The 72,089-nt window shown below is 38.2% G+C and overlaps 2 protein-coding genes across 3 annotated transcripts in view; both read right to left on the reverse strand.

Annotated features, from left to right (window-relative positions):
• Nucleotides 1-2,900: 2,900 nt before the first annotated feature.
• On the reverse strand, nt 2,901-56,310 carry LOC309386661 (histone-arginine methyltransferase CARM1-like; the record flags this gene model as incomplete). 2 transcript variants are annotated; one of them, XM_081942307.1, is made up of 13 exons in its annotated part: nt 55,858-56,310; nt 37,243-37,368; nt 34,007-34,113; nt 33,604-33,708; nt 30,102-30,212; nt 22,325-22,502; nt 20,457-20,547; nt 10,992-11,073; nt 8,037-8,122; nt 7,125-7,214; nt 5,878-6,015; nt 3,662-3,751; nt 2,901-3,166 (listed from the first exon to the last, which is right to left on the reverse strand). In XM_081942307.1, the coding sequence occupies exons 1-13, from the start codon at nt 56,021-56,023 to the stop codon at nt 3,157-3,159; spliced, it is 1,380 nt and encodes a 459-aa protein (XP_081798433.1). In that variant the 5' UTR covers nt 56,024-56,310. The 2 variants fall into 2 exon arrangements, with proteins under 2 accessions (XP_081798433.1, XP_081798434.1); XM_081942308.1 differs by lacking the exon at nt 2,901-3,166 and having other exon boundaries at nt 3,658-3,751.
• Nucleotides 56,311-69,966: 13,656 nt separating this feature from the next.
• Nucleotides 69,967-72,089, reverse strand: part of RFX3 (regulatory factor X3) — a 192,687-nt gene continuing 190,564 nt past the window's right edge. The window contains exon 17 of the mRNA XM_081942899.1: nt 69,967-71,856. Within this exon, the coding sequence (XP_081799025.1) occupies nt 71,585-71,856 (272 nt within the window). The 3' untranslated portion in view covers nt 69,967-71,584. The remainder of the gene's footprint in view (nt 71,857-72,089) is intronic.

The following is a 72,089-nucleotide window of genomic DNA, read 5'->3' on the forward strand; positions in this document are numbered from 1 at the left end:
TAGCACTTATTTAGGTGTTCAGATTGACAAAACACAGAAGGGGTTTAGTCTTTCACAAGAGGAGAAAATTGACCACATCCTGCATCATTGCAAAATGAAGGATTCTAACACAACAAAGACACCCATGCAAACAGATTTTCACAACTTGACACATGAATCAAGTCCTGAGTTCAAAGATCAAACACTTTATCGTTCAGTCATTGGGTCACTGTTGTACATTAGTAGTTGGACCAGACCCGACATTGCACTTAGTGTTAATCTCTTATCACGACACGTAGGTAAGGCAAAACAATTTCATTGGACATGCGTTAAGAAGTTATTGATGTACCTGAAACACACTAAACACATGAAGTTATTGCTAGAACCAATACATACTGATTATGCAGTTATGTTGTTATGCAGATTCTGATTGGGCAAGTGATAAGAAATCACGCAAAAGTACTTCAGGTTACATGATGTTCCTAAATGGATGTCCTGTTTACTGGCAAGTGAGAAAACAGAATTTTGTTTCTTGTTCATCTACTGAAGCTGAATATGCTTGTGTTTCAGATGCATGTAATTCTCTAACATGGTTTGATGCTTTGATCACAGATATCTGGACATGTCCGATTCGACTGATCACCGTAATGGAAGATAATGAATCGGTGGTTTATATTTCTGAGTCACATTTCACAGGTTCTAGGTCCAGACACATTGACATTCGTTATCAAAACACAAAACGCTAGTTCAGAACGCAGCCGCGCGGGTTATCATGGGGAGTACACAATACTCCCACGTAACACCCCTCCTGCGCGAGCTGCACTGGCTACCTGTGGCCTTTCGGGTGCGTTTCAAGGTATTGATTACCATCTTTAAAGCGCTCCATGGCATAGGACCTAGTTATCTGCAGGATCGCATCCTACCACACACGTCCCTACGACCAATCCGCTCACACAGGGAGGGACTCCTCCTGGTGCCATCCGCTAGGCAATGCCAGCGGGCGACACCTAGGAGTAGGTCCTTCTCTGTGATGGGCCCAACCCTCTGGAATGACCTCCCCCCCGACATCCGAACTACCACCGACCTCCGCTCCTTCCGTCAAAAATTAAAGACTCACCTGTTTCAATCAGCTGGCCTGGCACTCTCTTAGTTTTGTCTCCCGGGGATATATTTTAATTGGGTTTGGGTATTTTAATTGGGGATGTTTTTTTAGGGTTTCTATAGTATATTTATTTCTTGTACAGTCTTATCTCCTCCATCCAAATGTTTAGTATTTAATTGTTTTATATTATTGTATTTTATCTGCATTTTATTTGACTGTACACCGCCCCGAGTCCCTTTTTGGGAGAGGGGGCGGTTTAGAAATCCAAGAAATAATAATAATAATAACAAAGCAATTAGTTAAACAAGGTTTTGTTAAATTGCAATATGTATCTACATATGATCAAATTGCTGACATGCTCAACAAACCGCTTCCAGCAGCTCAACACGAGTATCTGCAGAAGAAGATGTGCCTTATTTGATGATGCCCGCTCAACTAGCAAAAGAAGGGGTGTCACTGCGTTTATTTGGTTTGCCAGCTGTATTTGCATTCTGAGTTATACGGTAGAATGAACTGTTTCTTATCAGCAATGATTTACTGCGCATGTCATTACATCATATACTTTCTTCCTTCCTTTGTCTGTATGCAGGCAGGCAAAGGAGCTCTGCCAAGATGTGATTAATTTAGTTAGTAAGTTTGTATTTTTACTTTATTTGCATTAAAAAATTTTTTATTAGATTATGCCTCGGGTTTATTTCGCTTACTTCAAAGGTATGCTTTCAAGGAATGCCAAGATCCACACCTCGTTAATTCAGGGCGGAATTCACACCCTGGCACTCTTTTTGAAGCTCTAAACAATCCCTTGCAAAGTCCTAAACAATGATTCCATGTGAAATAGAACATGGTTAAATACTTCAGACTGCATCTATTTGGACATAAAACTTGACCAATTAAATGACCAACTAGAAACTCAAAATAAAAGTAAGAGGACTGGGGAAGGATGGTGGTGATGGTGGTTATAATACATTTTTGAAAATCACTCTGTTAAAACCTCTTTATATTTTACATATATTTTGTATATATTTCCATACTACATACAAATGGATGCAGAGGTTATATGCTCTTCAATCTAAAATTCATTTTAAGATTTTAAAAAGGCTGGATTGTTGAGTAACTCACAGGAGTTGTTTCTCTCCCCCTCCCCCCACCATTAACATTGGTATAGGTTGGTGACATCCATCAAGTAAGTACTCTAATGCCCTTTGCCACAAGGTAGTTAATTATTTATTATTGGCTAGCTGAAAATAAACTCTAGATATTTAAATGTTTTAATATTTAAATTACATTACCCATACTAAAACAGATTGAAGTATAATAGCTTTTTGTTCATATTATTCATACACACACAAACACACACAAACACACACACACACACACACACACACACACACACACGGTAGGTTATATGTTAAAAAATATTTCAGGGAAAGGAATAAAAGAGAAAGGAATGTCGGCATTACAAAGAGAAACCAAATACAATCTCCTGTAGCAATCCAATTTCACTTAAGTTTGAACACAGAGAATAATTGTCCCAAAGATGCTTTTTCCAAAAGGCAACTGGACTGCCTTGGTTTTTGCTTTGAAAACGTTTTGCTTCTCTCATTCAAGAAGTAAAATGTTTTCAAAGAAAAAAACAAGGAAGTCCAGTTGCCTTTTGGAAAAAGCACTTTTGGGGCACCCATGACCTGGATGGTTGAGAATTTCCATTGACAAACAGAAAAATTCCAAAGAGCAACGTGGGACTAACATTTCAAATTTATACAGTACATATTTACTTGCTCCTGCTGATTCTGCTATAACAAATTTCAAAGTAAAAATGCTACGTCAACCAAGTATCATTTATTCATTACAGCGGATTACAGTTCCAAACAGATGTGTTTAAACGCTGGAGATATACATCTGAAAAAATAGTTTTCACAAATATTATACAATTTGTAGAAAATATTTTTTTTTTAATACGTACATACAGATTTCACAGAAGCAGCAATGCCAATATGCTCGTATTTAACTGTTCAGAGACTCCTTGGTTTGTTTATAATCCTGGCTGTTCTTCCAGCAGCTTAGTTTCATCAAATCTAAGCGTACCTATGAAAATGTTTCAAAAAGTAAAAGTTGGATGATGCGTACAAGATGTTTCAGCAGATAGAATTTGCACAACGACAGCTCTATCTGGATGCATGCAATGACATAATGAAAGCCACATGCCTTCGTTTATTTTCACTGAAATCGCCACATGGCCATAAATCTAACTTGTATCATATCGTGGTGGCCACATCATCACATTCACAATTACGATTACAATGAAGACATTATGAGAAAACTGAAGATTAAGGGGTACCCAACATTGCATCAAACCGAGTGGGGGAAACAAAGTATGAAAATTGGAAAGATGGGGTGGGGTGGGCCCCCCGCTCTAGTCATTTATAGATGGCAAAGGTTAAACTTTGGGTTCAATGCTAATAAGCAACGTTTCTTCTTCCTAACAAGAGACAGCATTAGATGTTTACTTATACATTCTAAAATAGAAATCAGGTTATAATTCATAGCAATTACTATGAATCAAAGCTCGAGGCTTCTTACCTAAAGAATGGGTTCTTTAAATCAAGCACATTGCCTGATTTAAAGCCCGTCTCATCCACTATGGCAACAATCTGGATGTCATAACTCTGCCTGCATCATAAATAGGAAATACAGTTTTAATGTAAGCAATTGGTTATGTAATCTCTATTGAATAATAAGTGGGTTGATACTCTGGCTTTGATCATTTGACTCTGGAATGAAATTACTGTTTTGTACACATTCTCCAGAACTTTTTTTTTTTTCATAAAAATGTATTAGCAGTGCTGAATTTGGGAGTGAGGGCTTTCCAATGCAGATACAAAAGAAACATTTGGCTTTTCCAACAAGCCGGCCTGGCCTGAACAAAATAAAATAAATGATTGATGTAATTGTTAATTTTAATCTAATTTTTTTAATGTTATTGTTCATATTAATTGGGTTTGTTTTTGGAGACGCTATCTAATTTATTTTTTAACTTTTGTAATATGTGGTGTTTTTTTAATGCTGTACGCCGCCCTGAGTCCTTTGGGAGAAGGGCAGCATATAAATCCAACAAACAAACAAACAAACATTTGGGTTCTGTCATGGATTTATGTCACTGCAAAATCAAAGATTTTGATAGTTTGATCATATCGCTCCTGACGGGTTTTTAATTTTGTAATTTTATTTAGGGGATTTTAAATTGTGATCTTAATTGTTTCTATTTATCTTTCTACCTCCTCCACGTATACGTCCTTATGTTTGTGTATGTACTGTCTATATCTGTATTCTATGTGTTTTTATTGTACGCCGCCCCGAGTCCTTCGGGAGAGGGTGCGGCTAACAAATAAATTATTATTTTTTTATTATTATTATTATTATTATTATTATTATTATTATTATTATTATTATTATTATTATTATTATTATTATTATTATTATTATTATTATTATTATTATTAAAGAGATTGAACGTGGGAATTAATGTAGCTGTGAGCGGTGAGCGGTCCTTGATGCTCTCAGTCTGAATTTGTTTGTTTTCTTGTAGACATTTCATTACCCAAGCTAGGTAACCTAGCTAATGTCATCCGCAAACTCCACTCCTTACTAGCACTGATGACATTACCTAGTTTGGTAATGAAATGTCTGCAAGAAAACAAGCGAGCTCAGAGTGCACCAAGGATGCCTTATTTCAACCCTGAGCTACAAATGTACTCTTTCATTGGTAATGCATTTGTCTTTGTAGTACATATGTTTGAGACTTCAGAAGCAAAGTTTTGAAGAATGAGCTCAGGCATCATTAGTGCATAACATTATCAGTAATGTTGTAAATAATGTTAAGATAAAAATTGAGCTATTACAAATAAGTCCCTTTGGTAGAAGTAGCCCTTGAGTTACAACTATTTATTTAACTACAGTTATGGCAGCTTCAGAAAAGTGTCTTATGATCCATCCTCCAAGTTGTGACAGGAAAACAGAATACTACAGCTAATTCAGAAAGTGTACACACCCCTGTTAAAAAGCCAAGTGTTTGAGATGTTTAAAAAAAAAATCAGACCAAGATAAATCACTTCAGAATTTTTCCACCTTTCATATAACATATAAACTATACCAGTGATGGCAAACCTTTTCAACACCGAGGGCCCAAACCGGAATGTGCGCGCGCACATGCGCCAGAGCCCCAGAAACCCAAAGACCAGCTGGCCGGTGCACCTGCCCACAGAGAGGGCTCTGCCAGAGATGGCACGCATGCCATAGGTTCGCCATCATGGAACTTTACAATTCAATTGAAAAACATGCTAATCTTTTAGGAGGGAAAAAATAAAAAAAAATTACAATAACATTGGTTCTTTGGAAGTGGTTACCTCTTCCATGGCAGCCATTTTGTGAATGGGGAAGCCCTTCAGGCAACCATTGGGCAAGAACACTCATAGATGTCTTCAGATGTGCCCACCAGAAGTGGAGATTCTGGACATCCACAACAACTAACCACTGGTGTACTGTATTAATATGCATGCACTGGTTCTTATTTATATCTATAATTTTTTTGCAGGTCCTGCTAGCATTTTTTTCCCTAGCTAAACACATCTGCTGCTACATCAGATTGCCCAAAATACATCTCTATGGACTCCACCAGTGTTAAAAGTAACAGGAAACAACTAACGTTATTCCACTGAAAATAATTATTCCACTAGACATTACGTAAGACAGCTGGACAGAATTAACCTTTCATACAACCATGAAAGAAATCTACTTACCGTTTATTTGCTACAAATAAGACTTCCCCTGAAAGTGTCTCCCCTTCTTTGGCAAAGAGAGGAGTTTGAAAAAGGCAGCGCACTTGATACCAATGGGTCAGAGGCTCTGTTGGAGCAGTGGAGAGCCAAACGGTTACCCTTAAAATGAGAAATCAATGGGAGGACATGGAAATTAAGATTGTTGTAAAGCAATTTTCTGAATGTTCAAAAAAAGAAAACGATAATAGCACAGTTCCTACATTGTTATTTTGAGAACAGATGGAACTTCCCCTTAATAGAAAGAGTTATCGTTCTTAAAACAAATGCTTTCTTAATCAGAAGATTTATGGTCTAAATAAGGTAACGATTCCCCTCGCACATATGTGCTAGTCGTTCCCAACTCTAGGGGGCGGTGCTCATCTCTGTTTCAAAGCCAAAGAGCCAGCGCTGTCCGAAGACGTCTCTGTGGTCATGTGGCCGGCATGACTGAATGCTGAAGGTGCACGGAAAGCTGTTACCGTCCCACCAAAGTTGGTTCCTGTTTTTCTACTTGCATTTTTTACATGCTTTTGAACTGCTAGGTTGGCAGAAGCTGTGACAAGTTATGGGAGCTCACTGTGCTAGGGATTTGAATCACCAAAGTGCCGTCTTTTCTGATCAACAAGCACAGCATCTCAGCCACAGAGCCACTTTGTCCCTTTACTGGTCTAAATATATGCTTTAAAAATATACTCTAAAACAGCAGCCCCCAACTTTTTGAGCACCGGGGACCAATTCCATGGAGAAAGGTTTTTTCACGGACTGGAGGGAGCATGGTTTTGCATGCTGCCCATATCCCACTGACATGACGTGGCCCGATTGTGGCATGCCACCAACCGATGCTGTTCCATGGACCGGGCTTGGGGACCCCTGCTCTAAAATGACAAAATAGACTTAGAGTCTGGTAACACATTCAAGGCTAACCAGTTTCATTGTGGTATAGGTTTCTGATGGTGGGACCTTTTGTTTTCAAAATCATATGTGGCTATAATGTTGGTCAATCCTGAAGATGCAGCGAGATTCCTAGTCTATTTTATTGCCATGGATTTTGGATTCTTTCCTTTCCTCCCATCGTCTTGTAAAATGTTAATTTTTGGATGATACCCTAAATCCACTCAGGACATGATTTGTTTTTGATTGACCACATTTTCTAAAACAGCCTAAATTAGTATTTATTTTTGATGTGGCCAACTTAATCAAAGTTAGGAAAAAAAGGAGAAAATACATACAGTGAGCCAACAAATGCCACATCAAACCAAAATGCCAAGCCGTGAATTAATCCAGATTGCATCATTTGAAATACAAAAGGGATTTCCACTCTGCAGAAGGAAATAAGAAAAGATTAACAACATAATTAGAAAACCGCAATTAAAAATATGAAAGTGTCATGAAGATCAGCATTCTTAAAACATTTGATTAGAAATCAAATTAAATAGATTTTCATCCAAGGAATTGTATCAAAAGTAATAGTTTTTCTGGATTAAATATTTACTAAGCATATTTACTAAATTTAGCACCGTGCAGTCTTAAAAAAAAATGACTGGAGTCCAAAGGCAAAGAAAATTAATTTCTTTAATTGGGTCACTTTATACTAAAACCATCCACTCTAAATAACTATAATACTATTGTTATTTTAGTAGAGCACTTTTTTTTCTTCCATTCAATTGTGTCCAATTCTTGGAGACTGCTTGGACTAGTCCCTGCAGTTTTCTTGGCAAGGTTTTTCAGCAGTGGTTTGCTATTGCCTCCTTCCTAGGGCTTAGAGAAAATGATTGGCCTAAGGCAGGGGTGTCCAAACTTGGCAACTTTAAGACTTGTGGACTTCAACTCCCCGCTCTGCTGGCTGGGGAATTCTGGGAGTTGAAGTCCACAAGTCTTAAAGTTGCCAAGTTTGGACACCCCTGGCCTAAGGTCACCCAGCTGGCTTTGTGTCTATGGCAGGATTGGAACTTAGGATCTCCTGATTTCTAGCCTGCTGCCTTAACCAGACTGGCTTTCTAGAACACATTATTCTAGGATAAGAAAGAACTACATATTTTGAGTGTATCCCCACAGTGACTAGCTTGCTAATAGAGCGAAAACTATACCAGCAAATAGCGGTTTAAAATGGAACAGGGTGAAATGGGACAATATACTCCCACCTATGCAAATCTTCCTCTTCGGCTTCTAGAAAACTGACAGTGTATTTCACAGTCCGGGCCATCAAAATTCTAATGTCAAATGTGTCCTGCGAATAAAAATGGAAAAGAAGAACAGATATTATGATCTAGAGTAGGGTTGAAAACTAGGTCTGACAACTTCCATATGAAATCCCAATGTTAAATATAAAAATAAATTTGTTGAAATCTTGTGAAATCAATATTTTCACATGGTTTTTCATTTTAAGATAGAATCTCAAGGTTTTATGAGATATTTGCATTTTCATGTGAGATTTTTACATTCGCTAATGGGACTAGGCAACATCTTATTGGGTGTGCACGTGTGTAAGAAAAAAACTGGTGGTAAGCTTAAGAATTCCTTCCTTGAACCCAACATCAACACCAACCCAAGCCAAAATAAATGTTAAGTCTCCTTCAAGTCAAACTAAGTTCCTGTTTTCTTCTTTGGCAAGTCCATTCTGTTTTCTTAGTAGCATGGAAGTGATTTATTACTGCCAATGTCTAAGATTATTTTTTTACAACCCAGTCTAGCCTACACTACAGCACTGATATTTCCTACAAATCGCTCATCCAGGTAATAACCCATACAGGTAATTATCAAGTATAAAAAACTTTGGGACCAGTCAAAGTAATCTTGAGGTGTAAAAGAGGCAAAAACTATTTATTATTATATAATAGAAATTGGCACATTGTAGAGAAACAAATAGCAGCTCCAGAGATCCAGGCAGTCCTACATAATTCCACTTGATTCCCCCCCCCCCTGTTTTTGGAAAAAATACAGTGAATATAAAGAATATACGTTTTCATAAATTAACCTGTTATGCCTTTCACTTAAAAATCATTTTCCATAAACATGTTCTACATAAACTCTTCCTGTCCAAATAAAATCCTCTGAATTCATTTCAACAATAAATTATAGATTTTTCATTATTTTAGATCAGATTATCATAAATTACAGTTTTTAAAACATTAGCAATATTTGTCACTGATGAATATTTTCAAGCAATCAAATAACACATATACTCCTACTACTATCTGGGCCTGTGACAAAAAAAAATTAACAAAGAGGGAAAGGAGATTTAGCAATATGGTTAAAGATTTTGGAGTTATTTTGTTTATAATGTAACTTCCAGGTTCTTTTTCTCTTTTTTATTAAAAAAATGCATGTTACATATTGATCCTTTAGTGCTGCTTTATATATATTCATCTGTTTAGCATATGTAAGTGAATCAATTTAAAATGAGTACTTCTGATGCCATTTCTGTGCATTTTTAAAAAGAATTGGCTGTGCTGTACTTCAAGACATATTTATACATCCAGAAATGGATGCTAAGTATCAGCCTTTTCCTTTATTTTCTGTGAGTACATTATCACCATAAATTATTTCACCAAGGAAGAGAGAGAAAAAAAAATTTTTTTTCTCTTGTTGCAACTGGAAAATCTGTTTGGAATACACTGATTTCGACTAGAAAAATAGCAATGACGTGAACTAAGCAACTATTCCTGGGATACCGTTTCTTTTCTTATTTTGGATATTTTGGGTTGGAAATACAGATGGTCCCTGGGTTACGACGGTAATTTGGTCTGGAATTTCCATTGTTAAGCAATACGGTTGCAGAACAGGACATCATGGGACTGCATCACTTAGGAATTAATCCTGGAACTCCCTGTCATCCTTAAGCAAATATTGTGAGTCATTAAGCAAGGATCTCCCTTCAAATTCCTGCAAGCTTCCAATTGGCAAAGTCAAAGACAAGGCTGGAAGGAAGTCTTAAGTCCTGGTTGGCTTGCAAGGCAGCCAGTGGGCAGGTAAGAAGGTCGGAGAAGGTGCATATGGGTTGGGGTGGGGGATGGCCATGTTGGGGGTTCTAGGTATGCCCGTGCATTATGATGTATGAGACCCCTAAGCTCTTGTACTCCATAGCCACGTTCCTCAGGAAAAGATTGCAGGAATATGAGCAACTTACCAAAGCGATTTGCAAACTTTCCTGCCAGTTTCCACATTGACTTTGCTTGTGGGAAGCTGGTAGGAAGGATCGCAAATGGTGATCACATGACAAAAGGGATCTTGCAACTGTCGTGAGTGCAAATCACCCATGACCATCTGGGCCCTGGGATGGGCGGAACTTTGACTTAGAGGACCAATCATAAGTACAGGTGGTCCTCGACTTACGACCACAACTGAGCCCAAAGTTTTTGTTGCCGAGTGAGACGTTTGTTAACTGAGTTTTGCCCCCATCTTACGATTTTCCCCGTCATGGTTGCTAAATGAATCGCTGCAGTTCTTAAGTTAGTAACTCGGTTGTTAAGTGAATCTGGCTTCCCCGTTGACTTTGCTTGTCAGAAGGTTGAAAAAGGAAATCACATGACCCTGGGACACTGCAACCGTCATAAATATGAACCAATGATCAAGGGCCTGAATGTAAATCATGTGGCCATGAGGATGCTGCAATGGTCATAACTGTGAAAAGTGGTCGTATGTCATTTTTTAAAGTGCCGCTGTAACTTTGAATGGTCTCTAAGTGAACTGTTGTAAGTCGGGGACTACCTGTACCACCTGTTCAGCATCCTTGTGACTTCAAACAGTTGTTGACCAAGTATTTGTTAACTGAGGACTACATATACAAAAAAGGGAAAAAACTATGAAGAGTTAAGGACAGAACGTAGAGGTTTATTTTAATTGTAATGAAGGTCTCGGACAGGACATTATAGGCTAACTTTAATAAGCTGTAAAAGAGCAAAGTGTGGCTTCAGAAGAAACTTTGCTAAGATGAGGACAATCAGTTGGTGAGAACTTTGAAAAAACTGAGCCTTTTTTGAAGGACGTGTTCTGGGAAATCTCAAAAGCACCCAGAGGGGGGGAAAATGGCTGACTTCGGAATATAATGCAAAAGAAAGACAAAGCATTAAAAAAAAGAAAAATAGCAATTAACTTACTACAATGGGCTGTCTGAAGTACTCATCTACAGCTGCATTACGGAGACTGGATAGATTTACCCCATAAAAACATTGCTGATACCTGGAAGGAAGAATGTATTTGTTTTGCTTTTTAAATTAAATTCAGAGAAAGAAGTCTTACGGATCTCGTATAACGACATCAGATCCATGCATATTATTAAAAAACGAGCATTCTCTCTCTCTCTCTCTCTCTCTCTCTCTCTCTCTCTCTCTCTCTCAGTCTTGCTCTCTCAAAACATGTAGACTGCCCAAAGCACTTTTTAATTGTAGTGTATATTCTGACTCAGTGTGTTTGTTTATTGCTAACTGCTTAATGGAGTAATTAACTCTGTAGGAAAAAAAGTCCAGAGCATTAAGCAATTTGGTTAAATTTTGAAAGAATTAATGGTCACCATTCAGCTACAACATTAATTGTGGTACTTATGTGCTACAACTCTCCCTAAACCTTGGACCTATAGGCAGAAGCTGGCTTTTACAACCACATCATGCATGGAATCTGGATTTCACAGGTGTTGGGTTTTTTTCCCAGAGGAAAATAATATTTTTAAAGGCAAAACAGACGAAGATCTCTAAGTAAGAAATGACTTAGCAAGGAAACTCTGGCCCTTGGAATGGATTTTAAGCGCCAATTGAGGAAGAACTACGGTACAACTAGGCAAGAGAAAAGTCCAGGCTTGAACCAAATCAAAACGTTCCTATATTAGGACCATATATATGAATGAAGATGAGAAGGAATGGCCAAAAAAAATTATAGCAGACTCAGTCAATCAAAGACAGCAAGCACCTGGACATAATGGAAATGTTCAATTTTTGAACCAAGGTTGTGCTCCACAGGGATCTCAATAGCATTGACACCAAATACTTGGGCTTGCACAAAGAATTGCTTCACAGAATTCTTAATCCTGGTCTAAGAGCCAAAGAAGTAATTATAGATTTGTGGCTGATGCCATCCTGATCTTTGCTATCCATTAGAAGGGTGATGATAACATTTTTGCAAATGGGTTATTTTCCCAACTAGAACTCTATACTGGGTAATTAAACAGCAGCAGATTGATCTGTAATTAGATATCTATAATACAATATTCTACTATCTCAGGACTTTTAATTTAGTTAACAAAAGCATGAATATGTCTCTTAATTCAACTTATAGACAAGGTATATGATGAGCAAGAGCAAGGAAAAGTTTTTATTTGTGGCCATGCTATTGACTTTGGACACTCTTTTCAGAACAGAAATGGAGATTAAATGGCTATCCAGAGCCATGGTTTTGAGGAGTACCTTAAATAAAGATAAAACTACAAAAGCTAGCACAGATATCCTTTTTGACAACTGGTACAATTAATAAGTAAGAAATATATGAATCTGAACAGCTGTGCCGTTATTTAGCCAGAATTCAAAGGAACCTGGATCCAGGTGGTGTAAGTGGAGGATATGGCAATGTGATAATGGCATATTAATTCGAACAGCCTTTTCCAAGTAGCTTGTCTGCAGGAGATAATGAAAATAATGGGCCAACACATCTGCAGGACAACCAAGCTAGGCAAGGGTGAATTAAAAAACCTGCCTGAGCATATTTATGTTGTCAATTTGAGAACCTACCTCTTCTTTTTCAAATTTTTGCTTCACCGAGTTCGGTTTCTTTACTGATACGTCATATCAATTGGGATTTTATTGATCTTGAATGATACTTCATATCAACATATGTATGTCATTCTCACATGCAGAATTTTATTACCACATAAAGCACTGCTATAAGTACTGATGTTCATGCAGAAGTGGTTTCCAGAGTTGAGTGCAGCAAAATCCAATATTCAGAAGTTCCAAAACCTCATCAAGTCAATATCACATACTCAACAATTTTAGAAAGCAACAACAAGCAGAAAACCATTTTCATTGGAAAATGACATGCTATTACGAGAGAAAGAAGTACGCATTCATTCAAACAAACAAGACCCCAAGGAATGTCTGCTAAAAGCACACTTCTCAACACAACAAGAATTACTGCTATACAAATAATTTTGAACCACAAACTTAGCATTGCACAGTTTAATGGAAAGTAATGGAAAGTAATTTAAGGGGAGTTAGTTCTATAAGAAACCACGTTTAAGATAAAAATAAAGATCAACTTTGCATTGCAGGGTCAGAGTAACCATAAAGTCAGATACCATAGTAAGCAGAGCACATAAGATGTGCAAGTTTTCTCCAACACAAAAATTACATCTAGGCAAGAAAACAAAACAGCTTATAGAACTAGTTAATGTTTTCTACCTTAAAAAATAAAAAGGCCACAACATATTTACTGTTACAAGAGAATTATATAGTTCTATATTTACAGTTCTCTTTCTACTTATAGAACTAAAAATAAAGTGATTAAAACATTCCAAAATAATATTTTCAGCCAATTTTGAAGGACAATAATATTAAAGTTAAGCTTTTATATTTATATATTTCTTCCAGTGACCTTAGAGGGATCCTATTAGAGAAAATTACAATCTTCAAATTGAATTTGTGGTCATAGATGTGTTTGTACCACTTTCTTGCAAAAGTATGGGAAGAGTTTGACATTACTTTTTTCCAGAATGTATTCTGAAATTCTCAATCCATCCTAAAATTCTGGCTTTCCCACATGATCTCACATGTAAGTGTTAATCAGAGACAACCCTTGTTTAGCTTTCTAGATTAGCCAAAATATTTGTAAAAGAAATGTTTCACTGTCTGTACAATGCAACTTGTACAGAGTAAAGAACTGCTACCATTGCAAAAATACAGTGGAAGATATATTGCTCTCCATTAATCTTCAGCTATTCCAAAAGATATTCTAAATCAGGGGTGTCAAAGTCATGGCATCACGGTGGTGTCACATGATGTATCAGGACTTGACCCCCTTCAATAAGCCAGGTGTGGGCGTGGCCAGCATGTGACGCATCCAGCCCATGGGCCGTGAGTTTGACAGCCCTGTTCAAAATGATCAGCCTTCCATCCTTCCCAAACATTTTAAAATGTACCGAAGATTAATTCAGGCTGTTTACAGATCTAATAAGGAATAATGACACTATGAGTATGATCATCTCCCTCTATTTCCAAGTACTATATAGAAATCCAAGAATTGACAACCAATTTCAGATTTCTGGCTAATAACTGAGTATAGATGGTTACTGGAAATACAAGGCAATGTTGCAATACACTGAAATTTTTGAAGCTGTGTTTGCTGAAATAGCATTTCTCCCTGCAAGGTTAAAAAGTGGGTGGGGGCTGTGGCATATAGACATACTGTAGTCGCAGTCCGCAGTCGTGGCGTCATACAATTGGTTAAGGGTGAGGTTGTGACTATGCCTGTTCTACATCTGAACTGCACCATTAAGATGATAAGAGAGAAGTGCCTATATACTTTCCTCAAGTACATATCTCCATTCCATAATCCTGTTCTTAATTTTCCATTTTGTCACTAAGCCTATGCATCTCAAACTGTAAAATATTCTCTAAAAGGATTTCTGCTTAGCAAGCTCATTACTGTATTCTTACAATTCCAGATAATTGCCGTTTTTATTTTTCTCCATAGAGTGTAGCCATGGGATTGCTACCTATTTATTATTTTGCAATTTTTAGTTTAGTTTTTTACATTTATATTTAACTATTTAATTATATTTGTAAGAGCCTACATCTGAAGACTACATCTTGTACATTGTAAGTACAATGTAATGAATGGGCACGTGTGTCTGTGTGCGCATACGCACATAAATTAAACTGCATACACTTATCTGTGTACATCTGTGATAAATTTAAATTTATGTTTGCAAATGGAAGTGCATAATTATTATAAGTACATTTGTGGAAGCAGTAGGAGAGAGACAACTTAAAAGGAAGTGCAAAGAGAAAATGCTATAAATAATTTTCTCTACACATCATGAATTATCATGGGGTCCTTAATTACATCTTTTTAATGAGCTGTTAAATGACTCCTAAAGTAAACAAGTGCCTAACAAAATCCATCTTAAAATGCACTGCAGGCATCTGTCTATGTACTAATAAAAAGAACACAGAATAATTAAGGAGAATTTAGAAAGTCTTGTTGAGATTCCCAGTTTGGAATAAATTATCTTGCAGGTGTTTCAGTACTTCTCTTTCTATAAATATTGTGCGTAATTGTATATGATTGGCTTTGTATGCAGCCATTCATTTCCATTACAACAGTAAGAAAAAGCAGAGCAGAGCAAACATATCTTGTGTTCATTTTGTTCTATTGTAAAATGACTATGTCATCCTCAGGCAGCATCCATGCTGCAAGACTAGTCACATAGCAATAATACACAATCACATAGAAACTAGTGATAATTCACAGTAGTGGTAGTGGAGAGGGGAATATTTGCTTTTCAATGAAGGAAAGCAAGAAACAGAAAGAAAGGTCTATATTGCAGAGTAGGCTCACACAAATGCATTGATACAGCAGCCTATCTTGACCTTGTAAATGGCAAGAAGAACATCATGGGGGAATGTACAAAATGCCATACTCCTTTCCCTTAGCTGGAATACATGATAACATTTCATGATCAGGGGTGGGCTGCTGGAGCTTTACATGGGTTTGGAAAACCTCTAGCTAAGATTCTGTGCAGAACTCTCAAATCCCACTCCTGGCTGGCCCTGCCCACCCCACCCCTCCCAGCAGTCTCCACGCGGCCTGTTTTGGATGCAGGTCAGTGCAGGGTGCACACTGAGGCTTGGGGAGGGTGAAAAACGAGCTCACTAGAAGTTCGGGAGGGCTGGAAACAGGCCGTTTCCAGTCTCTATAGGTCCTCCGGAGCCTGGGGAGGTTGTTTTCACCCTCCAGGGGGCTCGAGAAAAGCCTCCGGAGATTGGGGAGGGCAAAAATGCCCCCCTGTGGTGCAGGAGGCTGACTAAGCCGCACCCACCATGGCCACGCCCACCCAGCAACCGGGCAGAGAACCCCTTGCTAAAATTTTTGAAACCTACCCCTGTTCAGAATGATCAGCTATGTGGACTCAGTTGGCTGACTGTTCTTCAAGTACATGGTCCTAAGCATACTACGTTCAGATGGCCCACGTGGTAACTGCATATACTGCCTAAGTAGTTCTTACATTCTAGAACTGTTTTTATGAAGTACAGAGGGTCATCTCAACCATGAACAATTTTTGGGGGGTAAATCCTCTTTGAACAATATCTCATAAAAGGGCATGAGAGGGCAGAAGGTCTCAAGATTAGTTACTGGCATTTTGGGCAAAGCCATTCTAGGTCAACAGCACTGATCAATGACTTGAGTTAGTCACCCAGGTGGCTTTCATGACTAATTAAGGCTTAGTGCTCACAGCCTCCTGGTTTCTAGATCAGCATCTTCTCCATTATTTTAAACGGGTACACTTATAACACTTACAGGGTTCTGGATTTTATAACTTATGACACATTCTTTCCAGATGTCATGCTCTGCGTTCTCTTGTGGCGATCTATAATACATGGCGTTCTTGGTGCTCTCTGAGCTTGCTTGCTTGCTTGCTTGCAGATGTAAACTGTAAACTGTATCACAATATTCTGAAACATGCAAAACTGTATGAAATGAATGAGTTATTCTCAATAGAGTTCTGAACAAAATAAATCTTTCTAGATTATAGGAGCTACAATACCCATTGACAAATGTTTTCCTCAAATGCAGAAGCATGTAAGTTATTGTCTCCAGAAAAAAGAATGTTATTTACAAAAGCAACTTATATAATGATTAAAATGGGAAAGGACAGAAAGAAATGGGAGAGAAAATAGACATAAGCAATCAAGCAGACAAGTGGGTGAACAGCCTAATAAATAGCTACTTAATCAGATGGACAGAAATCTGAGGAGAAACACTTTAAATCACAAGTACTCCATCTTAATTAACTCATTATAATTGAGGGTGGAAAATTCCTCTGACACTTTCCAATATTCTCTCTTTAGTCCAAGCTAGATATCCTATGAAATATAAAAGGGTCTGGTAACAACTAGCAACCAACAAATGTTATTAAAAAGGAATAAGCTTTTGTTAATTACACCTCAATTCATCACATGCAGTGCCTTTCAAACTTGGCAACTTTAAGATGTGTGGACTTCAACTCTGGCCATACTGGTAGGTGAATTCGGTGACTTCAACTCTACACCTTTCAAATTTGCCAAGACTGAAAAACAATGCGTTAAACCAGAGTTCCCTGATGCTTTGCAGACCAGGGAGGGGGAGGGGATGGCTCGTGCAAGCGGCTGGCAAGTGAGTGTGCATAGCTCCATATGCGTGAGCAGCATGCATGGATGCCTAACACTCACACAAATGGAGTGTGCACATGCCGCTCACGCAAGTGCGGATGTCATGCGCATGCGCACTTGCTAGCCCTTTCCACTGTCCAGTTGCAAGCCCCTCACGGCCCACAGGCTGGGGATCTCTGGGTTAAACTGATACAGGATTTAAATTAGAATAAAGGGAGGGGGCAGATGCCAAGGTAGGGGGAAATGGTGATTATGCTATTCCAATAATATGTGAAAAGATCACCAATTATCTAATACACTTTCTTTCTCCTAATAATCCTAATGCATTAAACGCTTTGTGTCTTTAAAAAAATCCGTGTAACTTTTTGCTATTTATTTATTTAAACACTTTATATAGTTTCTTATCTCACAATATCTTTAACCTAGCTTAAAGCAGAGAAAAACTCAGAGTTATAGTCCAGGTCTCAGTTCTGCCAAACAGTGGCTGACACCCTCCCCCCAAAAAATGGTTTAAGAAATCACTGGAATCAGTGGTGAAATCTAATTTTTTTGGTCACCAGTTCTGTGGGCGTGGGGGGAGGGGTTCATGTGACTGGGCAGGTGTGGCCAATTTTTCCCCCCACTTTTTAAAGCATTTTTTTCCTGCCTATTTGCCTGAACCGGCAGGGGAAAATGCTTTAAAAAGTGAGGGGAAAAGGTTCCGACGATTGCGCAGATCAGCTGTGAGCCGCGTGATTGTCAGAAACTACACACACACACACACAAACACACACACATACACACACACACACTTTTTAAAGCATTTTTTTCCTGCTGGTTCAAATCACAGCTGAGCCATGCGATCCTCAGAAGTTTTTTTTATTACCGGTTCACAGAACCTGGGACAATCGTCCCTACCGGTTTGGCCGAACTGGAAGGATTTCACCCCTGACTGGAATCAATAAAGAAGAATAAAGGAGAATATTTGTAGCTCAGGATTGAAATGGAGGAACCCTTCATTTCATTGATGTTCTCTGAACATTTTGTTTTCTTGCAATAAATGGCACATTTGTTTCAGGTTCAAAAGAGAACAATTTCCCTAGTCTCTGCACGTTGTTACATTCAAGCAGTGCCCTCCTTCGTTCACACTTTCATTTTTATGCCATATGCTCTTATTGGGGATCTCCCAAACTTGGAATGATAGCTACCAGTTGAAGCCGCGTCATCCTCAAGGCCCTGCATCCTCAATGTCATCCAAACATCTTCATTCCTTTATTGTGGTGTCTCCAAATGGAATCAGTCTAAATCAGGGGTGTCCAAACTTGGGAACTTTAAGACTTGTGGACTTTAACTCCCAGAATTCCCCAGCCAGCATGGCTGGCTGGGGAATTCAGGGAGTTGAAGTCCACAAGTCTTAAAGTTCCCAAGTTTGGACACCCCTGGTCTAAATTATTTTAGCCGAAACATAGAACCAGATGATGCATAGAACTGCAGCTAAAGTACAGGTAGTCCTCGACTTACGAACACAGTTGAGCCCAGAATTTATGTTGCTAATGAGAAATTTGTCAAGTGGATTTTGCCTCATTTTTGCAACTTTTCTTGCCACATTTGTTAAGTGATCACTGCAGTTGTTAATCCCACGGTTGTTAACTGAATCTGGCTCCCCCGTTGACTTCTCTTGCCAGAAGTTCACTGATCATGTGACCCTGGGACACTGCAACTGTCATAAATATGAACCAGTTGTCAAGCATCCAAATGTAAATCGTACATTATGGGGATGCTGCAATGGTCGTAAGTGTGAAAAATGGTTGTAAGTCACTTTTTTCAGTGCCGCTGTAACTTTGAACGGTCACTAAAAGAACTGTTGTAAGTCAAGGACTACCTTTATTTCTCATTTTGTCACAAGGTGATGAGAACTTGTTCCAGGGGATGAAACCTTAAGGCACACTGAATTCAACTTAAATGTGATACGACCATGATGGCAAACTTGTGGCATGCATGCCAGAGGTGGCCCGCAGAGCTCTCTGTGTGGCCACGCACACCGTCACCAGCTGCTCTTCTGGTGCATGCGTGCCAACCAGCTGATCTTTGCACGTGCCGGAGCCCGGAAACACAAAGACCAGCTGGCCATTGTGCATGCAGGTGCCGGCCACCTAGTCTTTGGATTTCCCGTGCTCCGGGGCATGTGAAGACCAGCTGGCCGGCAGGTGCACTGGTCTTCGAGTTTCTGGGGCTCCTGCACGCACAAACGCATTCCAGTTTGGGCACTCGGTGTCAAAGAGGTTCGCCATTACTGTGATATGATATCAGAAGTGAAGTAATTATAGGACATGGGTGGCTCTCTCTCCTATTGTCTAGTTCCATTCTTAGATTTTGCTATGTTCATCACCCTTTGATATCATCGCAATGATATCATATATCATTTCCTACTTTAAGGAAAATTCTTCATCATCAAGCAGCAAAGTAGTATTTTGGGAAAAGGCAATGAAGGGACAACATTCATTCAGTTTCTAACATGAACTTAAGCCCTGTAACGAGAAGATTCAGTCTTCAAATCCAACTTCATTATTAGAGTTCATTTCCAAAGCATGGGCTTAGAGTATAAATTATCTTACTTGTTCCTGATGTATGGCTGCCACAAAATTACTTTTTCAGTAGCGTTATTACCATGGCCTGTTCTCATTTTTCCTGATACTTTTTATTCGTTTGATTTTTGTACTGTGACTCAATCAACAGTATATTATGGTTGACTTAACACTGCCACTAAATGTTTCTCTTATTATCCTCTAGTTCTTTGCTTTGACCACCAAATTATGTTATTATTACCAGTTTGTTTGCAAGCAATATTCTCATAACATACAATCACTGCTTTCCTAAGAATTTATTGCCTGTAACTAAGAAGGCATCAAATGGAGAATAGCAATGTGACCGAGGCATCAAATTACTAAGTCATTGCATGGTATTGTAATTTTGGTACAAATAATATGACTAACTTCTCCCGGCCTCTAAAACAAATGTGTAAGGATATATAAATAAACATAAACAATAGCCCTAAGAATCAACTCTAAGTGCTACAATTGCAGACCAAAATAAGTATTTTGCAGTTACTTTAGACATCTATAATTCACCACTGCTTTACGGTTCCAAGCAGCTGTTTCATTTGAAAATTCCTATTCAATTGCCAAGCAAAACACCTTTTTTGTGTGAAAAAAGTGAAACAATTATTACCAAAAATTGGCTCTGGAGTAGTGTTCCATGTAGAGTTGTTCATCGGAAAAAGGAGCCAAATGAATGTCACTAAATGTTGGAAACATCATTCCTGGTGAACAAAAGATAATATACTGTAGCAAAGTTCAAATCTTCTATGTAGTCCTTAAAAATTTAGTGGAAATATCCAAGAGGAAATATCCATGGATCCAAATGTATCCATCCCATACATTTTTTGGTAAATTAACAATAGACATTAAATTTACTTCTTGGTCATATTTTAGTAAATCTATTGACAACAAGAGAACACTTAAGATGATAATGCTAATTTACTGCCACAAACTGATAAATAATCCATATTTTTAACATATGAACAATTAGATACTTAAATAAAATCCTTAAATTAAAAGCAAGCAAGCATGTATTCCAATTCATCCACCTCTATTGGAAAAATGGGATTATATTTCTTAAATTGAAGATTCAAAATATAACTTATAATAAATAATAAGTAATAATAAATATTACTAATCTACCGGCAACTTTTTCAGGAATTTATTGTAGTTAATGTTAGAGATTGTCAGTATTAAAAATAGAATATTAAGGACTATCAAATGCCCACAAAGCATTTTACAAACCTTATGCCAATTCAATGCAATGTACCACAGAATTATGACCACATTACAGATTTATACTGCCTATTACTCATCCTTCACTTAAATAAAAGCTTGACTCAACATTTGGGAATGACCAGATGAAGGCATTTTAATTGGTAAATTGTTTAATAGCTTAACAATATAGAGAACTAGCACATAGAAGAGAGATAGGACATTTAAAAGAAAACATACATCTTTTAAATTAATGACTATTACCTAGGAAGATAATTGATTCATTTTTGTAGCTTGATGAGCAAAGTACTGTTAATGCTACTTGCAAAAAGGTATTGATTATACACTAAAATTCTAAAGCTCTTTAGTCTAAAGAAAATCATTGAACTCAGTTTAATTCAGAGTAAGTTGTTTCATTTTAGTAATATTACAATATAGAGGCAACTCTTAAGATTAAATAATATAGAGAGAAATGTATCCTTATTGTCCTTTTTTATTTTACAAATGAAGAAAAAATATCATTAGCACATTGCTATTGAAATAGGATTTAAATTTTAGGAATTTAAATAAGCACAGAAAGGACACATTTAAACGGAACAATTGGGCCAAACCAAAAATTCACTTTAAAACGTAGATTAAAAGTTGTGGGTTAGAAAAAAGCTTGACGAGTGATAAATGTTAAAAGATAACACATACATATCAACAGTACTTATGAGAATGTATATTTGTGAATGTATATGAGAAAAAAATAAAACTTTAAAAAAAGTCTTGACAAAAAGCAGAAAACCATCTTAAATAGCTTGATTTTCTACACTGTACTCAACCCCTCTGTTCATCATGCATAATTACACTAAATAAATAAATAATAAAATAAAATAAATCCACATATTCTCTAAAGTGATGCTTCGTTGATAAAGCTTGAATGCATTACACAAGTTTTTAAAATCCTCTACTTCCTATTGATCCATATTTTGGTGCTACCAAGGCAGAAAGAGATCGGTAGATCTCCTTTGTTGACTTGTGTTAAGATTTTAACCTAGTCTGGGAACCAAGGAATCTTGGGATCTGGACCTAAAACTGAGGACAAGGTTGCTGGGTAAGACATAATCATTTCATCCATTGGTTGCATCAAGATAACTTGAGGGAAAAAAGCAATATATGTAATACCATGTGCCGAAAGGAAGCAAGCCATCTTTCTTACTAGTGGCTATATTTCATAAACATAGGCTTCTGTTCTGCCTCTGAAATTCAGGGGCCTCAGAACCTGAAAATGTATAGACTCACCATTGGACTTCAGCCATTTTTTGGAGTGAAGGTAACTTTCCAGCATCCTTTCATTGAATAGCATGTAACCCATCGGCTCAGAAACTATAACATCTACACTTTCAGGTAGGGTGATTTCCTCAATTTTTCCTGAGAGAACACTGATCTTATCAGCCACATTGTTACTCTGGACTAAAATCTGTAAAGTAATGAAGTAGTAGAAATAAATATATGTATTAGCTGTGTTGATTCAGAGATAAGTTAATGAAATATCAATTTGATGGATTAGTGGAACTCTACCCAGCTGTCTTCACTTATCTTTTTTATGGAATTTGTTTATCCAAAAAGTGACATAACTAATACATCATGTTTTTTGCATTCCGTACTGTATGCTCAGTGTGTTAAGTAAGTCGGAATCAAAGTTAAATTTATTAAGAAATTTATTATCAAATTTATGTAGCTACCCATATCATTGACATGACTCTGGGCAGTGTACAATAAAATGAACAATTAAAATGCATCTTTAATAACCATTAAAACAATTAATATAAAATATAACTAACACAGGCGGCGGCACCAGAATCTCTTGTACAATATAACAATTCCCTAGAAATAAGTTTTCACTGAATGAAAGATATAATCACTGTGGTTTTATTTTTACTTATGTTAATTAACCTTCATGTTCCATTTTTTTTAGTAAATCTGCAGAAGGCAAGTATGATTCAATTATAAATCATGAATTTCTTCCCTTTACCTAATCACAGTAGTTGGAAGAAAGCAAAGCTACTGTATTAATCCAGAGTTCTTGCTTTCTGTTGCTACAGTGTAAATTTATGGAAATATTTGATCTCTTTCCTAATTAGTTCTCAGAAGCTGCATTATGTATTGAAACCATTATACTGCCAAATTTTTACATTGAAAGCATTTCTTGCAACAGGTTAATGAAAGATTTGTCCACGAATATGGCAGAGTTAGGATTAAAAATGAAAAGGCAGTTTATTGAATAGATCCTAATAAAATTATCTGCATATTTTGTTAATTGTAATTCTAAAGGGTCGAAGTAAATAGTAGTAGTTTATCCAAACCTTTACAACCATAGCTCTTAGCTTCTCAGAAATGCTGTACATTAATCCAACAATTAAGTAATACGAAGTTGATGTGATAATTTGCTTATGAATGTGCATGAAATGAATCATCCCTGCAAGAAGAGTACTATATAATTTCTAAAGATGATTTAATTATATTCTGTGCAATATTGTCATACAGATATTAGCAACAGTAAATACCAAGGACTTGTGATGTTCTCCAATTCCTCTTTTCTGTTTCAGTTTTCCAGATCTTTTCAAAATACAGCCATTATCAGTATATTCCAAAATGTTTTCTATAATTTTCTATAATTATCAGTATATTCCAAAATGTTTTCTATAATTTGAGGCAAAGTCTAAAGTACTATTTTGGATTAAGGTGGGTTACAGAGCATGATTATTAAAATGCCATTAAAAGGAATGAAAGCAGACCAAAAATTGAGTAGAACAGATGAATCTGTTATCTCACTAATACAGTGAATTCAAGTTATCTCCTTGCAGTGATATTAAATTACTGTACCCATATTTGCTTTAATTTATGGAACAGAAAGGGAAAAGATTGTGTTTGGCAAGCTGTGAACTTCATGTAGCACTTGCAGGCATCCGATGCTTCCGTTGTTTGGCTTGCTGTATATCCTTAGTAAGTTGTACTATCCTGATGATTTCTCACCGTCCATTAAGCAACAGTCTGGCTGGTTTTTAAGATCATGCTGCGGAAAGACATCAGGACAATTCCCAAACAGGACTGAAGTCCTGATGCTTTTTCAAGTAACAGTGGTGGGCATTATGAGGATATTTAAATAGAGAAAGCCCTTCTATTTCTAAGATGGCAATGTGTGAATAAGTCCTAAAATATTACATTATGGGTAATCTTTCAGCATTACTTTTTACTTCTCAGACCAAGATTACAGCTACACCATTTAGAACTGAATTTCTTGTCTTAAATTCTAACCACATTTCTGGTTTTGCAAGTGAAGACAAGAGCATTCGGATGAATGATTTAAAAGAATGCATGTCCATAAAATTCATTAAAGAAAAGATTAAAAGATTTCTTTGAATTGAGACATACACAGACACCTGTTCAAATCCAAATTTAAAGAAACTAAGCTTAAGATAGTCTAATAGGCTGAAAACTTTATTGAAAAACTAACTTCATGGTTGAAGTGAGCAAAATAGTAGAAAGCAAGACATTGGATTAGTTGCAGGATCTTATAAAGCATGACATATTTTTTTTCTTATAATGGATCAAGTTATTAAATAAGTAAAAGTCTCTGCTTTTACCTAAGAAAATAAAAGTAGCCCATTATCAAAAATGTACAAGTCTTACAATTTTTAATACTCCACTATTCTCCAAAGTCAGAATTATTATACTGACACATGTTCATAGATCCATAGGTCTTAATCTTATTGTGAATTCATGATGCCCCAAACTCTGAGCTGACTCCATTTTGTTTGTATTTCTTTTCCCATTAATTTAGTAAGACAGCAATATCTAAGATCACACTAAGTTATCAGTCAGCAGACGTATGTATTTATTTAAAACATTTATACAAACACCTGTCTTATAGCAAATTCTGGCCGGCTCCCCGTCAAGAATTAAAACAACATAAAACCATATACGGTAGGTAAAGGTTTCCCTTGCACATATGTGCTAGTCATTCCCGACTCTAGGGGGCGGTGCTCATCTCCATTTCAAAGCCAAAGAGCCAATGTTGTCTGAAGAAGTCTCCATGGTCATGTGGCCGGCATGACTAAATGCCGAAGATGCACAGAACGCTGTTACCTTCCCACCAAAGGTGGTCCCTAGTTTTCTACTTGCATTTTTTTACTTGCTTTCAAACTGCTAGGCTGGCAGAAGCTGGGACAAGTAATAGGAGCTCACTCTGTTACACAGCATAAGGGATTCGAACCGCCGAACTGCCAACCTTTCTGGTCAACAACCTCAGTTTCTTAGCCACTGAGCCATATAAAAATTATTAAAACTATATAAAAATTATATATATATATGTGCTGCAAATTCTTGAAGTTGCCAGATCCAAAACATCTGGATGAGGCCAAGTTGAAGAAGGCTGACCAACCCAGTCTAGAACACAGTTGCCTTAAAAAAATTGTACCATTATTTACATCTACTGAGGTCATCCTCAAAAGGCTTTTTTAAAGCATCCATATTATTTGTTGAAAAGAAAGTTACAAAAAATTGTAGCAGGAGTTCAAAGTTTATCCAGGTAGGCATGATCTGTGGCTATTCTTCATCTTTTAAGCATCAGCCAGAAACCTTTCAAATCTTTTTTAAATGCTTTAATTAAAACTGAATCAAAACACTGGGTTTTAATGTTTAATATCAATGTTTTTTTATTTATTATTTTAATAATAATATTAGGACAAATCTTGAAGAAAGAGGAACACAAGCATATTAAAGAAATAGGAAATTTCTTGGAACAGTACAGATCTAACAGTCTTTCCCAAAACACGATTCTTTAAATAGAAAAAAAAACACCCTTGATTTGGTTCATTAAATAATAAACCTTTCCTGAAGGTATATGGAACGAACATCTGGAAGAGTGTGAGCCTCTTCTCTTTGGGCCTCTGTTCAAAAGGAACCAGCTGCCAAATCTCCCAGAAAGGCCTCCCTTTCACCAGCTTGGTGTGCCAAATACCTCTGTATTCCTCAAGGACTAATTCTTTATTTCTAATGATCCCATCAGTAGTTGACCTGTCCCATATACTGTACAGTACATTTCCCTTACGCTGGTTGCTCCCATACTCTGTTTGTACAAGTGCCCTCCATAAAATTTCATCCATCTTAACATCACATTATTTCTTTACAGACTTTGCAAAAGTAATTTAAATCCGAATTCTGGACACAGCTATTTGAAAACTTCTCGTTATTTCTGTAGAACATGCTCCTGGCTAAACCTGGGGGCGCAATATTGAAAAAGTCTACTCCAATTATACAGTAATTCAGTTAAATTTGTAAACAGAACCTAAGCAGGTTCGGTGGGATTTATTTTGATATCAAATTTAAAAGTACAGCTTTAATCCTAGCATCCAGCTTTCTTTGGCTTCTTATCGCAAGGCATGCTGTAATATAGCCATATAATTTAGCTCTGTGAAACAGATCTGTAGTCCCATACCATAGGAAGGTAACAGACTGGGAAAAGCTGCATTAATACTTTTTTTTTAAAAGGCACCGTTTGGAGGCATTTATTTGAGATAAAGTAAATAATGTTTCTTGAAGCTATGTGTTAGATACTTTGTCTAACTACAGTGGTTTCCACCAAGGTCCTCTGTTCTAGCAGGAACAGAGGTTTAATCTTATTGGTCAAAGGGTGCGACAGCTCCCTATAAAAGGGCTGCTGTCAGACTCAACCTTCGCTGGATTGTTCTCACTTGTTGTACTTAATAAAGAGCTGTTGTTACTGTTAAGCCTGTGTGCCTATCCATTACCCAATCTAACACTGGCGACGAAGGTGAGATTGGAAGGCAACTAGGCACACCAAAAAGAGCATAGCAATCCAGGAAGTACATCCAGCCCAGAGCTCAGGGCAGCTTCGAGCAGCCATTTTTGAGCGGCAAACTCAAAACACCCTCTGAACACAAAATGGCCATGTATGCCCCACCAATTCCGTATGACCCAGTCACCGAGCACTGGGATTCGTACATGCTATGATTTGACTGCTTCCTCAAGGCAAATGACCTCATGGGCCTTTCTGAAAGCCACAAGAAGAACATGTTCCTCGGATACTGTGGCCGGGAAGTGTTCGAGATGGCAAAAGACCTCTCTGAGCCAACACCACTACAATCAGTCACCTGGTCCGTGCTCCAGCAGATGCTGAGGACCCACTATGCCCCCAAGCCGACCAAGCACGTTCGCCGGCATGAGTTTAACATCAGGAACCAGAAAGAGGGCGAGTCGATTAACGAGTACGTTGCAGCGCTCCGCAAGGCTGCAACGTACTGCGAATTCCAAGACTTGGACGAGCTGATTCTGGACCGCATAATTTGTGGTGTGCAGGACATTAACCTACAGAGAAGGTTACTCGCTAAATCTAACCTCACTCTGCTAATTGTCTTGGATGAAGCCAGGGCATCTGAATCAGCCATCAAAACTACTGAGACTCTGCAGCACCAAAGCGCTACACAAGACGTGCGAAAGAGTACACACCTTCATTGTGAGGCTGCAGAGCCCAAGAGCTCAGAGGGCGAGGAAGATGACAGCTGCTGCATGTGAAGTAGCTGCACCCAGCCGGCGCGCAAATTCAAACCACGTCTCCTGCCTTGCGCTAGCTGTGGATGAGACCATGCCAGATCGGCTTGCCGTTTCCGCAACGCAACCTGCCAGTGCTGCGAGCGAAAGGGGCACATCACCAAGGTGTGCCAGAGTGAATTCCCTGCCACTACCTGGCAGCCTAGAAGCGCACCAACCCGCCAACAGAGGCCCAACCAAGAGGCCTGGCAGAAGCCACCATGGCGCTCAGAGGGCGACAATAGAGTCACCTACCATACATCAATCGGCCAAGTCCACACCAGGCGGCCAAAAAAGCTGAAGGTCACAGTCCTCATCGAGGACTCTTCATGTGAGATGGAGATCGACACCGAGTCATCACTAACCATCATGCCATGGTTTACCCTGAAACAGGCTATCCCTAGCCTCAAGAAGCAACATCTTCACACCCCTGACATCTGCCTACGAGATTACGAGGGAAACCAGGTCCCCATCGTGGGCAAAGGCACCTTACAGGTGAACTTCAAACAGTTCAGCGGGAAACTCCCAGTGACAGTGGTCAGCAGCAACCTGCAGAAACTCCTAGGGCTAGATTGGTTCCAAGCCCTGGGCCTAGAGGTGACCGGCATCAACACTTTGAAAGACAACGGCACTGAAGCCATCGTCAAGGAGTTCGAGCACGTCTTCGGCACCGGTCTGGTTAAGTATGTGGGGACTCCAATTTCCTTTAGTTTGGACCCCAACATAGCCCCAATAAGGCTAAAACCGCCCCAAAATTGACAGGGAAATTGACAAGCTCGTAGGCCAGGAAATCCTAGAGCCGGTTGATCATACATGCTGGGAGACCCCTATAGTGACACCTGTCAAATCTGATGAGTCTGTCTGCATCTGCGCAGACTACAAGTGCACAATAAAGCACTACAACAAAGCGCTTACCCTGTACTCATTGTACAGGACCTAATCATTCATTAGGCCCAGGAAAAAATTTTGCAAAATTGGACATGGCGCAGGCATACCAACAATTGCCTGTAGATGGCGCGACGGCAGAAGCCCAAACCATTGTGACACACAGGGGTGCTTTCAAATGTCACCGCCTGCAATTCGGCGTTAGTATTGTCCCTGGACTGTTCCAAAGCGTCATGGAACGCCTTTTGCAGGGGATTCCAGGAGTCGTCCCCTATTCCGACGACATCTTGGTATCGGCTGCAAATGAAGCGCAACTTTTCAAACATGTACAAATAGTTTTGGCTCGAATTAGACACAAAGGCTTCCGTCTCAAAAAAGAGAAATGCCAAATTAACGTGCCAAGAGTTGAATTCCTAGGGTACCTAATCGATGGCTCTGGGATTCACCCGACCATACAAAAAATTCAAACAATTCAGGACGCCCCCACACCTTGCAATCAAACCGAGCTGCAGGCGTTCCTCGGGCTTCTTAATTTCTACAGTCACATGACTGTCAAGCCATGCCCACCAAGTCACATGACCGCCAAGCCACTCAAACCCAGTCACATGACCGCCAAGCCACTCCCACAAACAGGCCACACTTACAGAATAGGTTCTAAAAAAATTTGAAACCCACCACTGCTTACCATGCTACTGAAATGGTTACAACAATTATAATACAGGTTACATTACATTTGAGTGAGTCTAAGCAGCTTTGGAATTTATTTTGCATAAATTATACAGCTTCTTCTCTGGAATCAGAGAAAGGGAGAAGGAGAAAGCGATATCCACTGAATTCGTAAGCCTTTCCGAATCATGTAGTCTAGACCTGTGATGCTAATCCAATTCTTGGCCAGACAGCAAACAATATCAGCGTAACTTGCATATTCCACATGCTGTTACTGTACAGTGTTTGAAGTGAAACAAGAGAAATTCCAGGAAATAAACCCTGCTTGCTTTTCCCTGAAATATATCCAATATTCCTGGTTGACTGTGGATCCATTCAAGAATAAGAGAAGCTGATAATTAATGTAAGTCCTTTTACAGGAGATGAGTTTCAATTACTAAAGGTTTTAGTGTATTTCGATATGGGGAAAAGTCATTGAATGGTAGTCAATAAAGATAGTTCTAATCAAAGTCATTACTTTACTTTAAATTTCAGTAGTGCGTTCAATTCTTATTCCTTGTCATTAATTTATCTATGAAATGATTCCAGTCCCATTTGCATTATACTGAATAGGCCTATTTCTCAAATATTGATCGGCTATTTCAGCAGGGATAGTGATCCCCTTAAATCTGCCTCTGCCATCAATTTTCACACAGACCTCTAAATGTCCTAGTTTGTAGCTGCTTAAGTGGGAACAGGTTTGACTGAAATAATCAAAATGTTTTCATTTGACATGTACCTTGAGAGTGAATTATGCTCTTCAGGACACGGTCCTAAATTATTTGCACACCGTTATTTCAGCTACAAATACTTTGTTTTCTACACACACACAGCAAAGCAAACAAATGCAGTTGCTCATCAAATCCAACATACTCACCTCAGCATACTTGGCCACTGAGCTAGCTTCAACAGCATAAACTTTTCTAGCACCAGCCTGCACAGCAAAAAATGAAAGAATACCTGATCCGCATCCAACATCTAGGACCACCTTGAAACAAAAAAATGAATGGGGATGAACATGTATTTATATTCCAAATCTTATCAGCAGGTTAAAAAACCTCCTGCCAATCAATGCTATCTAATATTTATAAATACTATATACAACATCGCCCATCATCAAGATCTCCTAACTAAAACATGCTAAGATTTTCTTCATGAAATTAAAATATGGCATCAAATTCATAACACATTTCTTTGCATATATTTTTATTAACTATAGTAGAAAAAAAGTGAATAACAAGTCTTGAAATCACAAGGTTTTACTAAGATTAATTTGGAGAACCTATACATAAATTGTAATTTATTTTTTTCTGAGGGGAATTCACAGTTATTCTTGCTATTTTATTTCTTAGCAGAAGTATTAATGTAGGTGTGGGGAAAAAAGCAAGAACATATGCTGTAGGATTATTAATTTAACACTAGGTAGATCTTGCAAATGCTTTTCGAAGTATTTTATTCCATTAAATATACTCCTAACCTAAATTCAAAAAGCAATGTTGGAAGCATTTATTTTTTAAAAAATTACTTTAAGAATCTACATAGCAAAAGTGGTAAAATAATAGAACTCTCTACACAGTTGTTACAGATTAATAATAATTTTTTAAAAAGACTTGTGCTAAGGTGGACAGCATTTGTCACTCTCAGTTCCAGCAAGGGAACTAAATTAGACTATACTGCACATTTATGTATATATGGATGGATATATTTATATGTCACCTGACTCTTAATGATTCTAGATAGCTAATAAGTTCATACCTTAATTACTCTCATTTACTCTAACAAATTAATTCATTTTTTATCAAATGAAGAGCTACCTACATTCATGTTTCCTGGGTCAGCTGTGATGCATTAGATTAGAATCAGAATGTCTCATGGGTGTATATTTACTTATTTTTCCTGCCTGCCTCAACGCCTTAGTTCAGCGGTTGAACTCGCGCAGCCCAATTCTGAATGGGCCGAGATCAGAAATGGGCCATGGCCTAAGGCTTGGGCACCCTTGCCTTAGTTTATTTCCTTCCATAGTCCTAGTCAGTTTCATTTTGGGAAAATAAATGCAAACATACATTACCCTAAAAAGACCTGAAGTAATGCTATAATGCTATCCCTAATAGTTCAGGTTCTACATTTAATCCCAGATTCGCTATTAAACTTAGTATATTTAAATACTGTATTGTTAAATGATTGTTGCTTATTAAGTCAGTGTTGCTTTTTTACCATAGCTGATTTTGTTTGGAGTGAGAAGTTTTAACCAAAGTATTAAAGAAAATATATTAGCTGACACTGAGTAAATCCTTCAATCAAAACATCTAGTTTAAGGACCACTACAAATTATGTTATACAGATTTATCAAACCCAGCATCTCTGACACTTTTACTAGATTGTGCTTGAACAATAATTTTGTTGTGGTTTTTGTAGTAGTAGTAGTAGTATTTATTGAACAATTTCAAAATTTTGCAGTTAATGGCTGATTTTCATCTCTTGGATTAACTTCCCCTGTTATACACTGGCTGCATACATCATGAGGGTTTGGACCAGCAATGTTGAAACTTCTGAAGTTTCTCCTCATCTCCAGCATTTACGCTTTCCCAAGACCACATTCAAAGAGAGGGTAGAGTAATGCCAGACTGGGGGTATATAGGGGGCATGTTTGCTTCAGAGCACTCTAGCAAAACAACAATTCGTTGCCTCTGTTTGAAATCAGAGAAAGATGGAAAAGGCAACCAATAGAAGGCAAAAGAGGCACATCATTTCTATAATGAAAATGTCTCGCATCAGCGCGCTCTGGCATTGATCTCACAGCTCTAACTGATCTAATGTACAGAAACAAATGTAGCTATTATTGTTCTGGCACTTTTTCTACGAGGTCAGAAAGCCACTCAACTCTTCCGTGTAGAAAAATATAAGGCAATGTCATTTTGTTTCTCCCACACACATGCAGAGCCTTAGCAATGAAACTCTGAAAAGAATCTAGCTAAGCAGTGTTTAGACTAATTAAAAATGCAATCCAATAAATAAATAAATACATACAGCAACCGAGAAAAATTATGTTGTTAATATTAAATGAGACCAAGAATCACCAAATGTTTAAATGACCAGTAAATGGGACCCTAAATACACCTGGGACACCAGACCTAGCCACATAACCAGGTCTTCAAGGCCTGATGAAACAGGCCTGAATCATCCTAATCTCTGAAGACAATGTCTTTGAGGACAGGCACTACAACAGAAAAGGCATGCCTCCTAGTGTCCACCAGCCAATATTCCTTGGCTGACAAGTCCTAGAACAGACCCATCCAGCTAGACTGGATCAGATGGGTAGAAATAACTGGCAGAAGTTGGTCCCTCAGGTAACCTGGTCCCAAGCCAGCACTTTGAATTGCACTCGGAAACACACTGGCAACCAATGCAGCTCACAAAGCAATGATGTTACATGTGTTGAGTACCTGACACCATTTATCAGCTGAAGCTTCGGAATGCTTTTTAAGGACTCTACCCCCACCCACCCACCCCCGTGTAGAGCACGTTGCAGTAACCCATACTGGGTACTTGGACAAGTCAAGAGGACATGAGTGGCCATGAGCAGAATGTTCTGATCCAGGAATGGGCACAACTGTTGCACAATGCAAAGGTGTGCAAAAGCCCTCTTAGCCACAGCTGCTACCTGCTTTTTCAGCAGAAGTTATGGATCCAAGAGGCACTCCCAGATTGTGCACTGGCATCCACTGGGACAATGCCACTCCACCCAGAACCAAAGGGGGAATAACCTGCAGCCTGAAAGGCCCAAATGCCCCAAATCACTCAGATTTGCTAGGATTGAGCAAAGGTTACTGTGACCAATTCAGGCCCCTAACACTCCAGTTACTTGGATGATATCACTCAACCTGAGGCAGATGCACCAAATGTGCTCTACATTTCCCAGTCAGCCTGCAGGTGAATCCCAGAAGAATCCAAGGAGGGGCCAGGTAACCCGAAACAGGTCTGCTGGACAGCTATCTGCACACATAATAAGAGTGGGGCCCTTATCGCCACAAGGAAGGCTCTAATAGAGGCTCTAGCTTGTGCTTGAGCATCCTCACTTTTTGTCATTCACCAGCAGTGCACTAGGCATCTGCTCACTCTCGTCATGTGCCTTAGCTCATGCATGAACCATGGAGAGCTCCTGGATCCCTGGGAACAGAGGCTGCAGCCATTCTTCCATTTCAGGCAGCCATCACGGTTTTGACCGACTGTGTGTTGCAGACCTTCTGCAATCATGCCAAGCTCCTTCTGGATCCAATTGGTCCCATCAGTCAGCTGTGGCTGGCCGATCTAATGTTATGGCCAACTTTGCAGGAAAATACATATAGATATTTGAAACTGAGCAGAAAAGTAAAGCTTACCTTATCTTTAAAGTCTGTATGATTCTGAAGTATTGCTCTGTGATATGTAGCTGTCCTTACAAAATCCTGCATCATATTTTGTTGTTGAGATAAGCATCCATAAAACTAGAAAGAAAAGATGAGAAATGTAGCTGCTATAATTTGCCTATAGCAATATACAAAATAAGAATAAAGTCTTTTCTGCAGAAACCCAAGATAGTGCCCTAAATTGCAATACTGGAAAACATTGGTGATGAAAAAGCCATAGCCACTGAAAATAAAATAAAAACTGATTATGGCGTACGTTTTTAGCATGCATTAGTTAGATGTTTTTGTTACCACAAGAATTTTCTTTTTTTCTGCAACAGGTCACCCTAATCCCCCTGGGAAATATGGAATATATTATGAAACAACAGTTCTCTACCTGAAAATACTGAGATGCAGAGGAGTCTTCTGTTCTCTGACTGAATACAGAATGTTCCTTATTTATATTCCTACAGCTGTTCAGTGTATTTGAAAACATGTTATATTCTGGAAAAGAAAGAATAAAGTTAAAGTATAGGAACATTAAACACAAAACCAAAGCAGGCAGGAGACACTAATTAAGAAAAGTAACTGAATTATTATCAAGTTGGTCTTTATTCTGCACAAAACATAATTCAAAATTCCAGTAAAATATGCCATAGCTGTAGATCAGTGTTTCTCAACCTTGGCGACTTTAAGTCCTGTGGACTTCAACTCCCAGAATTCCTCAGCCAGCTGGCTGGGGGATTCTGGGAGTTGAAGTCCATAGGACTTAAAGTCGCCAAGGTTGAGAAACACTGCTGTAGATAGAAATTATATCGTCTGCTCTTTTCTACGCAATTCCGCCCTTAAAATAGCTCAACTGCTGATTCTTTTAATGAAATTGTATTTTCCCACATTTTTTGAACAGCTCAAAACGTTTAGGAGGGCCTAGGTAGAAGTAGATTATCTGCAGCAAGCACTTCCTAATGGGAGGAGGAGGAGCAACAATCATTGCAATTAGAAATAATGCTGCCCATTAAAATATTCTTTGCAAAGATCAAGTGTCTCCATTTTTAACCTACAGTAATCCTCGGCTTTCAATCATTCAATTAGTGACTGTTCGAGGTTACAATGTCACCAAAAAAAGGGACTTATGACTGCTTTTCACACTGATGACCACTGAAGCATTCCCTAGGGTCACGTGATCAACATTTGGACACTTGGCCATTGGCATGTATTGATGACATCCGTCCCAGGGTCATTGCAACCTTTTGACAAGTAAAGTCAATGGGGAAGCCATATTCACTTAATCAGTACCACCATATTGCTAACTTAACAATTGCAGTGATTCACATAACAACTGTCGAAAGAAAGGTGGTAAAAATGGGGCAAAATTTACCTAACAACCATCTTGCTTAGCAACAGAAATTTTGGGCTCAATTTTGGTCATAAGTCGAGGACTACCTGTATTGACAAGAAGTACTATCAGTCATACATCTTCAGGTATTGTCTCTAGAGACAATGGCTTATTTAAAATATCTGTAGCAGAAGATCAACTGTCTGAATTTCACTGAGGCACCGATACCATCAAATGCCATCAAACCAGGTATTATACTCTCTACAGCTAAAGAAAAGTGACAAAGAAGTGGCAAAAGTCTCTAAATAGTTTGGACCTCTGAGTAGACTATAGTTGCAGTGCTGGCTGTAGAAAGACTGCCTGCACCAATTTCTGGAGACTTTGGCAATTTGGAAAGACATTTCCCCCTCTATAACTCTCTTCATATTTACTCAAGAAAATCCTTTTGGGCGTTTCACCCTGGTTTGACCTACAGCTAATCCTCATTTAACAGCCACAATTGGGATTGGCAACTTAGCCATTAAGTGAAGTGGTTCTGTGACTGGGCTTATGATCTACCTTTGCTTTAGAAACCTGTGAAGGTTATGAAGGCAAAGATTTGTCATAAAGCTCCTTTTTTTTAATCACTGATGTAAGTTTTGCTAAACGAGGCAGTTGCTAAATAAGGATTACCCGTATGAATCTTAAAGAACCTGCTGGCCCTCGGGTAGCATAAGAGGGAAAGAGCTGAGCCAAGGCATTTTCTTTCTGTGAGAAGGTGGTATTGGTAGCAGGAAGTACTATGTAACTCATAATCAGAAGTTCCATCAAGGGAATCCTAAGGGCAGGATCAAGAAAGGAGAGACATTTCCTGTCATCTATCAATGTGCATCCTCTTTTCACTCATTCACTCTCATCCAGTCTCTGTAACTTAGTCCTGAGGGAATTATTGAAAGCAATAGCAAATTATTATTTATTTTTATACCCTATGGATGTTTTAGATTTATCACCCAGGTAACAACTGTATTAACATAGTAATAGAGGAGTGAATGTTATATTCTGTGATTTATTTGTCAGGTTCTTAGTACACTATTATATTTATTTGTTTCACCCTGTTTTTGTTTGTTTTATTCTTTTAAATTTTGCGGGTGGTGGACCAAATAAATACCATTGAAATGAACTGAATTGAAAGCAGAAGCTGCACTTATTGCTTCCTGGTGTCTCTAAATATCATGCAAAAGCTAAAACTGACCTTCCCTTCCCTTCTCTTGGTGCCAGGACTAGTTCAATGTTTTTCTTCGGAAGACAGAGATAAGTAACATCCATCAATAACCACTGGCTACCAAGGCAAGATAAATGTATAGTTCCATCTGCCCACTTATATTTTTATTCCCATAAAATTTCTGAAGCTGGTATTTACATAGAAATTGGCTTACCTGCTGAACATTTAGGCTATTGTGGGAAAATGTACAGTTAGTAGATGATAGGCTGCACTTCTATTACTTAAATTGTTCTAGACGGATAGCTTTACTTTGCAAAAAAACTAACTCTTATATATTAGACACACTAAAAACCTATTTTATGGCCATCTTGATGCAATTCAGATGTTGCACACATGTTACACAGGAAGCAGAAAACACTACGTATGATTTACTGCTGTCTAAATGGTAGAAACCGGATGCTGGAATATAACAATCCTCTGCATGAATTGAGTTCAGACTAACAGTTGTCAAAACAAAGAGAAAAGAAACAGGAGATGGAAAACTTAAATCACAGTAAGTCTCAATATAGAATGATGCAATTCTCAAATAAATCACCACAAATATTCCATTATAAACAATTAGAGGACTGTAAACTTTTGGTGTATGTATGTGTAAATGACTTAAGTTAGGCGTTAAATATCACCATCATTTGAATCCTCTTGAGATATAAACTCTCTATAAACATCAGCAAAGATAAAACATATACAGTCAATGAAACAAACTTGGGAGTAGGATAAGTCCAACTTGATTTTTAAAAGTTTGAAACAGAAGGTTCTTCAGAATGTCAAATAAGGACCATAATACCAGAACATTCTCCACTCCCTGCCCATTTAACCTCAATCAGACCTCAATCAAATAACGAGTAGCAAGTTGGTCTAACAAGTCTAACACCTGAGAATCTTTGACTATCACTGTAGCTGACCTCAACAAATATAGGACCAAAGAAAACAAAAATCTTCATATATATATATATATATATATATATATATATATATATATATATATATATATATATATATATATATATATATATATATATATGATCTAGCCACTTACCAGTATGTGATGTGAATTGTAGTAAGGCGCTGTTGTAACCAAGTGTTATCAAAATTGATTCTTTTCCTACACGGCAATATTCAGTATCTTTATTAACCAAGCATTTATATACACACACACCATCAACTGCAGGGAGAAAAAATATTTATAACAAAAACACATGAATATTTGTGTTTATTTATTAGCAATATATAATGTATAATGTACATAATATTCTTTGTTTATTCTTCTTTGCAAGTTAGTTTCTGAGTATGAAGTCTACTACAAGTACCTTGTTGGAGGAATATAAGCAGCAGTGCCTAGGGTTGTAAGGTTCTTCCTATGTATTCAAGATCCTATCATATATAGAACAGTGTAATCATACTTGAACAAAACTGAATTTGGATCATGCATATTGGTCAAACTGATTGGTATTTTTTTTAATGTTACCAGCAAATGCTCTACTTCTTCCTTGCCATAAAGCATCATATGAAACCCATATTGACCAGGATAAAGGAGAAATAAGTATGTATGAGCCCAATTCTGATGTATGGAAATTGAATCTTCAAATGTAAGGAGTGTAAATAATAAAAAATATGAATCAACAAATGAAATGAAAGAAATATGATCATAAGCATGTGCTTGTGAAACTAAGTGAAATGGAAAGAATGCAATAGATCTCAATTTAGATGGTCTTCTGGAGCGGACCTAACAAATATTTGTATGAAAATAAAGGTTCCAGTTGAATATTGAATGAAAGACTTAAAATATATATTACAAAATACAAATTTCTGCAATCCAAAGAGAATTAAAGGTCTTTTTGTTTCAAATACATGATTCCAGCAAAAGTGAATTAATGCATACAAATGGAATCAAATGACTGATTTGATTGTTTAAGATGAATGATATAACTGGTGGACAATAAGGATGATGAGAGGTTCCAAATAGGATGATTTTTTATTTTTATTTTTGCTAGAGTCAAGATTGAATCTTGGGAAAAACAAATATAAGAAAAATGTTCCTAGTAAGAAAAAGAGAAATGGGTGAAAGAAACAAAAATGAAAGGATAATAGTTACAGGAAGAAAAATAATAAATCATGTACCAGTAATTATAAATCTAGAAAATAGATTAATCTCCCAATGGAATACACAGGAGATGTACATAGGAGGAAGAATGAGAAAGTCATAGGTCAGTGTTGCATAATGTTGCATACCACAAAAAGGTCTGTCCGTCCCCCATCTCTCTCTCACACACACATACACACACACTAGTTCTCCCCAACATGTAAATGTATTTATTGAATGCACAGATATTCTGATTTAGAAGAATGTCAATGCAGTACAACTTGTGTGATGTAGGACATCGTTGCACTGAGGTATATGTGCTGAATATTTATTTACATATAAATATTTAGTATAAAACTCCTTTATTTCTAAACAAAATTACTATAATTTCTTCCTTTTGTAATTGTTGTGTAATTACATCATTTTTCATTTTTCATAGCAAATCCTGAAAATGGATAAACTTTAAAAATGATCACAGAAGTAATTTTCTTTCAGATTTGATATTTTCCAATGACAGAATTATCATTTCTTCATGTTCTTTAATTCCTTTGATTAATTGTTAGTCAACATTCTATCACTTTGTGGGGGGGGGGGGAATAAAAAGCATTTCAAAACTTCATCTAATTAAGCCTTGCAATCAAGGTGCTTCAGTGATACTTTATAGTGTAATCCTATCATGTCTATTCAGAAATAAGCCCCCACAGAATCTCCAGAAAAAAAATTACAAAACATTCTTTGACCACAGTTGTAACCCCATTTGCTTACAGAAGTCCATGCACAACATTGGTGGACTAGATTCTCTGGCTCCCTTGAAGGAGTTCTTGGAATCTCCACCCACCTCGGCTATCACTACATCTACTTTACTATTCCAAAGAATACATCTGGTTTTGCACTGCTTTATTTGGGAGGAGGAAATTGGCAGACCTCTTGCCCTGCTTTTCCCTTCAGCTAACTAAGCAGGCCAAACGATGACCATGGAGCACTTGGTAATCTCTGAGAACAGATGCTTGCTTGCTTGTAGACATTTTATTACCCAACTAGGTAACGTCAGTGCAAGTGAGTGTGGGGTTTCCTTGTGTTTATATTCTGTAGTTTGACAATTTTGTTGGTGCTGGAGTTCTCTCCTATTAGAATAACAGGATGAAGGGGAGAGGCTGATAGAACGATTAAGCTCTGTTATCAGTGTCCTCATTTTCTCAGAAATGCAATTCTTTACTGTGCGTATCAAGATTGAAAGAATAAATGGAATCTGAAAGTCAATGGGAGAAAGGTAAGTAAATAACATTTTGACTTTTGAGAGGTTTACATAGATGCTTGTTCCTTAAGAAAGGTAATATATGCACATACACACATAAGTAGACAAGAAGGAACTAAGGCAGGGGTGTCCAAACTTGGGAACTTTAAGACTTGTGGACTTCAACTCCCAGAATTCCCCAAGCTGGCTTGGGGAATTCTGGGAGTTGAAGTCCACAAGTCTTAAAGTTCCCAAGTTTGGACACCCCTGAACTAAGGCATATAGCTCAAATACAATCCAAAATTATAATGTATCAGTCTTCCCTATATTGCTGTATTTTTCTTGAATTTCTCACCTAAGATGCTCAGGGATTTGGCATACTTGTCTTGGAGCCAGACCAATCTCCAATTCTTTCCATGAGAGAAAAAAAACAGAGACAAAATGGAGCTGCCCCTTCCTCTTCCTAAAAGCTTACCTAAAAGGGGACCTTTATCCACTCCTGATTGGCTGAATTGTGTTTGATTTTTTCATTGTTTTATTCCCTGATTATATTGCCAAGTGAGTTTTGATTGACAGATCAGATTTAGGGTCTCTCTAACCCTTTCAGGTCTCAACTTTTACAATATTTACTACACTAATAAATCTTTTTTTTAAAGCCAATTACAGTTCCCCAGTGATAAAGCTATGGCAACAGTAAGTATACATAAAACCTTAAAGCACTTATAACAGAAGGGTTTTTCCCTCCCCACCCCCACACCTATGAAAAGAGGTCTTGAAGCTTTTACTTATTACCAATGTAATAGGATACAAATGTTGCTTCCAAATGCATCTGTGGTCACAGAATATGTGGATGAACTTGAAATTTGAAATCATTCTTTATGGTTCAAACTTTGCTCTGATGATACCACTGAATACTTTTGAATGGCTTTAGTGCTAAGATAGCAGTGGCGATGGCTTGGGTCTCTTGCCAGAAGAATTATAGAAACTGGAGTAAGAAAAAAAGGGGGGGAGCATTGAGGAAGGACGTTTCCACCTGTGCAATGGCCTCAGAAGAACAATTGGAAGAAGCTGTAGCCCAACTTGCTTCAGTAGCAATAAGTTGAGTCATGGCAATTGCACTTGTTTTCTTGTTGGTTTGTGATAATTAGCAGATGTTAGCAGACAACTCTACCTGACTGATTGAGCATCTTCATTGACATATTGCCAAGCACTTTGGGGGGGGGGAACCCTGAGGTTGGTAAAGAAATAATCCCTAAGGATTTTAGACACATTCCAACAATTCTCAGCTGATTCAGAGTCCCTTAATCAACTTGTTCAGACTGAAGAACCTGCTTGGATGGGCAGCGAAAAGTCTCAAACCAACAAATAAGTCCAGTTGTCGTGACTTAACTTCCAGACAATTCAACCTGGATGACTGAGAATCTTCTTTGATGAACGTAAGGTAACGGTAAAGGTTCCCCTCACACATGCATGCTAGTCGTTCCCGACTCTAGGGGGCAGTGCTCATCTCTGTTTCAAAGCCAAAGAGCCAGCGCTGTCCAAAGACATTGCAATGCTTGAAATGAAAAGCAGGCTGTGTACATTTCATTCACTCATGAATTAGTAATAATGATTTTTTTTCTGAATGTACTGCCTCCTAAAAGAGGAGGAATGGTTGATTCTTCTACCTTTCATTCCATGTGTGATGGAATTCTCTTAAGTCTGTAAATGAAAACTGAAGTTTGCCCAAATTAATCATGTGTGATTCACTGCCTCCTTCAGAACAACAAAAACATGGGGCATTTCTCCACTGTCTTATCCAAGTGCTATTCATTTTGCCTTGAACTAATGAACTGCTAAGGATTCCATTTGCTGTCCTCATCCTTGTCTAGTCTGTTATGACAGGTGATGGGCTAATTGGCACTGTTTTGATTTCGCATGTGAAGATAAAGTGATTTGTTGATTTCTAATTTTGCTGCCCTCCCGGCCCTTCATGTCTCCAGCCAGCAGGTAAAATCTGCCAATTGAGATGTTGCAGGAAGAAAAGGGTAGAGCTAGCTGCAAGGCATTGTCCATCATCTTTAGACTTTATCTTAGGTTCCTTCTCCAGCAACCCAAAGTACCGAGACTCAAATATTTTTTGGTAAAAATAGAATCACAAAGTGAGCACATTCTCTTCCTTTTATTTCCTCTCTTTATACAGGTAGCCAGTGTGGGAGGGGGAGAGGGGCTTCCCCCCATCATTCCAGTACTTCATTATTTCAGTACAGGTTGTCCTTGACTTACAACAGTTCGTTTAATGACCATTCGAAGTTACAGTGGCACTGAAAAAAGTCAGTTATGACCGTTTTTCACACTTACAACCGTTGCAGCATCCCCATGGTCACATGACCAAAATGCGACCGCTTGGCAACTGACTCATAGTTATGATGGTTGGAGTGTGTCCCTTTGTGATCATCTGATAAGTAAAGTCAATGGGGAAGCCAGATTCACTTAACAACTGCGTTACTAGTTTAACAACTTCAGTGATTCTTAACAAATGTGACTTTAAAAATATGGCAAGGAAAGTTGTAAAATGGAGCAAAGTTCACTTAACAAATTTCTCCCTGACATAAATTTTGGGCCCAATTGTGATCATAAGTTGAGGATTATACATTGTACATTGATACCAGGAGACACTACATCCATTTCTGTCCTACTGTATTAAAACTCATTAGATAGGAGTAACCGGATGTTATTCCATGGGATTCTAACCCTCTATTGGGAGTTGAACTCACTATCTTGCATACTTCAAGGTGCGTTAACTTTAGGAGATAGCCAGATCCTGGTGCTTAGCAATTGCAAAAAGAATATACAGATGTTATCAGAATGGTATATATGATCCACCTTTCCAGAGGAAAGAAATATTTTTATTTCAACCTTGTATTAAATCAGTGAGAACAACTGAATAAAATATCTACAATACTGCTCCAGAGCAACTATACAGTTCTAAAAGATCACTGATAGAGCACAATTCTTGAGAGGACCAGAGCAGAATGATACCAATCAGCCTTTCAAGTTGGCAAGAAAGGCTGATTGGTCAAGAAACAGGCATGGCAGGAATCCAGGAATCCTCTTGATTGTTCAGGTAAAATAACAGAATCTTGAAAGCTATTCAGAATTTCTCTCTGCCCCATCTTATGCTGAACAAAATCAAGGTGACGTTATTTTGAGTTTCCTACTCATTTTCCCCAGGACTGAGTAATCTTTTCTGGAAGTCCTACCTTAATGGCTGGTTCGTTCTTTCTCCATTCCTAAGGAAAGACTTATGTTCCTCACAACAACAGATGAAGCTGGCACAAGAGTCCAACCCACATCATCTGAAATTGTCGGAAACAACTTTGAAGTTCTAGATGCCAAAGTGTAAAGATTTTACGTATCTTTCAGCTGTTGCTGGATGCTCTGGTTTAAGAGGGGAGACTGCTATTTTAACAATAGCACAGCTAAGTACACTTTAAGAGCATTTCACTCACCGGCCTGGGAAAGAGACAAAAGCAACATCATGGAGACTCTGAAGAAAAAAAAAGATATTGCCAGGGCAACATTTGTTATTTTGTTGGGTGTAAGTGGGAAATGTGTTATGTGGCTCAAAAATGGATAGAATAGAAATTGGGGGCAAGGAGAACCTCTCTACTGACTAATTCTTGCTGCGAGAAACATCACAATTATAATGTTTTTATATTTTAAAATTAAGCCCTTATCAGATAAAATGATATTATCAAAAGAAACAAAGGAACTTTAGGACAAAAATACATCCTTGTCTTATGGGTGAATAAATAATCCATCTGACATGCGCTTCAAGGCAAAGACACTAGCATACTCTTTGACAGCAAACTGTCCCTTTTTCCATGTTCTGCTAGATTTTAAAACATACTTCTTCTTAAAACTGTCTTTAGACTTCTACCATCTTTAACAGGTTTTTGTTTACTATTGCTGCAAACAGTAGATACTAAAATTGCTGCTGACTGCTAATGCATAAGCAAGCATTCATGTATTTTGTAAATATATGGCAGGCTTCCTAAAGTGGATAACAATCATTATAAAAGTATGCACAGCTATACAAAAAGATATAAAGTGGATTTCCTCAAATATTTTCCAACAATTCAAACTGACTGCTTTTTTTCCAGTATAAAGTACAAAAATCTACCTGTAATCAAGCCCTAAATGCAAGAATCTTGAAGAACAAGTTGTGCATAACTTTCCTTTTACAGTTTAGTGGGATTTGAAATTAAAACTCACTTTTTTGGGGGAAACCTGCCAAAATGGTCAGATTTTTTTTTACTTGAAAAATATTTATTTATAACTTCTCCAGTTTTTTCATATGTATTTTCAAAATGAACAATTTTAGTAGAACGACAAAAGTCCTGTGGAATTTCATATTTTACATTGATACTACACAATCTTAGTCAAAAGAGTGAGATATTATACGCCACATAGAACAAATATTGCCTTAGCTGTTATTTTGATTTATATAGATTTATATAGATGTCAAATGCACCCAAGCTGTGAAGCCAAGTAATTCCAGTTTATTTCAGGCATAGCTAAAGCAAAAGTACTAGTTTAAGTCAAATGCAGATGTATACAAGGTTCTCTTATTTTACTCATTAAGGAAATTTAGAATAATTCTGTAATTATCTATATTAATCCAATATAATTAACTCATGTTATATCGAGTCTCAGGATAGCAAATACACAAGGTAACTGAGTATTCACTTTTGCAGATAAGACTGATCTTACTCTGGAAGAATGCCCCCTGAGAGTGTGGTGCATTTACCTTCACTGATTACTTTATTATCAGACTACCCAGATGGATAATAGGAGACCAATCTTTTAAATTTTACGACACAAAGCTTATTTTATTTACCTCATTTTAAAGATATATATGCTTCCTAAACCTTCCTAACACAGTATATGATAAATATTATTTGTAAATAGTTACAAAATCACAAAAATTGGTGGCGGCAATCCCTGCCACCTGGAACTGCCCCAAAAAAACATGATGCGTAGAGGCTGAAAATATGATGCACGGAGGCAGCAATGTGCCCTGGCGATCCCCACAGCCTTCAACCTGTCTGAAACAGAGCATTCCGAGTCTGAAAACGTGAGGCACAGAGGCCATAAACATGAGGCACAGAGACCAAAAAAGCGAGGCACAGAGGCGGCAATGGTCTGTGGCAATCCCTGCAACAGGTCTAAAATGCAATGCTCAGAGGCCAAAAATGGCCAAAGGGTGGGGCCAGCCTTCGGGGCTACAGTGTATAAGATGCACCCAAATTTTCACCCTCTTTTAGGGGTGTGTGTGTGCATCTTATACTCCGAAAAATATGGTACTTCTCTGAAGATAACAATAAGAAGTTCTGACATCACCACTCTATTTTACTTTTCAACTTCTTAGAAAGATTGCTATTTGTGAATTCAAACTCCCCCCCCCCCGCAAGATTTCCTTTAGGAAAGACATGGATTCCTGGAATATGGTCCACATTACCAATATAAGAGGGATATTAGGCACAGATGACTGCTCATTAGAGAAGAAATATGTCTGGCAAGACCTTTGTGATTGTTACTAAAATGGCTTTAAACCAGAAAGGGAGAGGGAGACAAAGAATAGTATAAAAACTGATGAGCTCCCCCCATTATCATGACTGCCCATGATAAGGAAGCTGCTGACAAAAAGACTACTGGAAAATTCTCAACATGCGGTGACAATGAAATTCATAATGAGCGAATACCAGAACGTCCTATCAATGTCTGTATACTAATCCACAGAATACGGGTAATGAATAAGAGAACTATAAAATCCTATTATTGAAAGGCAAATATGTCCTGATATGTACCCCAGAACCATGGTGGGTCAAATCATAATCAGAACATAGAACTTGAAGGTTCTTTCTTGTTAACAGACCAACAAAGGTCTATGGAGATTCTCAGTCATCCAGGTTATGGCTGTCCCAAAGGTGCTTTTTCAAGGGTCAACTGGACTTTCTGGTTTTTCTTTGAATATGTTTCTTCTCTCATCCAAGAAGCTTCTTCAGCTCTGACTAAAGAACCATCATCAGTGAGATGATGATGATTCCCTACCATCCAGCCAGAGCTGAAGAAACTTCTTGGATGAGAAATGAAACGTCGTCAAAGAAAACCAGAAAGTCCAGTTGCCTCCTGAAAATGCATCTTTGGGAAGACCATCAAAAATGAACGCAGCCCCTTATATTATTTATATAATATTTTATTTATTATATAAATAATTCATATGTCTATGGAGGAATTAATGTCTCTAAAGATGATGCTGTTGAAAGCATTACAATATAATGCTTTAAAAAAGTGAGAAACAATAGTAATATCTCTGTGGATATTTATTACACTACCAAACCCAGACGATGTAGTTTTAAAAAAATTCAAAAGATTATGTGTTCCTGGTAATAAGATACTTCAGTTGCTTTAATGTCTCCTAGAAAAGTCAGCTAATAGGGGCAGATTTTTTATCTTTCTGAAAACATTTCATTATTTAAACAATGAAAGAAGCCTGAAGAACAGGGAGACAGTGAGAGAGGTTATTTATCCTGGAGCATTACTGATGAACATAGATTGATTGATGTAGAATGCGATGTCACTTGAGGGAAAGTGATCCTCTCCTCCTCCCCAGGTGACTTTCGTGAGGTTAAATTTGGAGAGGCTAATCTATTGCTTTGACTACTCTGAGTACAAGATAGGGAAATAAGATGTAATAAAAAAGAGAAGAAAAACAAATGCACCCATTTAATACTATCATTTCTAGCTTTCTTAAATCAATAGGAGTTGGATTTCATTTAACAAAGAGACTAATTATTCATTCATTCCATCTGCTAAACATCCCAAAGTGAAGCATTTTCACAGACTATAAACTTTGGTGTAGAAGTCTGCTGCTAGCAGTGAGAACAAGGTAGTAATGCCTCCATGAAACATTAAAGATATTCAGCGCTTCAGGAGAATGCTTTATTAAATCAGCCTACTGTAAAGTATGCACTTCATCTATTTCTCCATGCTCATTGTGGTTGACTGCTAAAAGATCTCCGTCTGTAACTGCACGGCTCTCCGTGACAATCAGAGAAACATAATATTCTACAGACCCTGTAACAGATTTCTGCACATGTGTGTTTTGGAATTGTTTCCTGGGGAACAGTACAGCTCTTCAGTTAGAATATCAGAAATAGCAGACAATTTTCCCCTCCAGAAGACAGCTTGTCTTTTCCAGCAAGTCATCATCACAGCTCCAAGGATGTCCAAAGGATGTTTACATTCTGTAAAAGGGTATATTCCACACAGGGTAAATTGACTTGATTTACACCAAGATGAAAAGAATGGACACGACAACAAATATCCTACCATCTTTTACAACAAACAGGGACTCAACAGGAGACATGAGGAGGTTATTATTGGACTTTTGGAGCAGAATGATTTCTCAGAGTGAAAAGCTTTGAAAAACCAGTGGTGTGGATCGGAAGACTCCAATTTAGCCAGTGTTATGTCAGGCAATCAAGCCTCCGATTACTGGCTTTTGAGCCAATACCATGGTCGGCTACAAACCCAGTTTGTGGTCCCTTCATCTCCGCTGGCAAAATCCATTTATAACAACAGCAACAGCACAAAAACAGCAACAACACAAAAGCTATTATCTTGCTAGCAAACATTCCTTGTGACTATAGCCGTTTGATCTGAGCAGCAAATCTCATAATCTGAATGCTGAAATAGAAAAGTTGGTGGGGTGGGGGAGTTTCAGATGCAACACAGAAAAGATGTCAGAGGGAAAAGTCCCCAAAACTGACAACTTTAAGACTTGTGGACTTCAACTCCCAGAATTCTCCAGCCAGCATCTGGAGAATTCTGGGAGTTGAAATCCACAAGACTTAAAGTTGCCAAGTTTGAAGACCTCTGAACTAAACAAATAAAAATAGGTGCAACATATTTGCCCAAACAGGAACTCCTTCAATAGGGACCCCAAACGTATTTTGCAATACAGATATACAAAGAGTCCAAATTATACTTTAATCTCATTCTTCTGGCTTTTATGGGTCACAGAACTTTCTCAATCAGCATCTCCATTTTCTAACAAACATTTAAAAGTAAGTCTTCATTTGTTTTGTTCTTTTAAATCCCACAACCTCTATGGATTCAGGATAGAAGGCAGGGCTCAATATTTACTTTTGTGAAAAACATCACTGTCCTGAAGGGTTCCCCATGTTCTCTATTCACCGACACACAATAGCAGCAGTCTTTTTTCCAAAAGCTGTAGAAAATTTGGCATTAGTTTTCTAAGATACACAGAGATAACATCATTCTTCTCAGCATCTGTGAACTGCATACTTAGTGCACAGCAAACAGAAGATGGCCTATATCCCAGCTGCATTCAGTTTCATTATTTTCTAACAACATGGTTCAGTGGCTAATATACTGGATCTGTGCCCGGGACATTTTTTTCAGTAGTCAACTCAGGCAATTACTCAAGGATAGCTTTAGGCAAATCGGTAAGTAAAAGTAATAATGCTACAGGAACCTTGGGGGAAGAGAGGGCAACATGTTTTACATTTTCATACATTCATCCTAAGCCTTCACAGGATTTTGAGGCCAGGTTATTCACGGGCAGTGTATTTTTGTGGTATTTTTGTTGAAAAATTGAGGGTAGCTTATTTGTGGATGGGCTTATCTTCAAGTAAAAGGGACGGGGTGGCTCAGTGGCTAAGGCGCTGAGCTTGTTAATCAGAAAGGTAGGCGGTTCGAATCCCTAGCTTCATGTAACGGAGTGAGCTCCCGTTACTTGTCCCAGCTTCTGTCAACCTAGCAGCTCAAAAGCATGTAAAAATGCAAGTAGGAAAATAGGAACCACCTTTGGTGGGAAGGTAATAGCCTTCCGTGCGCCTTTGGCATTTAGTCATGCTGGCCACATGGCCACGGAGACCACGGAGTCCATGTTGGCTCTTCAGCTTTGAAACGGAGATGAGCCCCGCCCCCTAGAATTAGGAATGACCAGCACATATGTGCAAGGAGAACCTTTACCTTATCCTTAAGTACATGAATATGTTCGTCTATGTGTGTGGTGCCCATCTCTCCAGCGCTGATTAAGAGCTGCAGTAAAATATTGGGACATCATGTATGCAAGTATGGAGATTTTCTATAATATTGTCTGGCCAGGATATCTTTCAGCCATTTTCAGAAGTATTTTTCTATTCGTAAAACCAAAATTTTACTGGAACACCCTTTGGGCATATGACATATGAGAACTGGATATAGATCATGTTTCTTGTGTACTCTTTTGAAATTTTGTTTTATGGCATCCAGAGTCTGTATTTTGACCAGTACTTGCTATGTGCTCTTCAGGATTAATCCAAAATTGAGATTGTTACTGACTGAAAAAAGTCAGCTGGACTGACAGCTGGAAAAAGTCATTAGTCATTAGTTCCAGAGGTGAGAGCTAAAGGAGGAACAATTCCTGTAGGCCACATAAACTTGTCTGAAAAAATATATGCAGGTGGCTTAAGATTTATAAAATACGATCAACCAGTTCATCACTGCATCAATAAACAGTAGATGCTGCATCGGTGTTTTTATTTATTGCTATTCAAAGTATTATTCCAATATTTAATTTTATAACCCCATTGAAAATATTTATTGTGGAATTTAGACCCTGTTTATTCAACATGTAATTAGTACAAGCTGCTATCATTTGTAAACAGCTTTCCAAAGACCACATATCCACTTGGAATTAATGCTGGTAGTCTTTGATTTACAACCACAATTAAACCCAAAATTTATGTTGCTAAGGAGAGAGTTGTTAAGTGAGTTTTGTCCCATTTTACAACCTTTCTTGTCACAGGTGTTAAATGAATCATCACAGTTGTTAAGTTAGTAACACATTTGTAAAGTCAATCTGGCTTCCCCATTTTGCTTATCACATCCTTGGACACTGCAACCATCATAAATATGAGTCAGTTGCCAAGCATCTGAATTTTGATCATGTGAGCACGGGGCTGCTGCAATGGTCGTAAGTGTGAAAAGCAGACATGAGTCAGATTTTTCAGTGCCGTTGTAACTTTGAAAAGTCACTAAATGAATGGCTGTAAATTGAGAACTACCCGTAAAGGCACAGAATATACATCATTCTATACTGCTATTTCAGTAGGCAGTAGAACAATAATCTGATCACTGCATTTTTAAATATGACATGGGTATAACTTTGCATTATTTTTATGTTTTCAATATGTCAGAAGGATCTTCTTTGGGGATGAGATTCAGAGAGAGCAGATGTTTGTTTATGCTATTAAAGCCCCATAATTAATAATAATAAAAATACATAAAGACAAATTAAAATGGGTAACATTCCCCCATTTCCTTAAAAAAAAGTTTCAACTTCTATAAATATTTTTTAGCTCCAATGTGGTATTTATAGATTATTTTTTTAAAGAAAAGCTTTTGAAATGTTTGCATAACAGCAATCCATTCTATCTAACATGATTCTTATAGGGCAAGAAAATTGGAGAGGAAAACTGGACTGGCCATAAATTCACTTCTCCCTTAAAGTAAACCATTCAGGTTTTCCTGTACCATTCAGATGTAACTGCCTTCCTTCATTACCCAGCTTCATATTTTGCTGCTAACTTATTTTACTGAAGAGCAAAGGCAACAATAACATTAGAAAATCAATATAATTGTATCACTTGAGGATTTGAAATAAAATATACTGTACAGCAATACGGACATCTGGCTGACTGGAGGCATCTCTAATTTACTTCTGGATCAACAAAGGTAACAAGAAAGAAGATACAGTATTCTGATTTCAATTCAAACAGGTGTTTTGGAGTCCATACAGCACTTGTCATTTCCCACAATTGTGAGGCAGCTATAGATAGCATCTCAGGAACGGGCCCTGCTGCTTTAAAGAAGAGCAAATAGCTGCTACCTTTGGACTTACATGCTCCAAAGGCACCTCTTTGGATTTCAATTTGAAGCAGGTAACCCATAAACTGAACCTATAATTCAGTCCTTACAGATTTGTGTATTGCAATACAGGTAGTCCTCGACTTACAATAGTTTCTTTAGTGACTGTTCATAATTACATCATCATTGAAAAAAGCGACTTATGACTATTTTTCACTTATGACCGTTGCAGGATTTGTGTGGTCACATGATCAAAATATGCATCCTTGGCACCTGGTTCATATTTATGGCGGTTGCAGTGTCCCGGGGTCACGTTTTGAGACCTTCTGGCAAGCAAATTCAATGGGGAAGCCAGGTTCACTTAACAACAGTGTCACTAACTTAACAATTGCAGTGATTCACCTAGCAGCCATGGCAAGGAAAGTGGTGAAATGGGGCATAACTCACTAAACAACAGAAATGTTGGGATCAATTGTGCTGGTAGGTCGAGGACTACCTGTGCCTGAAGCCTTTTAAGAACACTCCTAGTGTTTACAGGAGGTGTATCCTCTCTGATTTCAGGGTCAGCCTAAGAAATTATGGGCACCGTAATTTGGTTACATGTTAGTTCACTTTATTGATTTGGTGTTCATAATGCTTGAGCTGACCCTAGAGGTAAATGGGCTATATACCTCTTGCAAACACTATGGAGAAAGCAATAAATCTAGGCTTCTCATCTGCTAATGTGAGAGCCCGATCTCATTTCTATTAACCTCCAGTCAATGGTAGACCACAGTGGGGGGAAACCACATACATCACAGAAAAAAATGAAGATTTTTTTACAAATTGCAGGAACAGCTTGCCTAGGGAATTGATTCAGCTATTGTCCCCTCAGGTAGCACATACTAAATAAAAAAATATAGCAACATGTGGGCCCTGTTTGAATTATTCGTATATTCTTCATATTATTTTCTGCTTCAGAGACAAATGGATATCCTCAACAGAGCCCGGAGAAGCATGGCCACCTCCAGATAGGCAGTTTTAACTTTCCTCCAGGTGGCACAAAGCCTGCAGCATAATTTGTCCTATTCCCTGTTATGCCTTAATCACAATGTGATCCTGTCCTCAATGTGGGGAAAGTTAAGGAAAGCAGTAGGTGGTTTCCGACTAGCAGGAAAAATATTGTGTGTGCTTGTTGTAATGCCTTGGGATGAACTGGACTGGGTAGGAGGTAATTTCCAAAAGAAAACTAAACCCAGAACTGTATTCTTAAGTATATTCATCTGCCTGAATCTGATTCACAAGAGTAGATGGAGACTTTTCACCTCTCCTGGTTTCCTGGAAAATCATCACTGACTTAGAGATCAAGACACTGCAGACCTTACCCAATCCACATATTATCTATGGATTCTCTTACATATAGTCCTCAACTTATGACCCCAATTGGTTAATGCACCTTAAAGTATGCAGTACAGTGAGGTTGATTTCCAATAGAGGGTTGAAACCAATAGAGGGTTCCGGATCCCGATGCAACCAGTACAGTTGCAACGGGGCCCGGTGTCCTCCACATGAACGTTCATGGCGCGAACGCACGCATGCGTCTTACCACCCAGTAACGCCTCCGCAAGCCTCCACGATGCTCCAGCTGCTCGGCGGAGTATCGCGCAGATGTTATACATGCCATGCACGTACGCGGAAGCACCAAAGGGTTTAAAGACAGGTAAGGAGCGCGGGCGGGGGGGCCCTCTGGAGCACTGTACCGGAATGGTACCCGGTGCTCCGGGCAGGCTCCGGTACGCCCATACCGGGGGCATACCGCCTGTAACCCACCACTGGAATAACACCACTGGAAAAGCAGCTGGTTATTCATGTCCAATGAGTTTTAATACAGTATGGCAGAAATGGATATAGTGACTCCTTGGTATCAATGTACAATGTATAGTCCTCAAAGTATGACCACAATAGAGTCCAAAATTTATGTTGTTAAGTGAGACATTTGTTAAGTGTTAAGCTAAGCCCCATTTTATGACCTTTCTTGCTACACTTATTGTGAGTCACTGCAGTTGATAAGTTAATAACCAGGTTATCAAGTGAATCTGGATTCCGCATTGACTTTGCTTGTCAGAAGATCACAAAAGGTGATGACATGACATTGCAATTGTCATAAATACCAATTGCCAAGCATTTGAATTTTGATCACGTGCTCATAGGGATGCTGCAAAGGTCATAACTGTGAAAAATGCTCATGTCACATGTTTCAGTGCCGTGGTAACTGTGAACGGTCACTAAATAAGCTGTTGTAAATTGAGGACTACTTATATTTATCCTCTCCCATCTTTGTTTCATGCTGATCCTTATGTCACTTTTTCCCACGCACACGCTCCGCTTTCGCCATGGTTCTTCCTTCTCACTTCTTCTTTCTCACACACTTTCACAGCTTTTCCATTTGCTCTCTCATGCTTTCTCCCTCTCTCTTGCTTGTCTCTATCTCTCTCTGTCCTTGTCAGGGGAAATTTCACCCTGAGCTAATGAGGTGTAGACCGTCGGCTTTCCTAAAAAGCATATCTTCAGAAAAAGCGAAAATAAGACCCGATAACATGTTCTAATTAAAAACAAAACTTTAATATGAAAATAAAAATAAACAAATCTATCTAATTGTTACATTTTGGCAAGAGCAATTGTCGCCCACCTTCTTGGCAGACGAACAGAAGATCAGAAGTCTCTGGAATGTGTGATGTATTAAGAAACGTGTTAAGAAGCATGCGCAGTAAATCATTGTCAGATAAGAAAAACTTCTCTACAGTATAACTCATAATAGAGGCTCAAGTAGACAAACAAAATAACGTAGTGACAGTCCTAAAACAGGTGACTGGGAACTATTAGCCAATGATAGATAGAGGATGACCCTGATTATTCAGTACCACTGCAGGCTACATATCAGCCAGAACATTTTTAAAGTATATGTCTAGCTGACTCATGTTAGACTGCTACATCTGTATCGATAAGAGTCTGGTTGGATTAATAGACCACTGAAGTCCTTTCCAGACCTACGATTCCATCAATATCTGGCACCTGATCATTCCTGCTTCCCAAGCGAAAATGGCCATGGAAGGAAGTTCCTAGGAACTGGAAGTAAAGGATCTGCTTGTAGCAGCCAAAAGCAGCAAATGAGAGTTGGATCGATTCTAGCTGTGGTCAACACTTCTATGGTAGCTGCTGAAGCACCACAAATTGTGTGTAATTGTGCAGTCTGTGTCAGCAGAAGATGGGAAACACTTTAACCCTGGATCAGATAACTACAAAGTTAGGTGGCCTCAGCTGTGGGTTTTGGATGAGAAGAAGGAACATCATGAGGACATGTCCTTAAAGAATAATTGGCATGGTTCGGGAATATGTGGGTGATCTCTCTGGCTAGTTGTTCTGTTTGCTTACTATTGGAATAGGCATAACCAAGGGTGGGTTCCAGCAGAGACTACTGCCAGTTCATTCAAGGCATGCATGCTTGATGCGCGTGCATGCGCAGTACTATTAAAATTGTTCTGCGCATGCGCAGAAGCAAAAAACAAGATGGTGGCACCTATGGCACTGCTGGAAGAGCCAGTTTGGGGCATGGGCAGGCTGCTGGTTCCAGCGACCCAGACCGCTAAGCTACTACCGGTTCAGCCAAAATGATCCGAACCAGTAGGAACCCACCCCTGGATATAACCAAATAGTTATGAGACATGACAATTAGATGCAAGTCTGACCTAAACAACTGCCATGCCTTTCATAAACCATTTTTACATTTCAAAACTTAATTAGGAGTTGGTGTCTAATCTGAACACAACTCAATGAAAGTTCAAACTCATCAGAGTTTAAGTCAGCAGCACAGTTTGCTTCCTAGAACTTTACATGTTAAGGTTCAACTCTCAAAAATCTGCAATACAAAGAAAAAATAAAACCTGCATACCTGCTATAGTTTTATTTTTTTCAGTTCATTTAAAAAGGATACACATCTAAGAGCTGAGAAGTTGCAACAATTCTATGGCAGCAGCCATGGGATTAAGAAGAGCTACAAAGTTCTCTTCCATATTGTATCTGTTTATTTATTAATCAAACTAGCATGCTGCCTAACTCCCATTGATGCTGCGTATCTCATAACAATCAAAGCAAGGCAATTACCACAGAACCAATTAACAGAGGGGAAAACAATATAAGAGATGAGAAGGACCACAGATTGGACAAAGCAAGTCAATAATACAATAGTAGAGTTGGAAGGGACCTTGGAGGTCTTCTAGTCCAACCCCCTGCCTAGGCAGGAAACCCTATACCGTCTCCTTTCATCCCATCCTCCTTTGTTTTGTGCTATACTATTTATTTTACTCCACAAAGTGGGGGAGGGAGAGAATAGTTGGGAAGTCCGAGTATACACAACACAACAAAGTTCTTAGGAAAATCCAGGCAACTTTTTACAAATCTAGAATAATAAAAATAAAATAAAAAATAAAAACTTTCAAGAATGTCCGCCCAACACTTCAGACACGAACCAAGGTGTCTCTCTGTCTACACATTCCCATGTGAAACAAACAAAAATACAAATGTCTACGGAGATTCTCAGCCATCCAAGTCATGGTTATCCAAAAGGTACTTTTTTTTTTCAAGAGGCAACTGGACTTCGTTTTTCTTTGAAGAGGTTTTGCTTCTCATCCCAGAAGCTCCTTCAGCTCTGGCTGGATGATGAGGAAACTTCATCCCAGAAGCGTCTTTGGATGAAGACACTTCCCCACCATCCATCCAGAGTGGAAGAAGCTTTTTGGATGAGAAGCGAAATGTCTTCAATGAAAAACCAAAAAAGTCCAAGTTGCCTCTTGGGGTCGGGAAGCACCTTTGGGGAAAATACAGACTCTTTACGGATGAGAGTGAGGGTTTCCCCACAGGGACCCTCGGACCGGTTTCCACCACGATCAGCCCACAGAGCTCTAAGGGTTACCCGAAAACCCCGCACACGCGAGTTCCCCGTCTTCACCTCCCCCAGATCGTTCTCGCCCGCATCCCCCCAACCGGCCAGACCCCCTTTTCCCCATCGCGCTCAAGCGAAAACAGCAGCAGCAGCAGCAGCAGCCGCAATCCCAAACCGGAGCCGGGCATAGCCGGGATAGAGAAGCCCCGGCTGGTGCTGCTTCTGCCGCTTAGCATTCTCCCGAGCTCCCCCCCCCCCGCCCCTCCGAGCCATTTTAGGATCCAAGCCTAAGAAAGGAGGAGAGGCTCCTCGGGACCAGCGAGGGAGTCAAGCGGCGGCTCCCCAAAAGGCTGCCGAGAGCGGGAAACTTTCCGCGGAGCTTCTTCTCCCTTCTCCTCTCGGGCCAAGGAAGCCCTCATCGGCACGCTCCGTCCCCGTCCCTCCCGCCCTTTCCCCGGCCGGCCACACCTGCCGGCACCGCTTGGCTCTACTTAACCGTCTGTCACGGCCACTTCGGCGCCTCCGTCGTCCCGCGCGCAGAGCTGCAGGCGGAGGGCTCCCTGGGCGGGCTGGGCGACCTGCAGCCCTTCCCGGAGCTGCTCCTCGTTGAGGCGAAGCAGCCGGACGCTGCACTGCAGAAGCTGGCCGGGCGGAGCAGCCATGGGTACCGCCTTGGGGAGCGGGCGGCGGGAGAGGCTAGCGGCCGCAAGCGGCGGACGACGGAGGCGGCTTCTGGTCGGGGCGCCTGGAGCCGCTTGCCTCGAGCGAGTCGGCCGAGGCTATAGGGCCGGCAAGGGAGGCGGGGAGCGGCGGGCTTTCCTGCCGAACGAGCTCCCCATCGGAAACGCCGCCGCCGCCTCGCCCGCTTCGGCATCTGCAGCGAGCCGGGCTCCCTCTCCCGTTTTCCTCCCGCTTCCCGCACTTCCTCTCTGGAAAAAAAAAATGTCCCTCCAACGATTTGCGCGCTCACAAGACGCCGAGGGGACGTTCCCGGCGAGCTGCGGTGCGGTCGCTTGGCGTTGGCAAGAGCGACGCCTGCCGGCTGCCTTTGGAACTGACGACGAGGGCTCTTAGGAGGGCCAATCACACCGCCGACACAACCTGCATAATGCACGCATCAGTCTGTCTTTATCTATCCGTCCATCCCTTATCTATATATCCATCCATCTATCCATCCATCCTCTATCTGTCTGTCTGTCTGTCTTCCATCTATGTATCTTCCATCTATCTCTATTTATCTATCCATCCACCCACCCACCCATCTATTTGCCTGCCCGCCCATCAGTCTGTCCTTTCGTCCATCCGTCTATCTGTCTAGCTATACTTACTTTTCTGGTTTCCACTAAGCTGGAGTAAACTATTAGTGCTGCTGGATTTTTTCCAACCTTCCACCTGCCCTCCAGGGCCTGATTAAAAACATTCCTACTGGCATGTTCTAGAATTTGGAGTGGTATCTTTTATTAAGAAAACCAGTTGGGCAAGACACCTAAAGGCACCAGGGCTGGGAACCAAGAGAATGCATAAGGCCAATCTGAGCCAGCAGAAAGGCAAGTGTGTCCTGGGAAGAAAGGAAGGTGTGTGCTGGTGCTGCAGGGGAGGGTATCACTGGGGAGCAGAGCTGCTCCTCCACACACACCCTCCTCAGCATGGGCTTTGCCCACGTGTCTGCTTGCACACATGTGTACAATCCCATCCCTCAGCCAGAGTTTGCCTGCACTGTGGACTGTTTTCAGTGGTTTGTAATAAGAGAAGCATTTGCTTAACCTGTACCAGATTAGATACAAATTTGACCTAAGGACACCGGGGTGTCCTTTCTGTACCTACCATAATCAATGCATCGGGTAGAAAAGAAATACTGTAATAAGCTACCTATTTTTGTCTGCTGTTTCAGTATGTGATGTAAACTGGCTTATCTGCTTCTGGAAAAAGAAAAAGGGATTAAAAGAGAGAAGAGAGTTGCTGAATAGGAGTCTATTCTCTTCTGGCTAAAAACAAAAGGAGAACAGAGAGAAAAGTGTTGGGACTTATATAGGAATATTTACAATAACAAAATAGCAGTTAGACAGGGCCTTGGAGGTCTTTTAGTCCAACTTTATGCTCGAACAGGATATTCTATACCATTCCAGACAAATGGCTGCTCAATTTCTTCTGAAAATCTTGTGATGGAGCAACTACAACTTCTGAAGGCACACAATTCCACGGATTAATTGTTCTGTCAGGAAATTTCTCTTTAATTTTAGGTTGGATTTCTTTTTGATACATTTCCATCTGTTGCTTCCTATCTTGCCTTCAAGTACTTCGGAGAATAGGTCAACCTCTTCTCTGTGACAACATCTCAATTATTGGAAGATTGCTATCATGTCACCCCTGGTCCTTCTCTTGGTTAGACAGACCTTCCCAGTTTCTGCAACCATTCTTCAGATGGTTTAGCCTCCAGCCCTCTAATCATCATTCAAATCAGTATTACTTCTACTTGCCTTAAGTAACATTTGGTATTCTATTCTGCGCTCTCAATCTGAGAGAGATCAAAACTGGTGTGTCCATAGGAGTGGTCAGCATCATCAAAACACACGGCACAAAAAAGTGATTGACACTTTGATGCTTTGGGTGCACATGCAACCCATGTGGCATAGATTTAAAAAGGCATGCCCACCGTTTTTAAGATGTTGACTAGCTCTTTCCCTCAATGACCATGGTTCACAGCCATGGCTGGGGTCTTTGCAGGATCTACCCATAGTACAGAGGTAGGATTCACTTACCTTCCTTAACGGGTCGCAAATGTGAGCGCATGTGCCATGTCAGTGCTTGCGCATTACGATGGGGCGGGAGGGGTGGAGCCTCCCGCAGCCACACCTACCGGTTTACCCGAACTGGAGAGAACTGGCTGAATATCATCTCTGCCATAGTATCTTGGAAACACGTTGCCTGAATTTTAATAATAAAAAGGCTTTTCTGGAGCTTTTGCGAAGTTGTAGAAGAGTTTCTTCCTTCAAAGAAAGAAGCTTCCAAAAAGTCTTTTCTTATCTTTACTCCAAATTTGCTGGCTGGGTCATTCTGAGAGTTGAAGTCCACAGGTCTTAAAGTTGCCAAAGTTGAAAATTCCTGCCCTAAACAAAGGCAGTCCCTTCGTTGGGAGACAAAGGGACTATCCAAGAATAGCCAGAAAGCGAAAGTACTTTCACCTGTAATTAATCTCTTTCAAGGTCATCGTTATCAACATGGAGAAATGGGAAATAGAGAAAGTGAGGCTTTTCCACCAGGAAGAATCGGCAGCAACTTTTCTGGTTGACGGGTTTTAATTTTGCCTCCATTCTTATTTTTTCACATTTTGGCAGCTCTTTCTATAAAGTGAGGGAAGCGTTTTAAGGGCAGCTGGGATACAAAGTAAATCCATCAGACATAGAGAGGGAGAATATATATTTAATACAAAACTAACATTACAATTATAAAACAATAAAAGCCCTAAGCAAAATGGACATATTCTAGAATATGTGAGAATATACATTATAGAATATAGTTTAATACCTTGTGAGTGAATGGCTTTTCCATGGGGCTCATAATGACATTGTCAGCGAACGTAGATCCTTAATTGTCAAATATATTTGCCAGTTTCACCTAATGCATTTATCCTACATCAAACCTGTCACCATTTTATTAAGACCCTCAAGCCTATTGCACACAGATATCTTATTATACTCAAAGTTCAGAGTTGAAAAATAAAACATGTTCAAAATAATATAAGAATAAAAACACAAAACAAGACTGTTGCAATCGGTGCTGGGCTCATCTGTGAGCAGTCACCATGTGCCTAATTTCACAGGCAATACAATTTGGCTATGTTCAAGGAAACTAAATCATCCTGCTCAGATAACAGCCGCGTATTTTTAAAAAGTCAAAATTTCCTGGATATTTGTATGGAGTAAAGAGTTCTAAGCTTTGCACAGTGGTTGTCAATGAAATTAATCAGAAGCGCAATTATTGTTAATTGAAGACTAACAATAATTTCCCCACACATAGGCAAGCTGAGAGGATGTTTGGACAAACGCTTTCTGCTTGGCAAAGGCATTCTTCATTCTTTTTAAAAATACTATCTCATGGCCAAAAACGTCAGCATTTTTGGAGTTACCCAGTCATCAAAGTTTGAGCGAAGGAGGTACCCTGCTTCCTAGGTACCAGACAGATATTCTCTTTGCTAGGCCTCATGGAGCCTGCTCAAACAGGAGCAATACAATTTAGGAGGAAACAACAGATTTGTTAAAAAATAAATAATCCACCACAAACATTTCAGATCCATTGTTGTGAGGAAAAATCAAGAGAGAACATGCTATGTTGGTTACATGCTGCTCCTGGGGGGAAAGACTGGGTAGAACAAACTTGAAAAACTAAAACATAAGATAAAGAAATCAGGAATTATTTAATTATTTTCTCTGATTATTTCTATAATAGAATTGTCTATGGATTCCTTCCAAACATAGGTACCCTTTTATTTTTTTGACATTTCAGATAGATGATAGATAGATAGATAGATAGATAGATAGATGGATGGATGGATGGATGGATGGATGGATGGATGGATGGATGGATGGATGATAGGTAGGTAGGCAGGCAGGTAGACAGACAGACAGACAGACAGACAGAACTAGTCATTTTTATTCTCAGATGTATCGATTACCAGCATTTTTTTTCATCGGGAACCTGCTTTTTTTACAGCTATATCACTGCCCAGGAGATGTCACTGTGTGGTTAAAAATGACATTTCCACAGGGTAGATGGAAAAAAATAAAGAGTAAGAAAGAAGTTTTCCAATTCTGGCATTGTTTAATAATATTTTTTTTTCCAATAGGACCAACATTATTAAAATAGCATTAAGTATACTGGAAAAATTAAAGGCTGAAACAATTCTCCTTAGTAGTTAAATATTTTTTTAGATAAATTATTCTGGATTCTAGTCATTTGTTTGTTTGTTTATATCCCGCCTTTATTATTGTTGTAATCAAAAAGGCACTCAGATTTTAAACATTTCAGAATAGATATGTTTATAAATTGCATTTATAATACAGAGGTAACTTACATTTGTAAATGAACATAATAGTTGACTCAGCTATATTAAATAGTCAATACTAGGTACAGGACTTGTTTTTTTGCCAGCATAACGGATTCCCTTCCTATGCAAGTTCCCATAATCACAAAAGTATTTCAAAATTGTGATTCTTAAAATTTAGAGGGTACGCGATACAGTGTAGGAAGAAAGCAGCAAACATCTCACGATATGTGAGATAGCTGAAATGTCTCCTTGCACAGTGCAGCATTCATACATGCCCATCAGGATATTATTCCCTTAAGGACAAACCATGTTTTGCAAAGTACAGAAAATAAGTGAGAAATAGTAGTTCAGCCAAATTGAGGCATGAGATAAAAAAAAGAAAAGGAAATATACCAACACTATTCACTATACCTTGCTATATCTTTCTATTCTTCCTAAATATTCTGGTTTCTATCAGGGGCCATTCTGTCCATATACCACTTTTAATGCACTTCCTTTGTTCAATTCACAATCTCTTCAGCTCCATCTAACCACAATTTATTCTCCCCTTCACTCCATTCATTCTTCCTTTAAGTTTTGTGGTTTGATCATTTACTCTTTCTGACCAGACAATCTCTTGTGTCCTTCTTTCATGGTCACTCACTTGCTTATTCAATCCATATTCATTCTTGATCCAACCTCTTCTTGTTTTATCACGCATACTTACTCATCTGATTCCCACTCCATTCAATTTACTTTTGTATTTTTCCTGAAGTCTCCAATTCTTATTTCCATATAAGAGAGATGACGCATGCTCACATATACAGCCGTTGTGCTTCTTTTAGCAAACGTTCATTTTCAAAAACTGAACTGCTTTAATTAAAAATATTGTGCTTTTGGGTTGTCCAAAGTACTTTTAAATCGTAGCCATAATGTAGGTAAGAATTGATGAAGTATTCTGGATTCAACCTTTTATTTTATGCCCTTGCTGAAATATGGACAGGCCTTATTAAATGAGACTACTTGCAGTTACAACAATGATAAAAAAAATAATTTTGCAACTAATCCTCAATGCGTACAACTTTTGTAGGTCTTTAAAGCAAAGGGAAGATGAAGTAAGATAGGAAGTGCAGTTGTGGTTTCACTTAATGACCACTTTGCGACTGAGTTGCCAGTGCCAATTGTGGTGGCTTAACATGGTGGTCACCTTAACATAGTGAAAGATTTCCTAGATTTTGGCACTTTTGTTTTTGCAGTAATTGTTCTCTGGAACAGCAACCCACCTGAGCGCCTTATGGCCTCCATCCTAGGTTTAAAAACTTTTTGAAAATTTGGCTTTGTCCCTTGGACTTAGGATGGAGGGTGAACCTTTCTAAAATCTGATGTGCTATTCAGAACATTTCTCTTCTGAAAGCACATCTTTCTTTCATTTTATAGTTCTTACTGTTCTTGATGTTGTATGCCATCTTGTAGAGTTGGGCAGCCTTCTAAATTAGACGAACAAAATGTATTATAATGTTGATGGAGTCACCGAAGCAGTAGGCATGAGCTTAAATGGACTCCAGAGGATGGTAGAGGACAGGAAGGCCTGGAGGAACATTGTCCATGGGGTTGCGATGGATCGGACACAACTTCGCAACTACCGTATTTTTCGGACTATAAAATGCAATGGTGTATAAGACGCACCAAGATTTCGAAGAGGTAAGTAAGAAAAAAAAGTTTTTGCCTTCCCTCAGCCCCAGCAGCACTCTCCCCCATTTTTGCCTTGTCCCAGCCCTGCTGAAGCCTACAGAGTGCTCCTGGGGGCTGAGGGAAGGTAAAAAAACCCTGCATTTTTGTGGAAAACAGCCCATTTTTCGCAAAAATGGAATGCGGGGGGCAGGGCTTTGGGAGGCCAAAAATGGCTGTATTCGGTGTATAAGTCACACTAACATTTCCACACTCTTTTATGTGTGTGTGTGTGGGTGGGGGTGAGGTGAGTCTTATACTCCAAAAAATGCAGTAACAACAACTGCATGCTTATTTCCACAAAACTTTGGCAATATTCATTCATTATTTTTCTAATCCATAATGAAAACATTGAATAGACTAGACTAATTTCTTGTCTTATTTAGAGCTCTGGAACTTCCTCATGATGTCCACTCCAAATAACAACTGGCTCAAGATCACACGGCTGGCTTTATGTCTAAGATGAAACTAGGTTTTATGTATTTCCTGGTTTCTAGCATGGTGCCTTAACCAGTCCCCAACATGGCTATCAATAGAGATTTAGCTAGAATTAAATTGCCAAGAGTCTGTTATTAAGTTAGATTTTAGTGTTAGGTTAACCTTAAAAAATATCATTGAAAGTGAACATAGTTAAATCGAGTCACATTTCAATAATCACCATGCCATCCATAGCAAGTTCTTCCCTTAATTACTTTTGTGATACTTATGTATTTTTGTAAGTGTTAGGGTGTGAAAATACATGCAATTAACAGTATTAATTACAGGAAGCTGCAACATAACTCCAACAATGTAACAGTGTAATTCTGATAAAAACTACCCCAAAAATCACACAAAAAAGTTAAACTTTCAAATTTGCCAATTTTTGTTTTGGTTGGCTGTTACGGAAAATAGAAAAAAAGGAAGGGAAGGAAAAAAATCATTCAAATATATTACTCAAAGATGGTGCTAAGCAGTAAATTAAATGAGTTTAGTGATAAGTCAGTTGGACCCAATGCCTTATGGAGAATTAGCAGTTCTCCTTTAGAAGATACAAGATATTAATGTATTAATTTTAATTTTATTAATTTTAAATTGTTTTAGTAAAAGCATAACACTATTTTGATTTTAATTTGTAATTTAGAGTGTAGCAAGAGCAAGAGCACTTAAGAATTACATATTGCTTCACCGTGCTTTACAGCCCTTTCTATGCAGTTTACAGAGTCAGCCTATTGCCCCCAACACTCTGGGTTCTCATTTTACCAACCTTGGAAGGATGGAAGGCTGAGTCAACCTTGAGCTGGTGAGAATCAAACTGCCAAAGTGCTGGCAGCTGGCAGTCAGCAGAAGTAACCTGCAGTATTGCATTCTAACCACTGCACCACCACGGCTCCTTAGAAGGGACATTCCAAATCCTCCTAGGAATTAATTGCCCAATTCTTGGTGGTTTATTTCCTTTATCTACAGTGATACTACTATGGTTCCACACAAAATGTCAATAAAGTGAACCCAGACAAATAAATCCTGCTCCCTGATCATATCTCCTTCTGGGAACAGTGAAAAGGGTTTTACCTATCATAGGTTGACAGCACTATTCTTAGAAAAGAACAGTTGATTCTCCTTCAAAGAATACTTTTTGTTCTACTTTTGGCTCCTTGAACCAGGGAATATTAATAAGTATGAGAATTGATTTGGGCAATATACCTCCCTATATTTCAGAGTATAAATGCAATTGGATTTCCAAATGTTCAATTTGGAAAGAATAAACTTTTAAATATTGTGCATGCTTTATGTGGACAGACACAAATCATGTCGTGGTGTTAAGTTTAAAATAGCTGCTCTTTTCTTGGAAAAGTGAGAAAATACACCATGTATCTGTATCAGAGACTTACATTTTCTTCTGTAATCTATTGTTTACAAACGGAAACGTTTCAAATATTTTTGTAACAAGAAAACAAATTTATTGATTTTAAAAGACAAGACACAATTTTGTTTTGAAAAACACAAGAAAGCTAGCCTGAGTTCAAGTCTGAAATATTCAGAAAAATCCTACTATCTTTAGTATGTTCCAGTCATTTGTTTAAACAACACACTAAAAGTTAATATATATTTTTATAATTATAAAAGTTCCCCAGTTATTGTACAGTACACAATACAAATTGCCCACAAACTATTATTTAGCTCTTGCCAATTTTGAGAGGACATGATATACTAAAAGATTTAGCATTTTCACAAAAATCACATCAGGAAATACGTATTTACAGAATCAATACATTATACAAAACCCATCACGTTATTCTGTAAAGATGTTTTCTTTAAATAATTAAAAAGTATATTCAACTGTAATCCAAAAACTGGAAAAGAACATTACATTATCTCACACATACAATCTACAAAAAAGTTGCTTACCTCATTTACATTATATATCCAGTCAATTTAAAAATAAAAAGATCCAATAAGTTCTACTAGTGTTTCCTGCATTTCTGTGCTTGTGGGACTGAAAAGGATAATCTTCCACTTAACAAAATAAATGATGGCAATTAATCCACCCAGGGAAAAAAAAGAAGGAAAGTAAATATAAAATAAACACAAAAAAAGAACTATTAAAGTAAGAGAGCCCTGAGTGATAGTAAGGTTATTGATTGGTAAGAACTAAAATTAACCAATTAATTAGGCACAAACTTCCCAGGTTTTTAGAAAGGCACACAAAGTTTATTTTTTAGTTTTATAACCCTCACTAGTTAATTTTCTAAAAAAAAAAATCAGATATCTAATGGAGAATCTATACTTTTTAAGGTTTAAGGGAGAAGCCTGCTTTCATTCATTTGTTTTTCATATTCAACATTGAAAATATTTTATACTGTTGTTTGAATTTTAGATGTGTACTCCAATCTAGATCTAAATATAAAATTCTCAAGCTACCTGGAGTTTTGTACACAGGCAACTTTCACTTCCAGTAAATATATTCCTTCCTATAAAGTCAAAATTAAACATGCATTTCAGTTTCCTGATTTAAAGATCTAGAACAATTTCTCTGTGCTGCTTTATTATTATTATTATTAATACTCTATTAAAGACTAATAGAGCAGGGGTGTTTATGTGGTTAAAAAAATGAGGAGTTGCTATTTAAATAGTACCTATACAGATGCTTTTTTGGGGGGGGTAACCTGATCATAAACGGGGATTCACTAATTATGCAACGTTGCAGTCCAATTTGGGTCTGCGGTTTAATCAGGCAAACTAACATTTGCCATGGAGTTTATTCCTGCAAGTCATGCTGGTCTGTCAATTGAACGGCAAATCACACAATCAAGTTACCTCATCCAGACCTTATTACGGTTAGAACAGGTTCATTTCTTCGACTTCATAATGCTACAGTGAGCACCCTAAAAGTACTCTGTTGTGTAATTTGTAATAATCTTCTCCGGATATTTTTTTTTTTAATATACGAAGCTGCTCGGCAGCAGCTCTTAAACAAGTTGAAAGAGGCTACGGGGGTATGCAAGGTTTCTAACCAACCATGTATATTAGTGTGTTTCATGATAAATTGTTAATTTAAATGAGCCATCCTTACCAATTATTACTCAGGGCTTCTAATCTCAACATAATTTAATAAACAAAAGAAAAAGAAAGCTAAAAAAGCAAATAAAATTGTAGACAAAAATTATTTAAAAACAAGGTATGTTATATCTGCCAAAAGACCCTAGGTAGTCACTTTGAAAGTGGCTTCTAACTATTTAGTAAAATTGGTAACGTAAACTTAGTTCTACTGGCACACAGAATCACTAGCAGCAATGATCAATGCATGCAAACTGAGAAGCATTTACAGAAAATCATTAGGAATAAATTCATAAACCCTTTGAGTATTGCATTTATGTTTCATTGTACATTAATTTGAAGAGCTTGAAACAAAAGAAAGGTTTGCTTTTTTATTTTTTTTGTCTTTGCATTGAACTAATGTCCAGTGTCTCTAAAATAAACATAGCGGGAGCATGGATCGTTTACTGTTAACTGCTTGGGATCAATGCACTTGAATGCTGTACCATAGCATCTGCATTCTAAACTTACACAACTTGAGACCCACCAAATGAAATGCACAGCTGTGAGCTAGGAGTTGCTACTTGTCAATTTACACAACTGCAATAATCCTGGGCAGGCAGCAAAACCAGAAGTTTTGTTCAGCCTAATTTGGGGTAGCATACATAACTTGTAGGCAGTGTCTGTCTTGGTTGGCTCCAAATCTGATCTAGAAAATGGTTTGATGTAGGCCTAATTCTTATCACGTTTTAAAAATCCGCTATATCACTTGCGGCTTATCTCAACCCGAACACTGCCTTAAATCTGGAATTCCATAAAAATACCCTTGTCTATGTTCAATAATAAACTTGGAAGTGGTAGATTATGCTAAAATAAAAGTATGATTCAACAGTTGCATGTGTAGTGGTAAGCCTGTCTGCGTACACACAAATAGCACGAGAACCTTACTAGAGGTTCTCATGCCATTTGAAAGGCAAGATACAACTTGCCTTTCAGTTGCAGAGAGTTTTGCAATAGAGTATCCAATACACTTCCAAGTCCAGACAATTTTGTGACTATGGATACATACAAGTCCTTTAGACTGCAGTCCTTGGCAACATCCAGTGGATGGTGGTGGATAACAATGATTTAACTCCAAAGTTCAAGTCTTTGACGTACAAGTTATATTTACATCTTTTGACACTAACTAATGATTTCTCAACTACCTGGAAATAATTTTTAAACAAACATTTAATTGTGAAATGTTTTCAAAGCCAACATCTTGGATCAAAAAACCTATAATGGTAGAAATACTTGCTTCTATAGGCAGTACATATTAGGGGAAGGAATCCTTTGGGCTTCCAGATGTTGCTGCACAACAGCTCCCACACATTGGTCATCCAGGCCAATGGTGAGGGATGTCAGATATTGTGGCTCAGCTACCTGTGAACAATCATATGTTCCCTACTCCTGGTAAAATGGCAGTGAATAAATTAAACTCAGATGCCTACCTCAAAGTGTTTAATGCTGAGTGTTTGCAAGAAAATCAAAACGCAGGAATCCTTAATAGATAATGCCTAGGATGGTTCACATTTACATTCAGATTATACAGGGAAATAATATGTTGTTTTATGGAAGGGGAGGTAGTCAGTGGTCTCTGGGTGAAGCACAAATCCTTGGGTTTCTTTGAAAATCAGACCTATATACTGATTCTGTTCTGGGGAGCGGGCATTGTGCGCTCAAATGATCTCAAGACTCTTAGAGATTCACATCAATTATATTTGCTTACAATGCTCAAAGGGTTAATTCAAGGCATTACCATCAAAAGAATGTTCTAATACTAGAACTAAGCATTGAATTTATGCTTCTGTTCCAGTTTTTTTTAGTCACTAACAAATAACCTAGCAACAATACTAGAATTCCTTTTCCTTTAAACCATATACACAGAGACTGACCTGTAATGCAAGAATGAGGGCCCAGTTTTCAGAAACTGGTACTGCTTTCACAAATCAGCATTAAGTTTTCTCAAAGTGTTACATAGTGTTATTTGGCCTGTCAAATCTATGAAATGATTTAATATTTTGCTGAGAAATCATTTGAAAAAAGTGTTTCTAATGTTTGTCAATACCTCGTTTTTAAATTAAAGAAATTATATGTAGACCTATACATCCTCAGTACTGTTTCAATTGCTATCATCCATTGTGAACCAAATGTGGTAACATTGCACAGCAGTACTGTAGATTTTTTAAATGGATAAATGATTTCTAAAGTAGTGTTAGAATTACATGTCATAATACAAAAATAAGCACAAAGAAAAAAAATACAGGACAGGACAAAAACAGATTAAGGTGACAGCACCAAAGATTTTGCATTCCTGAAGAGATTATGAAAACTGGGCCCCGTTTCTGAATACAAATTTTCAATAGAATTATCAGTATTGATCACTGCATTACCTGTTCAAGAGCCAAAAAGTCTTAATTAATTTAAAAAAATAGCATTTAAAACAACTTTTTAAGACAAATTGTTCTCAAATATTATTAGTTCATTTTCTTACAATGTTCCCCAAAGTGCTTCAATTAAGCTATTCCTCAATATATATATATATATTTTGATGAGTACATACTCCTTGATTATTAAGATCATACTGGATTCATGGCATAATGTGAAACCATTTACGGAACCTTCAGTGAAAAATGTCTGGCATGGCATATCAAGTACAAAGAAGCTGCAACGAGAAGAAAAAATTGGGGAAGCCCTGGTATTTGTACAGAACACTAGGGCATTTGCATGGGATTATATGAATCCCAGCCCTCACACATTTCATTTTGAAAAATGTATATAACACATAGGCACAAGTAGTACAGTGTCAGAATGCTATCTAAAGTGAGCTGGTTTATATTGAAGAGCTTCTGAAGATAATGCAAGTCAGTTGGCCGTTTGATTTATAATTCCTACTAGACAAAAAAAATATTTTAAAAATTATTCAGGGACAAAGACGCACATGAACAATGATTATTCTGATTCATGATTAACAGAAGCTCTTCTCATGTTTTTTGTTATCTGTGTTGCTGACTTATTGGAGCATTTCGGAATATATTCTGGACACTGATAGGTTGTGAAGTTTCATTGTCTGTATGGTCCACAGCAGACCAGAATTCCAGGATATGATGTTAGATAACAATAAATATCAATCTTTTTGGCACATTGAATACAGTGATCAACTAGAAGGGGAATGGTCTGGAAAATCTATCATAAAAATTTATAGCCCTGTCTCTCTCAGGAAAGTAAATTTGCATCATTTTCATTTTTCTGCATGAACAAAATCCAGTATTCAGGATAAAAGAAGATAGTAATACAGAAACACAAGTTTGTCATCCAGGAAGGATAGTATCAGTAAATAAATCATATTTAACATAGAACTTTAATAGACTCTCAAAAAAGATGCTGAAAAGTGTTTCTTTGTTTCTACATTTAATTTTACTGTATTTAAGTGTAAACATTTCATAATGCACAATGAGAGGGAGGAACTATCACAGCTTAGTTTTTTAAAAAATTGGTGAGGGGTGTAGATGTGATGGATTTTGATGGGGAAAAATAAGAACATATTCTAATAGCAGAAAGAACAAAACTATAATGAAATATATCATCATGTTTAACCAAATGGCAGGAATTACTAGGCACAATACCTAGTTCGGCCCAATTTTGCAATTCTAAGCAATTCTTAAAGCTTAGTTTTGAAGTAGAAATAGTCAAATAAAAAAAATAGTAAATATTTAGGTATTCTTGATATATGTAAAATCAAGGATGCAACCTGTATACTAAAAATATATCAAAAATTCCACCTGCTGTTCAAGCATTTGGTGATAATCTTGAAAATTGTCTTTCAAACAAACAATAAACAAGACGCTAATATTTTATATAGGTCTTGCTATAAAACCTGTAAATCTTCTTTGTGCTTTCCTTCATTTTTGGTTTGTTTTGGTCAAACTAAGGAAATTCACATGTCTTTTAAACCAATAAAATGTGTAATGCATTCTAACTAGAACAGCTTCATGAGAATAAAAGGGAAACAACATATACTATGAATGAACCATTAAATAAAATAGCAGACTGGCCCCCCATCACCATATGCACTATTGAAACTATATGCTGCTTTTTTTAAAATGTTGCTTACGTTACTTTTTGAAATTAAAAGTAGATAAGGGTTTAGAAATATATATATATGCATATATATTTATATATAAGTATATAAATTCTTGTCTGGGAATTAGCTAATCTATTCTGTTGACCTTTGACACTGTTAAAGCTAGTTTGTTTTCCACCGTTTTCCCCCAATCCCACCCCACCCCAGAAAATCTGATTAGTAATAAAGTGAAGTTCAGCTATAAAAAGAAAGAAAAAGGCTGTCACTCTAAGAGGGATAGTATATCTAATTTTCTTTTTTAAAAAAAATCTTGATATCTGAAGTATGTAACCTGCCCTTACTGTTTAGGGAATCTGAAGGAAAGAGGGGAAGAAAGAAGAAAGAAAGAAGACAGGCACACTTTGTTGAATCAATGTAAGAGTTATTAACAAGAAAATCTTAGCTTCAGTTCTGTTTAAGGCACCATGTAATAGCCGAGGTACAATGATCCCTGATGTACATTCTTAAATGGCAATGGTCCATCTAGCCACCTATTCAAATTCTACGCAATTGGGAAATAAGTACAAGTGACATGTGCCAGTTTCACTGCCTTTAAAACATTTTATATAAAATGAAATCCACTTAAGAACCAGGAATTATTCTGAGCAAAATTACAATGCAGGTTGCTACATTCCTTGCATCCTATAAACTATCTTTAACAAGAGCAGCAGGTTGAACTATCATGAGGAAAAGGACATAGAATTAAAAAGTCATCTGAAAGGAATGGTTTCCTGCATGTCCAGTTCAGCATAAGTAGCACATACACTTAAAGAAGGAATCAAGATGCTTTTTAAAAAAAACTTCAGTAGCCAACGTCCCCACTGAAGAGCAGAAAGCATCTGGGGAGTGGTCCCATATGTATATGAGGTGCAGAACCCAACAAATGCTTCTGTAACATGACCTCCACTCATTCAAAGATGGTCATGTTCTCACTGGAAATCAAAGATGCGAATCTTGTAAAACTCTAATTAAAACGAATGGAGGTTTGCACAGAGTCAGTTTTTGGGCAGAATGTACCTGAAATCAGTAGTCTTATGAGAGAGGAGCTAGTATCCCAAAATTTGAAACTGATTTAAGGAAGCTTGAATTGTCCATAATGGTATCATCTGTACCTTTATTAAGTACACATTATCATGTGCTATCAGAGCTCTCATTTATCCTGCAAACAGTGAGAATCACTCTTCCTCTGAGAAAGAAGACAATCTATGTTCTCTAGAATTATAATAAATCTTCCAATATATCTGTTGAGCACTCTGAAATGTATCAAAATAGTTATTTTCCAGTTTTCTCCAACGAAAGCTGCCTTTTAATAATAATTCTAACGCAGCTGCTATCAAACGAGCGTACCTCCAGTGTAAATCAAAGAGGAAAATTCTTGATATTTCAGAGTGCAATTAATTAAAAACCCTATTTATACGAAATCACCATGACTAACAGTTAACATTAAAATATTTTGTAAAAACTATGAAAAAAAATTAAATTACTTTTAATTATAAAGAGGACAAAAACATTAACATTAATCTTCGCAAAAATGCTTCTTGACTTTTGAAACTAAGAAATTTTTTTATATTAAGCGGCCAGTGTAAAATGATTGTATTTACCTTCCCTGCCCCACCCCAAATCTGACCAAATACATAGACCCATTCCATTTCACAACTCCAGCAAAAGTACAGATAAAATTTGACAATAGTCGACTTTCAGAAATCTTTTTTTTTTTTTTGCATCCCTTCCATCCCCTATGATATGCCCAACATCAAGAGGGCTAATACAATCTGAAAAAAGAACTTTAAATATTTGTTAGACCGCAGTATATGTATTTCCAGTCGCACTACACTGTCTGATCGTTTGAGTAGCTGTGACAATGTGCTCATTGTGAAGAGGGTTCAAAAGGTTCTGCTGTACTCCAGTCTCAAGTACCGGTTGCAGGCAGCCCACCTGAAAGGCCTGGCTAATTTCAGTCTTCTCTCGCTTGGCTTGAGGCTCTCCAGAGTCATCCAGCTCTTCATCTATTTCACTTTCAACTTCACTGCCTTCATCTGCACAAATAAAATCACCATGAATCCTGCAATCTGAAAGAGCCATGTAACAATCAGATGGAAAGGCTTAACAACTCTAGCAAAGTGTCAAGTTACTGGAATTCTGTGTCCAAATGCAATCCTAGGCAAATTACATATGTGCACTCCAACTTTCTCCTTATTAATTAGTCAGCCTTTGTATTTGTAGATGAATGCTTATTTCCCGGCAACATCTCAAGCTCCGATCTTTATATCTACTATGGGGGCTGCAAGTAAGGGAATCATCC

Source organism: Natrix helvetica (assembly GCF_964273705.1).
Source record: "Natrix helvetica genome assembly, chromosome: 2".
NCBI classification, from domain to species: domain Eukaryota; kingdom Metazoa; phylum Chordata; class Lepidosauria; order Squamata; family Natricidae; genus Natrix; species Natrix helvetica.